The sequence below is a fragment of the Arachis hypogaea genome, chromosome 16 (assembly GCF_003086295.3).
Source record: "Arachis hypogaea cultivar Tifrunner chromosome 16, arahy.Tifrunner.gnm2.J5K5, whole genome shotgun sequence".
Lineage (NCBI taxonomy): Eukaryota > Viridiplantae > Streptophyta > Magnoliopsida > Fabales > Fabaceae > Arachis > Arachis hypogaea.
The window spans coordinates 140,982,604-141,054,692 of NC_092051.1; the positions used below are offsets into that span (position 1 = coordinate 140,982,604).

The 72,089-nt window shown below is 34.6% G+C and overlaps 1 protein-coding gene, 1 long non-coding RNA gene and 1 other non-coding gene across 7 annotated transcripts; 2 read left to right on the forward strand and 1 right to left on the reverse strand.

Moving 5' to 3' along the window:
* Positions 1-41,335: 41,335 nt before the first annotated feature.
* Positions 41,336-42,725, reverse strand: LOC112754108 (uncharacterized). Of its 2 annotated transcripts, none has more exons than XR_003178391.3 (2): positions 42,588-42,725; positions 41,336-41,650 (listed from the first exon to the last, which is right to left on the reverse strand). It is a non-coding gene; the product is annotated as an uncharacterized lncRNA (long non-coding RNA). The 2 variants fall into 2 exon arrangements; XR_011873696.1 differs by having other exon boundaries at positions 41,336-41,653; positions 42,588-42,717.
* A 4,496-nt stretch (positions 42,726-47,221) lies between these two features.
* On the forward strand, positions 47,222-51,854 carry LOC112755370 (tyrosyl-DNA phosphodiesterase 1-like). Of its 4 annotated transcripts, none has more exons than XM_072221349.1 (11): positions 47,222-47,561; positions 48,249-48,337; positions 48,541-48,597; positions 48,681-48,729; positions 48,976-49,052; positions 49,158-49,197; positions 49,283-49,400; positions 49,502-49,599; positions 49,826-49,902; positions 50,212-50,419; positions 50,529-51,854. In XM_072221349.1, the coding sequence occupies exons 9-11, from the start codon at positions 49,874-49,876 to the stop codon at positions 50,538-50,540; spliced, it is 249 nt and encodes an 82-aa protein (XP_072077450.1). In that variant the 5' UTR covers positions 47,222-47,561; positions 48,249-48,337; positions 48,541-48,597; positions 48,681-48,729; positions 48,976-49,052; positions 49,158-49,197; positions 49,283-49,400; positions 49,502-49,599; positions 49,826-49,873; the 3' UTR covers positions 50,541-51,854. The 4 variants fall into 3 exon arrangements, 1 of the variants encoding a protein (XP_072077450.1); XR_003178982.3 differs by having other exon boundaries at positions 50,079-50,419; XR_011874601.1 differs by lacking the exon at positions 49,158-49,197 and having other exon boundaries at positions 49,303-49,400; positions 50,079-50,419.
* Positions 51,855-71,703: 19,849 nt separating this feature from the next.
* LOC112761835 (small nucleolar RNA R71) lies at positions 71,704-71,811 on the forward strand. Its single transcript, XR_003182209.1, has one exon. It is a non-coding gene; the product is annotated as a small nucleolar RNA R71 (small nucleolar RNA).
* The last annotated feature ends 278 nt before the right edge of the window (positions 71,812-72,089 follow it).

Sequence of the window (72,089 nt, forward strand, 5' to 3'; positions counted from 1 at the left end):
ATGGCGGATTGGCGGGTCGGCGGGCTAGCCCGATTGACTTTATTTTTTTTTTTTTTGAGAAAATAAAATTCATTATAATTAACAAAAAAATAATAATTAAAAAATTAAATACAAATAAAAAATAATTAAATTATAATATAATTTTTTCATTATTTTTTTAATTTTTAACTTCAATAAAATTGTTCAAAATAATATTTGTCAATAGAATCATCTTTATTTTAAAAAATAAGTCACATAATTTGAACATATATACAAAATTGTAAAATAAAATAAATAAAGTTAATAACTAAAAGAAGAATATAAACAAAAAATAAAAAAAAGTGTTTAAAAATTCTATAATTATTAATTTTATAATAGTAATCACTCTTTTATTTAATAAAAAATAAAGAAAAAAAATATCTTCGGCCCGGCGGACCGGCCTGCCCCGCCCCGCCAAAACCCGCCAATTTTGCGGTGCGGGTTTGGCGGGCTCCAAATCCTAGTCCGACCCGCCTTTTTTAGCGGGTTTAGCGGGATGGCCCGACGGGTTCGGCCCGTTTTGCCACCCCTAGACAAAAATAATGTGTTTAGAAATACTGAATTAATATATTTTATGTCTATCCTAACAGAAAAGACATAAAAATATTAACAAGAGGCATAACATTTTTTATTTGTTTATTATTCTTATTAATTTTTTATGATTATATTTTTTATTATTATATTTTTTATTTTAAATTTTTTAAATAAAAAAATATGAATAAATTAAATTTTCATCATCTATTCTAATTTTTTATCAAATAAAATACAAAAACATAAAAATTTATGTCTTTATTCTTTAATATTTTATCCTATCTTATTTTCAATATCTTATTCTATCATGTTCTCAAATACAAATGCAGCCTTATGGACTGAGTTTATTGGCACAAATAATACAGAGCGGCGGTAAACACGCTGGATCGTCGCATATTTGAAGCACTTTTCTTCCGAGTGATATCATCACTCCATTAAATTGGTTCCCTGAAGATGCTACTGCACCTGCAATATATCATTACCAACCACTAGATTTTAGGCTAATTTTGTTAGATATTAAAAAAGATTGTGTGCAATTTATTATAATAATTAATTGATGTGTTTTTTATATTAATTTTATTTTTTTATTTTAAATAATAAATCAGACTTAAATTTATATATTGAAGAGTTCGATTTATGTTAAAATATTTTTTTATTGTAAAATAAAATAAAAGAACTGATTTATACATTTAAATTTTTTAATATTAAAATATAAATTTGAGGGTTAGATTTATATATTTAAAATATTAAAATAAAAAAAAATAAATTTGACTCTCAAATTAAATTTGTATGTCAAAAAAAATTAAAGGTCACAAATCTTTCTACATAAAAAATACATCTAGTTTTTACATTAAAAATAATTTTTTTTTAAATCAAATCTAACTAAGTGGTCTAATATAACAAAAATCAAGTTATAACTAACAATATTTCAAGTCTTATTATTTAACTTGGTAAAATTTGATTTATAAAAAAACTTAAATGTGTAATATTACTCCTTTCACTACACCATATTCGACAGATAGCAGCAGTTATGTATAGGATTAGCAGCGGTTTTTAATCGCTGCCAAACGGATAGCAGCGGTTGATAAATCCGCTGAAAAATAGTGTGCGGCTAAACCCTTAACAGTGGTTATTACTAACCGCTGGTACAACCGCTGCTAAATGGTATTTTGCAGCGAAAATATTTTGCAGCGGTTTCATCCGCTACTAAATCGTGAAAATATGATTTAAGGGAGATTGCAGCGGTTGACAACCGCTGCAAAATGCCATACGTTTACTAATCCAGCTATGAATATGGCAGCGGATTCAAAACCGCTGCCAAATGTCGAGTAACACTTTTAAAAAAAAAAAAAACCAGAATTTATAATAGAATATGACAACTCTTTTATTCTTTATATGTTCATCCACTCAACTGCGTTAATTTATTAAAATAACCAACAGCCAATCCAAAAACAACACACGAAACAAAACATAATTAATTTTGCAAAGGTGAATCATTATAACGATAATTTGTATCTAGTGCATCCATTACTGTAAACTACAAATAAAGTCAACAAAATAAAAAACTACAAATAAATATCTCAAAAGTCATTACGAAAGTAAATAATAAAAGAGTATTCCGATTCCAACACTGATAAGTCAAATCATTAGTGCCCACACATCATCTTGCATGGGATGAGGTCGGTGCACTTCTCAAAGAATCGAAACCCACAGCTATTTCAGGTGGCAAATTACCTCCTTGTTGCTGGATTACGTATGTCAACAAATCTCCCATTGTCTGTATTTTTGTCTTCCCTTCAGCTGCCTTTGTCTCCATTCTCTGTCTCTTTGCCTTTTCCTCTGCTGCTGCTGCTGCCTTGAGTTCTGCTGCCTCCGCCTTGAGTTTCACAATCTCCATCTGATACTCCTCAATCTGTACACCGTAATCCGACTGCTCTGGAATGTTACGAAAACACCGCTTGGACATGTACCAATACCGAGTCCACAAACTCTTCCTGGGTGCTCCTTTCCAAGCACTTGTGCAAGGGAATCATTCTGTGAAAATTCCTTGCTAGAGGGGTCTTGGCTCTCAACAAGTTCTATTGCTTCCTGCAAACATGTGAGGTCCAGATTTACTAATCTAAATTCAATGATAGTAATTGCAAAGGGAATTTTGAAAAAGTAATGAACATGATTTACCCCAACCAAACGCGCTTCTTCATTCATATACTTTCCATTCTTTTTTTATGACTCATGGTCCATCCCTCTCCTCTCCCAATAGGTCTTCCCAGTCGTTGCTCCTATAACAATCATCAATACACATTTGTATTAAACACAACACTGTATTACCAGAAACACGTCAACATTGTTGAACTGAAGTTAAATTAATTACTTCTTCGTGTCTCTTTTTTGCCATCGTTTTAGAACCTCTGGTATGTGTGTATTGTTGCTTTGAACGATTAACGGTATTTTTTCTACACTTCTCCTACACACAAAACGAAGAAAAATAAATGTTATTGGGATAAATTACTACACTGTTAATGATTTTATAAATCAGCCTTGAGCGTACAACTTCAGGAAACAAAAAAAATGATAAGGTGATGAACTTTTGGGTAGTAGTTTTTCCACTATCACAATAAATTCAGCATATTTAGTAGTAGTTCATTACCATTTAAAATCGCATACAATGAAATTTCAACTACATATTTGTTACCTTCGTGTCATCGTCCAACCGATATTGAAGAAACTTTTTCCAGTGATTTGCCTCTATTCCTGCTGGCTTACGCTTGATATTTTCCTCAAAAGTTAGTTCTTCGTCATAAACCTTATGGAACAAATGATTTCTTGAATTCCTCCAGCAGCTTCCTATTCTTTGTAAAATTCTCCACTTTATCCATCCTCTTTTATCGTCCTCATAGTGGAAGACTCGCTATAAGTAGTTTAGATCAAAAGACAACATATAATAATTAACCACCTCAAACAGACTTATGTATTATCAAAAGACATACTTTATGACATCAACAATTCTCGACAACAAAATTCACAGAAGTCAACTACAAGAAACCCAACATGCACTATCCTTCTCTAATTTACCAGACTAAAACAAATAAAATAGAAAACCAATTGTGTATCCACCTACTAACAGAGAGTTGCTGCACAAAAAAAAAACAGCATCCCCATTGAAAGGAAACAATGAAATAATCTCTCAAGAAAAAATTAAAACCACATAAACATTCAAAATTTCAAAGTTAGGACGGTAACATAATCAACTTGTGCAGATGTGTTCCAATTTTATTTTCCTCAGGCATTTTCATCTAATCGAAAATCATAAATAATAGCTAGTCACTCTCTAATTAATAGCAATAGGAGCAGCTTTAACATTCTCATGAGGTTTATAAGTTTTATCATTATTGTTGTTATTATTATTACTACAATTATTAGTTACATTGCTATACACGAAGGATCAGATTAATTGGGGATTAAGCTGTATAATTATATAGTGCAATTTAAACTATACAAAAAATTTCTTAGAAATTTATCTAATATTCTATAAAAATCCGTATGGTCGATATCATGTGTGTGTGTCTTAATCTTTCCTTCTATTGTTCATTTAATATGTAAAAAAATAGCAATTTACACCGAGCAGCGGTAGCGCCTTACTTTATCAAACAAAAAAGTAAACATTACCTTAACCTGGTCATACGCATGATCCTTGGAAGCCTTGCTCATTGTCTTCCAACTCTTTGCACAAATTGGTAATTGTTGAAAATCAGACCCCAATGTCCCCAAGAACCCGCTCAATAAGCCCGCTACCTGACCAACTTGTTGCAACTCTCTGTTATGGTGTAGAACGATCTTCTTTCCAGGAGGAAGTGCTAATGCCTCCTTAACAGTCAGCTCCATAGAAGAGATCACACTATTTTCTAACAGCAATGAACAAACTTCAAATGTTAGTTTACTAAGAGAATATAATGCACGGAGAAGAATCATTACATTTACTAAGAAGCAAGCATCAGAAGAATACCTATGACATCAGCAAACCAATAATCAGTGTCCTTTTTTTGCTGTTGGCATTGCCTTGATGTTCAACTTCATGTTCGGCAAACATGTTATCTAGATGGTCATCGAATGACTCGATCTCATCCGCCTCCGGGTCATAATCTTCATCTTCTGAATGGTCATCTACACCTTCATGTGAATCCGGTGGATGCTTTCTATTTGTCGCAGGAGGTCGAGCGTCCCCAATGTCACTTGACAAAGCCATCCGTGTTTCATTGCGAGGTGGTCGAAAGGGTATAGCGTTAACACGGGATTGTCGACCACCGTTGCCGGAACGCGGAGGTGGAAGGGCTCTTGCACGTCGCTATGCACTTGAAGTTTCTGCTCCCGTATCATGCGTTCCATCCGTTTGCTAAAAACAAAGTAGTTAGAACATCAATTTATTTTATTTGATTTTCCCACAAATTATATTGAAGAAGTGTATACACTAAAAGGCAAATGAACATTCTAAAAAACTGGTGCATTAAATAACTCACCGGAGTAGCGTGGGTTTGACTATTAGGGCCAGCTATAAGTCCGGTTGCATTACTAACGGTGTACTGAGGTTTCCTTGGCATTTGATTATTCCTTAACACAACACAATGTCATTAGAGAACCAGCAATAGAACGACAATGGAAAACCAAATAGTGCACAATGACTATACCAATGATATCAATCAAGTTTCAAACAACATTTAAGACATTATATAACAATTTTGTTGCTGAATAATAATAAATAAATGAAATTAAATAATCATGACAAGTCTGTAAACCAAAGATTGGGGGTAAGACTCATTAAAAATTGATACTTATTCAACCTATCTATAGCAACAACTTTTTCAGGTATCTCTAATTAATTTTGTAAATGTTGCAAACGTCTGAATGGTACGTAATAGGTCTATCTTGCATGTAAAGAAGCAGATCATCAATAACCAAATGGAGAAAAATTCAGTATCATAACATTTGGGTAGGGATCGCCATGGTTTGGATTTTCAAAAGTCCAAACAAGATCCACTTTAGAACCAATTTTATGGTTCATGATACCAAACTGGAACCGGATTAAAAAGAGACACCGATTTAAAACGGGTTTGAAGAAACAAAAACCTATTTCATGTCGGGTTTAATATTTAAATCTGGTGTCATTTATTAACCTGATGTTAAATCCAGTTTTTCAACATCCAAATTAAAAATCCGATTTTAAATCTAGTTTTAAAATATCCAAATTTAAAATCTGGTTTTATTTTTAACATCCAATTTTAAAATCAGATTTTTTAACCAAAAATCCAGTTTTAATCAAAGTCTGATTTTTTTATCCCTCCTGTCCAAACCAAAGGAACAACCAAATCCAACAAAATATATACAACAAAGCTTCTACTTAGCTTATAATTTTCACGTGGACAGAATTTAAAAAAAAAAAACAGAACAACATAAACAAAAACGGACAGCAACATTTCAGATATCGAGATAAACAAAAAGCATCAAAGGACGTAAACAAAAAAATGAGCAGAAAAGAAACACAAAGAACAATAAGTATAGACTAGACCGTAGTCGATTTGACGGACAAGCTGAAAGCAGGGATCCACCGAAGAAGTATTCTGGAACAGATGTCTTAAGGCAGCAGTGTAACATGCAAGTATCGTTTGGGAAGAACTCAACTCTGACAGCCAAAAGAAGACGCATTGGTGAAGATGCAGATCAAGATGACTCGTATTGGAAAAAGAGGAGTGTGTTCTTTGATCTCCTGTACTGGAAGGATCACATGTTGCGTCATAACCTTGACGTGATGCACATAGAGAAAAACATTTGTGACAATGTGGTCTTCACTATCTTAAACGATAGCGTCAAATCAAAGGATAATCTTAAAGCTCACAAAGATTTACAAAGCATGGGCATAAGGCCTGAATTGTGGCCGGACGAAGGTGGTAAATATCCTTCAGCAATCTTCACAATGTCGAATCTACAGAAGGATGTATTTCTGAAGACTCTATAGAACGTGGTCTTTCCAGATGGTTACTCGAGCAATATTGCTCGTTGTGTTGACATCCGGTAGCGCAAGTTTTATGGGTTGAACAGTCACGACTGCCACATTCTAATGGAACAATTACTTCCAATTTTGGTGAAGAATGCATTGCCAAGTCCGGTATCGAATGTGATTGCGAATCTGTCCTCATTTTTCCGAGAACTCTGTGGAAAAGCTATAAATCCTATGCAGCTTGGTGCCCTTCAGAATCATGTTGTGCAAACTCTATGTCAGATGGAAATGATATTTCCTCCATCCTTCTTCATTGTCATGGTTCACCTTACGGTGCACCTTGTTGATGAACTAAAACTTGGTGGCTCAGTACATTATCAGTGGATGTATCCAATAGAAAGGTTAGCGTGATAATAAACGCATTTAAGAATCCTTTTTCCAATTTTCTTACGTATATACTAAACGTTATGTCGTATTCATGTAAAAGGTACTTGGGACGATTGAAGCAATACGTGCGTAATAGGGCACAAGCTGAAGGCTCAATTGCGGAGGGCTATTTAGCCGAGGAGATTTTGACATTCTGCTCCAGATATTTGGATAATACTGAGACTAGAATCAACCGTCCAGCGCGAGTTGACGATCGATCTGTTGATATTACAAACAATGCAGGATGTACTATGTTCCCTGAAATTGGAAAAGCTTCGGGGGCTGTATCACATTTTGCACTAACCCCAATGGAAAGAGATCAGGCACATCGTCATGTGCTAGTCAATTGCAAGGCCGTCGCTCCATTTATTGAGTAAGTATGCACATGTAATCATTAAGCACGATTATAACCAATTTCAAACACTCAGTCGTTGGACTAATTTCTTGTTATGTCGTAAAGTAAATTTAGGTCAGAAACCAAGCGAAAGTTACGGGATCAAACAAGGTCGCACTCTAAGATAGACCGTGTTGTGCATGCAGAATTTTCAAGCCGGTTCAAGCGTGAGGTTCGTTGAAATTTAAGCTGACCAACTTATTTCTGTCCTAGAATTATTTGTTGTAAATTCCAATTTTTAATATGAACAAACTCTAATTTATGGTGCTAGGTTCCAATGGACAGTACCGTACATTCGAAAGAAATGAAGTTGCTGGCATGTGGTCCCATGCTTCAGGCAAGACGGTTTGGGTCATACAACGTTAATGGGTACAAGTTTAGAATTATCACAAAGGAAGACGGGCTGAAAACTCAAAATAGTGGAGTTTATGTCTCATCCAATACAAGAAGTTATGCCAGCATGCGTGACAATAGAGTGGCTGTTGGTAGTGTTCCATATTATGGAAAAATTGTGGACATCATCGAACTGAACTATAGCTGCCATTTCACAGTGGTTTTGTTCAAATGTATTTGGGCTGATACAACTACGAGCAGAGGAATCAAAGAAGACCATCTGGGCCTTACCAGCGTTAATTTCGCTCGTCCAATTCACACCGATGATCGAGAAGAGGATGAACCGTACATATTGGCATCAGAAGCTCAGCTCGTGTACTATGTACGTGATGAAGTAGATCAAGAATGGAGTGTAGTGGTTCATGTAAAATCACGAGACTTGTATGACATGGGAGGAGAGAATGAGGATGTTGAAGCTGCTTTTTCTCCTCAGCCCGGGTTGAACATGTCAGCAGCAGGTGACATCAGTGAGTTACAGTTGACAAGAGATGATGATATAGAAGACCCAGTAGCAGATGGTTCTGATAACATAGATTATGTGCCATAGTGAATATATGGCAAAACATGTGCAGCATTTTCAGAGTATCTATGTGTGTTTGATAAGTTTAACAGTGTTTATGATGTGCGCAGTTTGCTGGTTACATTACTATCTGTGTTTTCGTATTTGAATTAAGTTTCCATTTCAAGTTGATTTTCATGAATGCCACTAGTTCCTCATCATCATTGTTATTGTTCTTAACATCCTATAAAGAAAATTATGACATCGAGTAAATTATCTTGAATTACAATATTGTTATCGTTGACAAATATAGTTAATATAAAAAGGTGTTGTAACAGGAGAAATGAAAACAGAGGATTTCTCATCATGCTGTGCAGGCACAACGTTCGCTAACAAAATGGCTATGGCCTCTCCATTCTCTTCATTGGAACATGCAATTACGGTTGCCAGAGACATATGGTCCCGTAAGTTAAATGTTAGGTCTTGGTTGGAGGCTTTATCAGGTCGATCTTGTTCTAATGAATACTTGGAAACGGCGAACGAAGCTACTGTGCAGGTATGTTCATTAGCCGTACCCTTAAACACTTGTGTTCAACATTATTTGAAAAATAAGAATTTTAAGTTGCTATATGCTTATGACATTTAACCAATGATAGTTGTTCCGTTAATGCTAAAACTTGTAGGAACTTCATGAATGGGGATCAAGGTACGAGGAGAAATTTGGCTATGTTTTTGTGACATTTGTAGCTGGTAGGACATCTGAAGACATACTTGCTGAATTAAAGGTTGGTAATAAATTTCTAGCACAGTAAGTGAATTACAGAGACACAATATGTTTTACAAAATAGATCATCAACTATACATTTTATTATGGTGCAGATGCGCTTTAATAACTCGCATGGTGTTGAGTTGGAGATTGCTTCAAAAGAGGAATTGAAGTATATAGAACGTGCTATTAGAGAGCTTCTTTCCAAGAAATCTGTCCAAACTACTGCCGAAGGAGACGGTAATAGTTAATTTTGTATTTGTTAATTTTGAAAGTCCTCTTCCCATAATTCCGAAATTTTATTTCCTTAATAACTAGAATGACTTGCAAGTTATCATTATCTTTTAACTAGATTTATATGTTGTTGGTTGCATGTTTATATATTCAGAGTCAGCTGAATATTCAAACGAAATAGTTGCTGACACTCTAGATGGAGCAGACACTGATTCAGAAGATGATTTAGATGCTATCTCCTCCGGTGGATATGACATCTCCAGGGATGTTGAGCTTAATAGGGTTCCAGAAGAAGACAATGAAACTTTAAACACCCAACACAGAGAAGATGCAGTACATGTTTAAAAAAGGGGTTTCGATCTGAATAAGATGCCATGGTTTGGAGATGACTTATCAGATCCGTTATCACGTCACTGCAGCGCTTTTTTGACAGAGTATTTCTGGCCAGGTCAATACGATGTTGATGAGAAATTTTGACTCAAAACTTGTTTGTCTACTTTAGTAATTCTGATTTTTATGCTCCATTGAACTTTGTTTTGAGTTAGTGAATTCGGATGTTTACTTGATTTTTATGTTACCAGTTATGGTTAAATACAAACTCAAAATGGCTGACACTACAAGAGAAAACATGATTCGTAAATTCGGTTTTAGTTATTCATGTATAAATTTTTTTTTTAAATAATGAATTATTTTTTGAGAAAATACTCAGAGTGGTCCCTGAACTTGCACTCGATACTCAAAGTGGTCCTTAACCTTGCACTGGCCTCAATATTATCCCCGAATTTGACACAAGTGTTTCACGGCCGTCCCTGGAGCATTTTCCGGGGAATATTCCTTAACGGCGCGCTGACGTGTATGAGAGGGGCCACGTTGGATAGGTAACGGTTATCTGATGTGGCAGTTATCTTTTTTTAACTCAATTTAGTCCCTGAAATCATTTATAACCCTAATCCCCAATTTATCACGAGAAACCAGACTGTTTCCTCTTCTCTGCTCTGCTTCGTCTTCCCCGGCACCGTTGAGCTTGAGTTGAGTGGAGTGGGTCATGATGGGTGGAGGCAGCAACTATGTAAGTAGCTCCAGTAACCGACGTTCAGAGAGAAGCTGTGGGAGGAGAACCACCAGACGCAGTCAGGAACGAGTTCCAGATAGGTGTGGGTGTGGTAGCCGACCCGTCCTGAAGTGGTCAGGAACAGAGGCGAATCCAGGGAGACCATTTTATGGTTGTCCTAACTACAATGTAAGTGATTTTTGTTAATGAATATACCTAGCGTCGTTGCTTATTAAATTTGTAACATTTCTTCTCCATGGGCATGAAATGTGGTTGCAGAGTGTTGGTAAGAGGTGGTGTGGTCTCTTTATGTGGGCTGACAAATTGGCTGATGAAGATGAAGAAAGTGACAGAGGTAGTTATGGCTTTGAAATGGAGGAATGGAGAATGAAATTTGCTTGGAAACTTGGAAAGTTGGAGTGTGAAGTTAAGGCTCTAAAAGTAGCATTTTGTTTGTTGTTGGTTGTTGTTACAGTAATTGTTATTGTTGTTTTGTGTAGTATGGAAGCAGTGAAGTTTAGTTGAATATTGTGTAAAACAAAAGTTGTAGTTGCTGTACCTTATGATAAAGAAATGAATTGATTTGTGTAATTCTATTTTAAGTAGCTAATCAAGTGTAATAGAATTTGAAACATTTAACAATAACAACATGGTTAATTGTTTTCCAAAGTTGTCTGTGTCAAACTAGACACAAGCAAAAGACAACATAGAGTATTTAACTACCATAATCCAAAAGACATACACGATCAAAAGACAACATAGAGTATTTAGCTACCATGGAAATCAGAAACCATAAAGTTCAATGTTTAAAAGCAAAATATCTTAACAAAAAATTAGCAAAGTGTTCATTTGTTGAATTTTCTTGGTGGTTTGAACCCCGGAGTTGGAACAAAACGCATGGCGTTACGCAACCTTGAAGCTGTAGCTGCTGATGCACCAACCATTGGATCGATAGAAGCACTTGTCGGAGGTGGAGTATTTGAAATTGGAACAGCGGCTGGTGGAGGAGCATTTGAAACAGTTAGAGGAGGAGCACGGGTTGCTGCTGGAGGAATCAAAGCTGTTGCAGGTGGTGGGGGTTGTCTTCTTTTTTGAGGGAGCTTTGGTGGCCTTGCCTGGTGCTGATTTAGTGGGTGGGCTTCTTCATTTTCATTTTCATTTTCTGACACCATTGGTTGACTCATGCCAACCTCAATCTCAGTAACATTGCCCTCATCTGGGACTTCAGGTGCAGCAGGGAGAGGTTGTTGATTATTTCTTGTGTTAGCTTCAGTAGCAGCAGCAGCAGCTGCAGCAGCTGCCACAGCTGCAGCTTCGTCGTCAGCCTTCTTCTTAGCACAATTTCTCTTGTCGTGACCCTTGCCACCACAATGACGGCATGAACCCTCTTTATATACCCTCTTCATCTTGGTGATCTTCTGCTTCTTGTCTCCAACCGGGCCTTCATCAACTCCCTTTCTTCTTTTCTTCTTGGGTGCTCCTGGCATCTTCCTAAATTTTGGTGGTTGTGGTCTATTCTGAAGAGACTTCTCCCATAGTTTCTGGCCAGGAATAGGATTGATATGGAATGCATAGGTGTCATTGTATGCATCCATTGTCAACCATCTATGACAGAAGTCTTCGGGCTGCCTGCCTGCCCTAGCCATTGCAGCACAAGCATGGACACAGGGCATCCCTGTTTCAAATCAATTATATGCATCCAAGTTACTAAGTAATCAACTCCAATTCCAGTATACAATCCACAATAAATTAAGAAAAACAATTACAATATCAGAATAATTATTGGAAGGGTAATGACAATCAAAGTAATACCACTCAGTTGCCAAAGTCCACACGTGCATATTGCCTTTCCCAAGTCCACTACCATGTTTGTCGGCCACCCGTGTACCTCGAATTGTTCATAGTCCGCATCTCCGGACCACATTGGCAGCCAATTCTTTGAAGCATTCCTGATCTTTTCCAAGCGGCTACGTTGAACAGGGGGTAGTAACCCAACATGGTTCTTGAATTTCATTTTGTTTCGGGCTATTGTCCTGATGATATACATTCTAACCTCCTCGAGTAGTGTGATAATTGGTTTAGCCCTTGCTTCCTTGATTCTTGCATTGAATACTTCGCAAGCATTGTTACATATGTTGTCACATTTTGGTTGGGTAGGGAAGAAGGCCCGACTCCATGCATCTCTTCGCCATTTGGCAAGGTACTCCCAGGCTTCCTTCTTAGCTCTCTGAATTTTCATCATCCCCTCAACGAATCCCTCTTGAGTGGTAGATCTTGCACACTCCCACAGTAATCCTCTGAGTTCGTTGTCTTTCCACTGCTTGTTGAAGTTTCTCCACAGGTGCCAAACACAAAATCTGTGGTGGACACCAGGGAAGACCTCCTGGACAGCTGTGATTAGTCCCTGCAGGAAACCGCAACAGAAATTATTAACTTATAATATCGAGACTCAATTTGGTCCCTCAACATATATAAGTGACATAAACTTAGTCCCTACACATACATAAGTGACAGTAAACTAGTCCCGGCTATATAGTAAGTTATACTACTATCCCATTATATTAATACAAGCATATTGAAACAGAATCATGAAAGCAAAACATGACAGCAACAATGTCTGAAAGAAACCAGTGGTATTGGAATCAGAATCATGAAAGCAATAACTAGTAAATATCAAATTCGTCGTTACCTTTTGCATATCCGAAATGAAACAGCATCCATTTTGGGTGTAGCTTCCTAGATCATCATGCAGCAGTTCAAGGAACCACCTCCAGTTATATGTGTTCTCCACTGGTACAATGGCATATGCAATTACGTAAATATGATTATTGGCGTCTTGTCCAATGGCTGCCAATATTTGTCCACCGAATCTGGTTTTTAGGAATGCTCCGTCAAGCCCAATTAGAGGTCTGCATCCTGCCTTAAACCCCTTCATGCATCCATCGAGACAAATGTACATCTTGTCAAAAGTGGGCTCTTCTGAGTAGTTTGGATGAGGAATTGTGGCGATGCGCACAGTAGAACCAGGGTTGCACTTAAGGAGAGTCTCACCATAATCTCTCACCATCCCATACTGTGCAGCAGCATCACCATACACAATGTGCCTTGCATCTCCGAGTGCTCTTGTCAGGGAAGATTTGTTCAACTCCAAGTCATATTTACTTTTAAAGTAAGTTAAAGCTTCAGAGTGCTTCAGATTCGGAAATTTCCTAAGCTTCTTGACCAACTTGCTAGCTAACCACCCTCTGTTAGCTAATCTATTTTTTATCTCCCTTGGGCAAGTATGATCATCATTGAAGGTTTTAACTTGCCAGCAAACACTCTCACTATCCATAGAGGCATAGATAACCCATGGACAGTCCTCAACCTTACATGAAGCCCTACATCGTACTTTATCATTTTTCTTGAATCTAACTCTCCTACCTTCCTGGATGCAATACTCCCTCACAGCCTCCTTAAAATCAATCTTCGTGTTGAATTTCATCCCAACCTCTAATCGGATTTCCCCAAACCTTGTTCCTTCTCTGAAAACAGGAAATGCGTCGTCATTCTGAACTTCATCAAATTCATCCTCTGAGTTGGGGGGTGTCCTCATTTCTTCGGAATGCCAAGAATCTGCCCCGTCTGACTCATCATGATATTCATCATGAGCATCATAAGCCCCAAAATCAGGACTCTGGCCTCCCGGTTGTCCAAAAAAGAACTCATCATCTTCACCGGAATCATCCTCAGGTACTAATCCATCATCAGGTTCTAGTATCTCCTTCCACAAATTACTCTCCTTAACTTTTTTAGGGTGCTTCCTGTTTACCTCTTTCCTTTTACCTTGCAGTATTGTATTGGTGACCTCTTCATCACTCGAACTTTCTTCAGCTCCGGGCTTGTAAGCACTATCCTCCGCACTTTCATAACTGTCCGAACAGTCTGATTCTGATAACACAACCGTATCACCCAGCTTTCCCTTACCCTTGGTTGTTTGCCTCCCCACATGACCTTTGGCTAGACCCCTGGTTATATATCTCCTATTCAGTGTTGTTCTTTCTTTGCCTTTCTTTCCAGTTTCTTTTAAAGCAGCTTGTTTCTTCTCTGTCCCATTCTTTGAGGGCACTTTCGGTTGGAAAATCTTACCCTGTTTTGGCTTAGGCACCACTGTTGGAGTACTTTTGAGAATTGGTGTTGATTTCGTGGTTGCAACTTGTTCTTGAGTATGACCCATGTTTTGGTTGGGTGGTGCAGGGGGGGTAGCAGCCATAGAAATTGGGGTCGGAATGGTGGATTTGAGGGTTGGAGTTGATTTGGTGGTTGCAGCTGGTACTTCAGTATGGTCCATGGGTGGGGCAGGGGTAGTTTTCGTAGAGGTTGCCTCCTGGGTGGGTTTGCTAGTACTCGGACGGTTGATACATGGGGTTGGAACTGGGTATGGAGGAATGGCCTTGGAGCTTGCTCCTGTTCTCAGCAAAACTGGTTGGGTAGGGAGTTCAACCACCACCTCCTCCTTGTCCTTTCTGAATGGTGGTTCTTCCAAATACATTGGAAGAGATACCCCATGTTCGTAGTACACATGCACCTCTCCATTGTTGTTTTCAGCAAGAAAGCACATCTCTAGCAGCTCAGCATCAGAATTAAGTTCCCTTAGGCCAGTCTCTAAGGGTCTCTTTGGAACCAGCCACCAACAATGTTCTGCCTTATCATACCCAAGTTCTTTGTAGTAATTCCTGATGAAAAAGACATCTAGCCTATCAGGATCAACCTTCGGAATCTCTGAAATATGGTCCCTGGTGTATGACACAACACCCTCTTCACTCCTCACAAAGGATCCCCCATGGTGACACACAATAGTTATGAGACCCATCTGAAAAAAAAAATAACAACTGATCATCAAGATAGCCATCACCCAGGAAAGCACAATAACACAAGTCCCTAACCCTCCATGAACACAAATAAACAGCATACATAAACAACCTGCATTCTTCTATTTTCAGCACATTACAACCATAGATACCATCAATGAAGCAAAAAACAATAACAAAAAAAATGCAAAATCAACGTACGCAGAAAACCCTAACAAAAATTTTCAGAAAAACCATATAACAAAAGGCAGAGCGAATGAATGTATAACAACTTAACAATGTACAAAAAGTCATGATCAACAAAAACAGAGCAGTAGATGGTAGCTATTATGTTTATCCTTTCTATTTTGCTTACCTCTAATAATCAAAGTGCTTCCCATCAGACCACTACGTGTGCAACAGAGACGGGATAATCACAATATGCTTGATTTTGTTGAGAGACAAGGCCAGCGAAAATCCCTCTCAAAATGGCGCCATTGAAGAAAATAAGGAGAAGATGAAGAGACTGTGTTGGCTTGAGAGAGAAGTATGCCCTGCATGTTACATCCCTTCTCCAAACACTAACCGACGACGTTTCAATGCAATTTGGGCGCCAAATTACAAAACGACGTCGTTTTGGAAGTCCAGCATGGCTTCCAGCGTGGCATCCGTAAGTCCAAGTCATCTTTCCGTCACTGGAAAATGCTCCAGGGATGGCCGTGAAACACTTGTGTCAATTTTGGGGATAATATTGAGGCCAGTGCAAGGTTAAGGACCACTTTGAGTATCGAGTGCAAGTTCAGGGACCACTCTGAGTATTTTCTCTTATTTTTTATGTAACACAAAATTGAAAATTTATTTAATGCATTAATTAAGTTGCAGTGTTTGAACCTTATCTTTTCATTAAAAAAAATAGCGAGGATTAGAACAGTTATAAGGCAATAATGTTTATACAAAAAAAAAATTCAAGTTAAAAATAATATTGCAGCGGTTGAAAAAAAACCGCTGCAAAACGAGTATCAATGTATTCAACAACTGGACATTTAGCCGGGGTTACAGAAAAACCGCTGCAAAATGAGATTATTTAGCAGCGTCCCCTAAAACCGCCACAAGAACCGCTGCAAAACAGTTACATCTTGCAGCGATTACCGATAAACCGCTGCAAAATAAGCTCATTTGGTAGCGTCCCCTGAAACCACTACAAGAACCGCTGGCAGAATCTATTTAGCAGCAGTTTTATAAAACCGAATAACCGCCGCTATCTACCGGTTTTCTTGTAGTGTTTGGCATATTGCTATCTTACCCTTTCACACACGTAAATTATTGTTTTCCATAACGTTTCAGACAAATCTTAGTTTTAAACGTATTATTTTATTCTTAATAATTTGTTTCATTCTATTTTAGTCATTTGATCAAAATTCTATTTTCAAAAATATCTCTTTTTATTATAATTTTTTTAGATAACAACAAAAATTTTAATTATAATGGTCATAGTAATTGTGGTAGTAATTTGAGAGTAAATATAATAGAATAATAAAAAATAACAATAGAGTAAACAATGATATTTTTGAAAGAAAATTTTAATTTTGTCTAAAAGACTAAAATAAGACAAATAAAAAGAATAGAAAAGGTTATGAATTTGGGAGAGGTTATGACCTCCCTTTCAATGTACATAGTTTCACCTCCGAAAAGAAGAGAATAAAAGAAAAGAGAAAAAAAATAAAGAAAAAAAAATGTAGAACTAGCTCTATTTTTCGAAAATTTGGTTGGGACTAGATTAAATATTAAATATGTAATTTTTTTTTAAAAAAAAAAGGAAAGATGATCTAAGGGAGAAAGAGATGAGATATACCAAATAAATAAGGCGTACGAATTTGAATCCTCTAAATTTTAAATTTGTACTTTAGAGGGTAAAGTGTAATCTTCCACCTTTGAATGATTTCTCTCTCATATTTATTCTTGGTCCCACCTTTAAAATAAATGGTGAGAGATCACACTACTCTCTAAAGTGAAATTCAAACTTTAGAGAATCCAAATCCAAGGCGCACACACAAGCAGAATAACCATGAAAGTGATTAACCTGTAATGTGTCATGTTTATGGGATGATTACAAGTTGCACATGTTGAACTTCAAACATAAATTTACTTTTTATTTTTTTTATAAAATAAAAAAAATAACTCGAAAAATATTTTTTTTTAAAAAACTCATCTAAACAAATTCTATGTATAACTTCATTAATAAGAATCTAGTTTAATTATAAGGATGTAATATCAAATTAGTCTCACAATTTTTATATTAGTCATGCTACATATCCATGTAATTTTGTATCCAAGTTCATTTAAGTTGGTCCAACATAAAAAAAAAACTAATACCATTAAATGAAACATAAAATACATGCGCCCAACACACACGAAATCCCTCTTGTCCAACGCTTCTTCTCTTCTTCTTCTCTTCTCTCCCGCACTGCTTCTTCTTCTTCTTCTTCTCCCGCACTTCTTTTTCTTCTCACGCTCGTTTACGCACGGAGCGTTTTCTTCTTCGCGTTCCTCCTCCTCCTCATTCTTCTCCTTCTTTTTTGTGTTCCTTCTTCTTCATGTGTTTTCTCCTTATTGTTATTCTTTTGTTGTTGTTGCTGCTGCTGTATTTTTTTGTCTTTTTCTCCTCTCTCTGGTGAAGAAGCAGTGAAAGGTGAGGAGGAAGAGTTTTGAATTGTGTAGAACAGAAATGAACTGAACACGTCATTATGGTAAAACAATTGTATAGTACTGAGTGAACGAAACATAATACATTATATAAAATCAAATTCAAACAGCTTTGTGCATAATAAACCGAACACGTACTCATAGTGAAACAATTGTATAGTACTGAGTGAATAAAACATAATCCATTATATAAAATCAAATTCAAATAGCTCTGCCTACAAGTTACAGATTATCAATTCAATTCAATTCAGTACACCTCCGTCCATTCAATTCAATTCAAATTAGCAATTACATTCCATTCAGTTCGATTCAAAATTGAATAATCCAAACTTCATCAGTTTGATTCGTTTCAGAAGAATAATCCAAATCGCTCTCATTCAACTGATTTGAAGTTGATTCATCCATTGTTTCAATTCAGAAGTGAAGATTGAAGAAGAAAAGGAAGAAGAATAGGAAGACGATAAATGTAACGTAACCAGATCGAAAGAAGAAAACGAGAAGATGAACGCGACCAAGGGAGAACGACGAAGGCAATGCAGATCAATAAGGAAAAACGCGAACAGAGAAGAAGAAAACGCGAGCAGAGAAGAAGCTTTACGTTATAGTAGAAGGTTTATGTTGAGCAAAGTTTTAGGTTGCAACATGTTATATATAGCGCGTGTATGACAAACGAATGAGGGGCGAGGAAAGCGCGTTTAGTCAATATTGTTTGAATAACTTAGATGCATTTTCTACATGGAGGTAGAACATACATTATTGTTTCTATATCGAATAAATTAACTTTTAAATATTTGATAAATTGGTCTTTCTTCTTTTAGAATATATCAAATAAATTAATTCCTAACAAAATAAATGTACAACTTATTTTGATAATTTAACCTCTCATCAACTACAGGATTTAGAAAAAAACTAAAGATTCGTAATAATTTAATCTCTCACCTACAGGATTTAGAAAAACTAAAGATTCATATGTCACTATTTAATAATTAGCCATTAGCTATATATATATGAGTTTGGTTTATAAATTATTATTCCTAAAATATTTTTATTATGTATATGGATAAAAAAGATATTCCTTTATTATTTAAATTCTTAAAAATATTTAGATTTAATTAAATCTATTAATTACACAACTAGAAAATGGATTAATACAGACAGATTTAGTCTTTATTATAGACGGATTTTTGGTTATCGACGAAATTACCGACGGATTTTGTCCCTCTGTAAAAGTCCCGTCTGAAATTATTTATCGACGGATTTTTTTTTGTCAGAAAATTACCGATGGATTTTTACAAGTTACCAACGGATTTTTCCTCTGTAAATTCTCCATCCATTTCCCGAAGGCGACAAACTTTTCGACGGATTTTCCGTCTGTAATTTGAACTTTGGAAAATCATCTCACACTCTGATTACAGACAGAAAATTTGTCTGTAAATCCGTCAGTAAGGTAAAATAGAATTTTTTTTTATTTTTCTAATTACAAAATAAACTTGTTTTCATACAAAATAAATATAAATTTAATTCAAATTTTTATCTAATTTGTATTCGAATATTTATAATATTTCAAAAAATAAACAAATTCATCGTATTATCAAACTAAAAGAAAAGTACTATAAACAAACAAGTCAATATAATTCAAAATATAAACAAAGTGTTGATACATCAATTATAATAACAAGTAACAACTATACATCAACAAAGTGTATTGATACATCAACTATTGTCCTCTAATTAAGTCAAAATATACAATAATGTTGCTTAATTAGGTTCTAAAATTGGAACTTCATCTGTACAAAAACCATTCATCATTATTGTGTCCATTGATTCAAACAGTGGGGTCATGAATTGATCCTCTGCCTCAGGTTCTTTGCCTCCTTATATTTTTTCATTTCTCATCTGTTTTCCAAGTATCAAATTCTGACAAAAATAAAAAATAGTGACAACATAATCTATATACAATGTATTCTTGAGATGAATAAGTGAAGCTCACCTCAACATCTGGTCTAGTTTCAGTGACTTTCGATTTAGGGCTGCAAGTTTAATAGGAGAAAAAGAGAAAGATAAATAAGTGAAGCTCACCATTGCATGCGAAGCATCTTGTAACTTGGCAATTTCATGTGCCTTTTCCTCTTCCAAATTAGTTTGTAACCAGTCAAAAAGTAAATAAATTTCTGGTATAAGACATGAAAATCAACTTACTACTACCTTGAATGCACAACCTTTGCAAATAATATGACCATGGGTTAGTCAGAGAGAGAGAGACCAAATAATTATTACATTCAATTACATTTGATATGCAGCCATCATTATAAGCTAAAAATAATAGACCAGACTCAAAATAGAAGTGGCAAAAGATGCTGAAATCAAGTGTATATATTTTTTGAATGTACCTCTAAGTCAATGAGCCAACTATTGGCTCCTGATCCGGATCCAGATCCAGGATGAAAGTGATAGGCAGTCAATGTTCCATCCAAACATACTGCAAATGTAGCACAAGAAAATATAAAGCTTAATAATCAATTTTGAAGCATTTGAGACACTAATTTTGTTTCACAATAAACTAGGCTTTGCCATTAGAGAGAGGAAGCAGTAGGTACCAGCTCTTTTGGCAGTAGCTCCATTGATAACAGTAATGGGCACCATGAGAGGAGGTGGCTGGGAAGGATGCTTGCATGAAACTGATGAGAATAAAGCATCGTTTACAAACTCAGATAGCTGAGCCTGAATCATGTTCAACAATCTACTTAGTCATGAAATGAATGTATGAGATACTAACCATAATCAGATAGCTCCAATTCGATACATGATTGGACAATATGGTGAAATGAACTAGTCCAAAGGAATATGAAAAACTTCACATCTCACTACACATGTTAATCATATTATTTTTTTTAATAGGTTGAATTTTAACATCAAATACTCTATATTTTGTATGTGTGAGAATTAGTGGAAGAATGGGTCATGAACTAGTGGGAACAGCAATGAGTGGCATTAATTACTTTAGTATTCATGTGCAGTAATATACAAATAAATAAATAATATTGTGATCTATTGTGTTGAATCAGTCCCACTCCACCTGCTAAATAAACCAAATTCATAATTCCTAATCTGAACTAAATAGAAACATTGAAATCATGGAAAAATGTTGTTTACAATTTTCTAATACAAAACTATAATTAGAGAGACCCACAATTTTTTTTCTCTTATTCAACACATGCACAAAATGTATCATCAATCAACAAATGAATCATTTTCACCCACTTTGTTTTCATATAACTTCTCTATCTGGAAGAAGACATCAGAGATTTGGAGGTTATGCAGATAAATAATCCATTGATCAGAAAATAAATGAAGGCATAAAAGGGTACTGCAATTTGTTCACAATTTTCATGTACTTCCTTTATCTTTGAGGTGTCTATCTTTCTTTTTTCTTTTCATTTGTGTTCTGTTTTTCATTCTATCTTTGAGAGATTACAGAGACTTAATTAAAATGCAAGAAGTTTATCTCATATTTTCCTAAAGATTTCCCAGTCTTTATCTATGTTTTAGAGATGCATGGTAAACAAATATTAGGCAAACCATAACCAAAAGACAAAAGATAACTGGCACTACGGTTGAATATTTTAAAGCTGAAACCATAACCAAAAGACAAAATATGAGTTGTAAGCATGATGGGTTGATTATTAATGATTAAAGAATTCAATCAATAAAAGAAAGAACGTAGAAAACCAGCAATTAAATTACAAACAAAAGAATATGATTAACTAAAGCAATATAAAAGACTCCAACATTAAAACCAATATTCTTAACATATTACAAGCCCAAGATAGAAGAATAATGTATTACATCAATTTCCTAAACCTGTAAAATTCAGACCAACAATTGATAACTAAAAAAAGTTCTAAATAGGAAACAAAAAGACAGCACGATTTAAGGCAATAAATAGCTCTTACCATTCAAAAGACAAGTTTTCTCCCTAGTATCTTTGTATTGACGGAGACATTGGTTTAGACGGAAAAGATAAGGCAAGACAAGCACTAAAGGGATCGCAACAGAGTGACTGCCACACACAGAATCAGCTTCCAATTAAGCAATTGTGGCAACCTACAAGGGTTTTGGAAAATGGATCCCCTAATTAGAGAAGTCAATCAAGCATCTTGAGAGCCAAGAACAAAAGATACAAGTCTAGAAACTAAAAATTTTAACTGTTAATGAACAAGCTCTATGAAAAAGGAGAATGGTAAGAATGCTTAAATCTGTAGACAAATTACAAATATCAATATTATATAGAGTCCACAGTGCTGGTTTTTTTTCTCGAGAATATTTTGAACAAAATCAAGGAAACTTGTTCCATGACTTCAGTGCTATATATTTGTGTATATATATATAAATTATACGCATAAACTTGACAACATTCTGCATAATCAAAATAGGAGTCCCATAAGTTACATAAAATCACAAAAAGTTAACTCTAAATAGTAAAAGGCATTAACATCAACCAATCAGAACCAAACCTGCCGATGTACCATCCTACATACAGAACGCTCTAGATCAGAAAAAACCTGCATAAAATCAGACTTTTGCCATGGAAGTGAAAATATCAGCCAAGAAGAAATCAGAGAATGATATTGCCTGTTTACATGAAAATACAAAAATATCATTTATTCAAACATAGTTCCAACAAAACATAAAATAAAAGCATAAGCCTATTGTTCTCATTGTTAAGTCTTAACTCAAACAAATCTATATTGTTAAGTCTTTACATATAAAATCTCATGATAAGTGAGTCTTTCTTCTGTGCAGGTCGGATGAGAAAAAGGCAACTATTGCCATATGTGATAAGATGGGATTAAAAGGCTATCAAGTAAGTATATACATTCCCTAACATGTGAGATTCAAGAAAAAGGCACAATTATCCCAAAAAAATTGCTAGTAACTTATAAGTTATAAGCTCTATTTCATTTTACCTCTCCATGTAATGTCACTTTTGATCAGATGGGGAGAGCTTGACAGATGGCCGAATTAGATGCATGAAGAGCTGAAGTCTTAGCCAAAGCAGCAAGACTCATACAGAGACAAATCCGTACACATTTAACAAGAAAAGAGTTTATCACCTTGAGAAATGCTACAATTCATATCCAGAAAATTTGGAGAGGTAAGCTGTCTTCTCATAACTTTCTGTCTTCACATAAATTTGGAGAGGTAAGCTGTCTTCAGAGAACTACTAAATAATTAATAAAGGAGTGAACATTTAAGATAAATAAGGATACAGAAATTGAACTAGGCAAAGCAATTACAACTAGAATGTGAATACAATATACCTCTAGTACACTAGTGCAGAATTTACAACCACAAACTAATCGACAAGTGCACCGGGTCGTACCAAGTAATACCTCAGGTGAGTGAGGGTCGATCCCACGAGGATTGATGGACTAAGCAATAATGGTTAAATGATTTACTTAGTTAGGCAAGCAGAAAATGGTTTTGAGATGTTCAAAAGGTCTTAAAAGTGACTTCAAAATATCATAAGGCAGGCATGCAAGTAATTAAGTTGAAAATAAAATATAAGAGAAAACAATTAAGGCTTCAGAGTTATCTATTTCTCCGATTGACTTTTCTTATTAACTATTTTAATCATGCTAGATTCAATTCATGGCAAACTATATGTGACTAGACCCTAATTCCTTAGACCTTCCTAGTCTCCTATCAACTACCAATTCCTTGTCAATTAATTCCAATTAGAGGGTGATGATCAAATTCCAGTTTATATGCCACAAGAATCCTAATTATCCAAAAATAAGGGGATTATATGTCACGTATCTCGTTAAATATAAACAATTAAAAATTCAGGATAATATGTTTTCAAGCTGTTGTTCAAGTAAAGAGCTTTTTCAAGTTATACAAGAACTTAATTAGAACATGGATCATACTTCCGTTCCACCCAAATTCATAAAATAAAGAACGAAAACAATTATTGAAATATAAATCAAAATATGAATTAAAATAGAAAAATAATAGTATCAATCCATACAATAGACAGAGCTCCTAACCTTAACAGTGGAGGTTTAGTTGCTCATGGTTCAGAGAGAAAATAAGGATCCAGATAAACTGTAAAAAATGCGGCCTGAAAAGATAACTAATGGAATTCCTTTTATATCTAATCCTAATGAATTTAAATCCTAATTTTTAAAATTTAAATAATATATTTTCCTATCTTAACATAAAATTTTAATCAGAATTAATTATGGCAATCAGCAAGTCTTTAATTGATGGATGGGGACCACTTGATTCCTTCACTCTGCAGCCTCTAATCTGTGTTTCATGGATTGAAAACTGGGTCAAAAACAGCCCAGAAATTGCCCCCAACATTTTCTGCACGTGGCGCATGTCACGCGTACGCGTCAAGTACGCGCACGCGTCGCTGTGCAAATCTTCATATCACGCGTACGTGTCAGCCACGCGCACGCGTCGCCATGGAAAGCTCCAAATCACGCGCACGCGTCAAGTACGCGCACGCGTCGCTCCTCGCTGGTTTTCTCCTTTAATTCTTGTGCTGCAGAAACTCCATCAAATCCAGCTGAATGCTACCTAAAATAAACAGAATTGCACAAGACTCAAAGTAGCATCCGTAGTAGCTAAAAGATAATTAATTCTTGATTAAACTCAACAATTTAAGTACAAATACACTAGAAAAAGATAAGAAAGATGCTCACGCATCATACACATATCTGCGCAACATTATCAACAAACTGCCTAAAAACCAGAACTGCATCCAAAAGAAAGAAGCCCTTGTCAGTGCAACAGCAATTTCTAATCCATATTGATTTAGGCACCACCTAACTGAGCATCAATTCAAGATGTAGCCGTGATCTGAAAACTCACCTTTACGAGATTTGCCCACAATGGATGCAGCAAGTACAACCTATATAGGTGAAAAAAATTCAGAACATAAATTCAAAGTTGTATAAGATAATTCAAGCAAATAGAAAGAAAGACTAAAGTATTCTCCAACCCAGTTAAATGCATCATTTTGCAAAGAGCACTGCCCCAACCTCACAATTTTGGCTACGCTCAATGGGCAAGTAACTTGCATATAATCTAATTCATCACCAATTTTGTACGAAATAGAATTTACAGCAACCTGTCATAGCTAAATTTGAGGAGAAAGGGAAATAACACCGGGTATCATAAGCTAAATCAGAAGATCCAACAATAATCTTGAAGAATATTCAAATACAAACCTCACCATGAATAGATCTCAATTATAAGGCAAGTGTGTACAATTACACAACACAAAGCCCATGTAAATGTATCACAGATTCAAATTACATGCACATATCAAAATTGTAGCTGATAGAGAAGCCTAAAATAAATATCGAAGTGCGGGATTGTGAGGAAACAAAAGGATTACCATGTCTGCGTTCGATCTTTGAAATGACGGAAGTGATTATTGCCTCAAATTGAATCTGACAAGAAAACAAAGTCCGTAACAGTGTTAGGAGCCATGAGATCAGATCGTGAGACGAGAAGAATGTGCAGTGAGGGCAAGTGAATGAAAAACTCAAAGAGAGAATACAGAAAAAAAAAAGAGAAATAGAGGTTACCGGAACGCGATCTGAAATTCGGAAGCGCAGATCTAAATGGAGGGGACTAAAACAAAGCTCAAACAGAAGTAGGAAAATAGAGCTCGTAAGCGATGGAGAGAGCGGCGAAGCTCCTGCGATGGGGAGAGCGTGGACGGAGCGATGGAGAGAGCGTGGATGGAGAGAGGGAGAAGCTCCTACTAAACTTGTGTGGAGTGTGAATGGATCGAGAGGGTAAGATCTGAGCTAGGGTTAATCTAATATTTTTCGACGGAAAATTTAAATTACAGACGGATTTTCCATCTGTAATAATTTAATAAAATGCAGCATTTTGTCTATTTAATTACAGACGGATTTTCCGTCTGTAACCATTTTCCACGGAAAAAAAATAATTTTTCCAACGAAATTATTGACGGATTCTCTTTTCTGTCTGTAATTTATGCAAATCCATTTTTTTTGTTTTTCGACAAAAAATTCCTCTAAAATTTTCTCTGTATTTCTGTGGTTTAAAATCCGTCAGAAATATCCATTTGTAATAACTAGTTTTCTAGTAGTGTTAGTTTACAAAGTTACTTACTAACTTGACTGAATTCATATTCATTTGAATTTTATATATCAATATAATTGTTACACTAACAAATAATAATGATGCAACACTAGCTTCAACAACATCATCAGCAAAATAATATTCCTTCCCTTTATATATATCTCCCCAACCAATAAAAACAAATATTTTTAGTGCAATCATTTCCATGAATTATGGACTAAGATTCAAATATTCTTTATTAATTTTTCGAAAATCTAGATCCAAGTCTGAAATCTCATTACAAAAAATAATGTGCTCATTAGCGTTGGAGACTTGGAGTAATCACCGAACTATCTTCGTACTAGCTAGAATGCAAAGTGGACTTGGTTTGGATGATCAGCAGTGCTAGGGTCAGTATTTTTTCAGATTTTGTGTCAACAAATAATCCGTATTTGAGAAAGAATGAGCAACAAAAGTAAAACTTCATTATGTACACTTAAAATATCTGAAAAAGAATAATACTTATTGGTTAAATAATGACTAAATTTAATTAGAATCGTTGATTACTTAGACTTTTTGTGTATATATTGCTTTTAGTCTAATCCCTTTTGATGTGGCATGTGGCTATGTGGGTGATCTTTTTAGTTTTGCGTTTCATGCACATTTATATTAGCTAATCCTGAATGAATTAAAACTTTTTAATAATAATAAAGTCACAATTTAGTCTTTAAGAATTTTGACTTTAAATTGATTAATTTCTCAAAAAAATACCAATTAAATATTCTAAAATAATAAATAGTAGATATATTATATCCTTTTATATATAGATAATATAAAATAAAATAAAATTATTTATGTGTATTATTATTTATAATGACGTATTTTGTTACTGTCACATTATCAACAATAAAACATTTGTTATATATCTTTTAAGTTTTTACCATATAATAATTTGTGAGTTATTGGAGAAGTAGTAGAGGAGGAAATAGTGAATCAAATAGTGCAATTCTTCAAAGTGTGTGTTACATACTCTTTCTTTTAGGCTTCATTCGCTTCCACCAACGTATAATGATATGCAAAATGGGTTATTGGCGAAGATTTTGCAAGATACAATGAACTAATGAAGAATACTTGATTTATTTATGCACCCACACAGTTAAACCTTACACTAAATGATCATTTATAGAATAATATTCTCTATTCTTTCTTTTGCACATAAAGAAAGTGTTGAGATGAATATCCAGCAATAATGAAATGAGGAAAATTTATAAGTATGGAGTACATGCAATATGCAACTACGTACTCAACAGACACAACTTTTTAAATAGTTACAACCTTTCAACAGGCGTAACTTTTGAATAAGTCACAACTCTATGAAGAAATGTAACTCTTCAAAAAAACTTTTTACATATTTTGAAAATATATCTCACAATCTCCCACCATTTTCAAAATTCCTTTTCAATCCTATCATTCTAGAAGTTTTATGCTTTCAGTAAAGGTATCTTGCGATTTGAACCTTTACCTAGTAACCAGTGGTATTCACTCATCCGAATTTAAAATAGTAGACAAACTTTGAACCATTTAACTCATATGAACAAGCGTGCATTGATAATACATAAAATTTCGGTATCTTTTAGATGTTATATTAAATATGACACATTTAATATACTACATGGTCTTGTGTCTTGCATCCTTTCGTGAGTGCTTTAAGAGTAAAATCTTAACTCCAAGAACCGGCCTCAGTTCACACTCGTATAGGTAGACTCTATCAAAAGTATCTCATAATTAAATACTTCAGCAATAATATACTTGCTATAGATCTATTAAGAATAAAGCTCATCCTGTTCCTTTATACCATTATGGTTCCAAGTACTTTTTAACTTGGGATAAAAGAAATAATTATGAGTACTTGCAGTTACTCTAATAATGTACTTTACCGCATTGAACTCAAAACTTGATGTTACTCAAGTGTGAGTTGGATTTTCACCATTGATAATTATTTAAAATACAGATTTTAGTCCCATCTCTTTTGATGTTGTTGGGAATAAGTAGTATGACCACAATCCAATCAATCACGTGTCAAATAATTTGTTATTGTTATTATATTAAAATGTTAATATAATAACGTCCTTGATTAAATTTAGAGATTTATCATTGTGATGGTGATCATAATATTGAGAGATAAATCTTTTATAATTTAATCTAAATTGTTCTTGATCATAGGATCATTAAAAAGAACATTAATAATCCGGAAAGATCAATATATATATATATATATATATAATGGTCTTCATTGGATGAAGATTAATAGATCTTATTTATTAAATTATATATATAGATGGTGCATATAGAGATATGACCATTGAACTGACTCACTCTGAGAAATCCTAATGATTATAATTACCGTATATTTGTCAATAGGATATTCTCAAGATGAACATAGTAATAGAGTTTCTTTTGACCTGCGACTATCATAGTAATTAACAATGTATTTTATATTTTGATTCTGGATACCTAATACCCTAGGGTGCTAGTTCAATGGATATTAGGTATAATTTAAATACTTGTAGAATTAATGAATAGTCAATAAGGAATCCGTCAACTCTCGGTAAAGAGTTTGAGCTCTATGATTATAATAACTGAGATTAATAAAACCTTGGCCAAGGGGATTGAATGAATGAAGAAATGAGTTTCTTAAGTCATTCACAGTTTATTATAATTATGGTACAAGTTAGAATTTGACAATTAAACCATACTCTAAGGGTTAACCAAGAGCTGGAAAGATAGAAGGAATTATACTTTGTTCTTCTAAGGTTCTTAGTAAAAATATATTACTTCATACTATCGGGTCGTTGAGGAGTGTTGCTAGACGCCAACCTTGATTAGTAAATTTTGTACGACTAATTTACTACCCGCTTAGTATTGAACCTATAGGGTCACACACTAACGAGTGTTCTAATCTTTGCTATAGAATTATTTAATTATTATTTTGATTTGATCAAATAAATAATTATATTAATTCAAATAAAATATTATTATATTCTTTGCTAGCACCAAGAATATAATAATAGTATGATAATTGAGAATATTAAATGAGATTTGAGAATAATTAGTTATTCTATTTCTAAATTTGGATGAGATCCTAACTGATTCTGTTTCAAATTGAGTTATGATATGATTCATAAATTTGAAGGATTTAGATTTAGAATTTTAAGATATGATTTAAATTTGAATTGAGATTCAAATTTAAAATTAGTAACAAATCTCATACTATATATATATATGTATGCTAAGAGTAGAGGAATATGACGGAAAAGAGAATAAAACACAAGGGTTGGGTTTTATTCCTTTACCTCTACACACATAAATGTATGTGAGCCTAATTCTTGCAGAAGAATTTTATGGCATGCAAAGAGTTGCAAGAGATTTCTCAATTTAGATCAGATGTCCATTGGTCAAGGAGTTGACAGCAAAGGTTGGTCTCGGTGTGGATACGCATAGCGCCTTCGTACCATCGAAGGAGAAAAAGATTTTTACTAGCGTACTCAGGTATTTAGATCTGATCTACTATAAATTACATTATTAGAATAAAATTTAAGCACAAAATAGATCTTAAGGATTACTTTCTTTTCTTTCTGCTGCGTGTTATGAACACATAGTAATCCTTCAGATGTTTAAAACACCAAATTCCTTGTCAGTCCTTTTCGTCAAAGGATCTGCAAGATTTTGTTCTGATCTTATAAAAATTATAGATATAACTCCATTGCCAATAAGTTTTTTAACATAGCTATGTTTTACTCTTATGTGTCTAGATTTTCCATTATAAACTTGGCTATAAGCCTTTGATAATGTTGCTTGGCTATCACATTGTATAGAATGTATAGAGATTGGTGCCATTGGTTTTGGCCAATTAAAATTTCATGTAATAAATCTCCAAGCCATTCAGCTTCCTTCCTTGCTGCTGCCAAAGCAACAAATTCTGCAGCCATGGTAGAGTCCGTTATGCAAGTTTGTTTCTTGGATCCCCAAAAAACAGCACCCCACCAAGGGTAAAGATCCAACCACTTGTTAATGTATGATTTTTTGTATAACTTATCCAACTGGAATCTGTATAACTTATCCAACTGGCATATGTATATCCTTCTAAAACAGAAGGTTCACTACTATACAACAAAGTATAGTTTATTGTTCCTTTCAAATATTTTAATATTTTTCGGACAGCATGCCAATGGTCTTTACTTGGATTGCTTGTATACCGACTTAAGTGACCTACATCATATACTATATCTGGTCTAGTACAGGTGATAGCATACATTAAGCATCCAATTATTTTTGCATACTCAATTTGTGAAACAGACGACCTGTATTGGGTACTAATTTAATACTTGGATCAAAAGAAGTACTTACCAAATATCCTTCAAACTCATCAAACCTTTTTAATATGTTTTCTATATAATGAGATTGAGATAATCCTAAATTATAACCATCTCTTATAATTTTAATTCCTAAAATTATATCTGCAACTCCCATATTTTTTATATCAAAATTACTAGACAAAAAATGTTTAGTTTTTTCTACTTTTTCTAAATCAGTACAAAAAATAAGCATATCATCAACATATAAACAAATCATAACACCTTTACCATTTTTAATTTTACTATACACACATTTATCAGATTCATTTATTTTATATCCATTAGTAGGGCTGTCAAACGAGCTAGTCCGACCCATTTAGACCCGACCCATTAAGCCAATGGGTTAAATGGGCTGGCCCGTTTAAACCCGTTTTATTTGCAGGCCAGAATTTTTTAGCCCAGACCGTTTATGGTCAGTCCGATGGGTTAAACGGACCAGTCCGTTTATCATTTAATTTTATTTTTTGAAAAATATTTTGACAAAAATACCACTTTTAAGTCAAAAACCTTTAAAAATAATATTTTTTTAATTGATGGGGTCGAATTGGGAGAAATATTGGCTAAAAGTACTGCTTTTTTTGAAAAAAATGTAAAAAAAAATAAACGGACCACCCGTTTAGCCCGTGGGCTAGTCCGGTTAACCCATCATATTTTTGGGTTAATCGGGCTCAACCCATTTAGCATGAAATTTAAACGAGCTTAATTTTAGATGCAAAGCCCATTTTGACGGCCCTATCCCTTAGCACAAATAGTTTCATCAAATTTTTTATGCCATTGCTTAGGGACTTGTTTCAGTCCATATAAAGACTTAATTAATTTGCACACTTTATTTTCTTGACCAGTAACTATAGATCCTTCTAGTTGTTTCATATACACCTCTTTGTCTAATTCACCATTTAAGAAAGTTATTTTAACATTCATTTGGTGAATGACAAAATTAAAAAATGAAGCAAGTGCTATAAGCACTCTAATTGTAGCAATTCTTGCTACGGGTGCATATGTATCAAAGTAATCAATTCCTTCTTTTTGTGCAAATCCTTTAGCAATTTACTGTGCTTTGAACTTATCAACAGTTTCATCTACTTTCATTTTCTTTTTGAAAATCCATTTAGAACCAATGGCTTTTGACCCACGAGAAAGATCTACTAATTTTCAAGTGTTATTTTTCATTATTGAATCCATTTCATCTTGTATTGCTTCTTTCCAAAAATCTAAATCTCGAGGCCTTATAGCCTCTTCATAGGTCGTCTCAGGATCACCTTCCATATGAAGGCATATAGGTATAATGCTATCTATTGATTCTCCTGTCCCTATCACAAGGAATATAAAAAAATCTGGTCCATAAGTTTTTGCTTTTCTGATTCTTTTACTTTTTTTAACTTCAATTTTTTCAACGGGCTTATTTTCTACATTTTCTTCTATTTCTAAGTGAATTTTATTTTTAGGTCATGGAGCTGAATTAAATCTATCCTCTAGAAAAATTGCATCTCTTGATTCAATAATTGTATTAGTAGAATATGATTCATTAGATTCAATAATTACAAACCTATAAACTTTACTATTCTCAGCATATCCTAAGAAGATACATTCTATACCTCTTTCTCCTAATTTCTTTCTCTTAGGTTTAGGAACCTTTACTATTGCTCTACAACCCCAAAATTTAAGATATTTTAGATTAGGCTTTTTATTCTTCCAAAGTTCATATGGGGTTATTTTATTCTTTTTATTGGAAATTCTATTTAAAATATAACAGACAGTTAACATAGCCTCACCCCAATAACCTTTTGCTAGACTAGAATAAAATAGCAAAGCATTAACCATTTCTTCCAGCATCCTATTTTTTCTTTCAACAATACCATTCTATTGTGGAGAATATGGTGCAGTGGTTTGATGAATAATACCAGTGGACTCAAAATAACTAGGATTATAATATTCTCCTCCACAGTCAGAACTTAAGCATTTAATAAAGGTTTAATGCTGTAATTCAACTTCGGTTTTAAAAATCCTAAATTTACCCAAGACTTCATATTTAGAATGTATCAAATATATATAGCAATATCTACTAAAATCATCAATAAAAATTACAAAATATTTCTTTCCACCTATAGTAGGCCAACCATGCAAATCACATACATCAGAATGTACTAATTCTAATAATTTAGAATTTCTTTGTACTCTTTGAAAAGGAAGTCTTGTTATTTTGGTTAACATACAAGTTATGCATACAGTTGAATTTTTAATTTATGAAAATTAACATGTCCTAAACGATTATGCCATAAATCAAAGGACTCAGCACTATAAATAGAAACATTTTTTTTTATAAGGCACGGGGCCAAGGGCCCAAAAGAAAAAAACTAACTAGAATATCTTGGAAACTTTATCCCTCTACAGTCAGCGTCCAGGGAACAAAAGAGGAAGGGAGGGGCATCTTCAAAGCAACTCAATCCACGGGGAGAGAGGTGCGCGTGCTTTGCAAGGTCATCAGCTGCAAAATTTGCTTCTCGGAATATGTGGTTCATCTAAAAAATTTCAGGTTTCGCTAGAAGGCGCTTGATCTCCTTCACTAGGGAGGTACTTGAATGGCGGGAGGTAGAAGCGCTGTGAATAAGGTTGAAGGCACACAGGAAATCTGTCTCTATAACAAGTTTTCTTAGCCCCAAATCAATTGTGAGTTTTAATCCCACATAAATTCCCCAAAGCTCAGCTATGGTTATGGTTACCGTACCGATGTTAAACATAAAGCCTACCTTGAGTCTTCCATCTACATCCCTTAAAAGTCCTCCACAAGCACCGCTTTCAGAATCTGTGTTGACCGAGCCATCAGTATTTAGCTTATACCAAGGAGACCAACCAATGTCGATAATCTTGGTCGAGGTAAGGGCTTTTCTGCTTTTATCAGTTTTTTGAAGAACTTCAAAATAGTGTTTGGCTAAGTTCTGGACTATTTTAGAAGTTCTAAGCTGTAAATGTCTGAATTGTTAAAAATTAAATCATTTCTGTTTCTCAAAGCTGCATTGCAGGCAGTAACAAATAAGGTAGGCCAAGCATTCCCATCCTTTCTTCGAACAGTCAAGCAAAGATTGTGCTTGAACTAATCCTAAAAGTTTTGGTTGAAGAACTTGCCTTGTTGACTACTATCAACGTTGCTCATCCAAATTTCACAGATATAGCGACAATCCCGGAGAACATAGAGCAGGGTCTTCTCTTGGCCAGGGCACCTGGGGCAACACTCGTTGCTGATAATTCCTATCCTTTTCCTCCTGGAATTTGTGAGTAAAGCCTCATGCATTGCTAGCCATGAAAAAATTTTAAGAAATTGTGGAATATTGAGCTTCCAAACATCTCTAAAATTTTTGTCTATGTTCTTATTATTTGAAAAATAGTCTTCATAGGCAGATTTAATAGAGAAATCTCCCTTAGGTTCTGGTAACCAACTAATTGTCTTCCTCTAAATCAGAATGAGGAGCTTTTATAATCTGGATTAACTCTAAAATCTCCTCCAGAAGGATTTGATTTAGTTTGATCTAATCCCAGTCTCCCTTTACTCTCGCATAAGCGGCCACCTTCTCATCATTACTATCCCCGTCAATGGGACTTATAGCAAAATTTCTTAGTGAGCCTATGTCTGGCACCCAATGATCGTTCCATAAGGATATCTTTTCCCCATTTCCAATTCTCCAAATGACATTAGTGCTGAATTAGTTCCAAATCTTTGTAATACCTCTCCAAGTATTCAAACTACTAGCTTTAGAAAGGACCTTAGGAATCGGCTGATTTTCACAACCATATTTTCCTTTCATAACTCTGACCCATAGGGATTGACTATCCTGAATAAGGCTCCAGGCTAATTTCATGAGGAATAAAGCATTTGTATCTTCCGCCTTTCGAATACCAAGTCCTCCCATATTCTTCGGCTTGTAAATAGTATTCCACTTTCTTAAATGGATCTTTTTGTTCGCTTCAGTTTCACCCCAAAGAAAATCTCTACAAATCTTGTCTATTTGATTGCAAACTTCCTTCGGAATCTTCATGGTTTACATCACGTAGTTAGGGATAGATGTCAAGACTGATTGGATGAGGGTGCACCTTCCTGCAAAAGAGAGCGTCTTTATATTCCAGCTAGAAAGCTTAGCCTTCATTTTGTCGATGATGAATTGAAAATGTTGCTTGTTACACTTCTTATGAATGAGGGAAACACCAAGGTACTTTTCTAAGTTGCAAGTTAGGTTGATGCCCAAATGTTGACTGAGCTCCTGCTTGATGGTGTGATTTACGTTCTTTGAGAGAAAAACACAATATTTTTTGAAAATTAACCCTTTAGCCAGAGCTATCACAGAGAACCTTAAGTGTTTCTCTTATGACATCTACTTGATCATTACTAGCTTATGAAAATAAGACTAAATCATCTGCAAAGCAAAGATAAGAGAGTTTAGGCCCATTCCTAGATAGCATAATAGGTTTCCACTTTCTATCGTTAACTAGAGAGTTAATAAGGTGGGAAAGTCTCTCAACGCAAAGAACAAAAAGGTAAGGTGAGAGGAGATCTCCCTGTCTAATGCCTCTGGAGGGATGAAACTCTTCTAATGGAGACCCGTTCCAAATAAGATTCATAGTTGGCGCAGTTATGCAATACTCAATGATACTGATCAAGCTCTCTGGTAACTGTATCTCCTTGATGGTATGTAAGATGAAATCCAATTGAGCCTATCATATGCCTTCTCCAAGTCATTCTTGATTGTCATAAGGCCTTTTTCGCAATTCTTTGTCCTCATAGAATGAATCACTTCTTGAGCTATCAAAATATTATCTGCACTAACCCTTCCCGAAACAAAACTAGCTTGAGTATTAGCAATAAGAAAAGACATATGAGATTTTAGCATTTCTACAACAATCTTAGAAATAATCTTATAGACAACATTGCAGAGACTAATAGGCCTAAACTGAGTAAAATTCTCAGGAGCAAAAACTTTAGGAATAATAGAGATGAGAGTCTGGTTAACATTCACGATATTCCTAGGTTCCTGAAAAATAGACCGAACCCAAGTAACCAAAGAGTCTTTAATAGTGTCCCAAGAGAATTGGAAGAATTTAGCTGGAATTCTATCTCTCCTTGGGGATTTCCACCCTCCCATATTGAAAATAGCTTTCTTGATTTCCTCCTCAAAGATGTCCTTTTCTAGTTCCTTGATATCTTCCTCCATAAGCCTAGGAAAGAAATCTGTCAAAGGAAAAGAAACACAGGTCTGATCAGAAGAATACAAATTTTTAAAAAAACATACTCCCATATTCTTAAGTGTAACAGGATCCTCAATCCAAGAACCGTGGCTGTTCATAAGGGATGTCACTCGATTCCTTCTTCTGCGACCATTCGCTTTTTGATGGAAATATTTAGTGTTTTTGTCCCCAAACTGAATAGTATTACACCTCGACATTTGTTGCCAATAGCTTTCTTATTGGATGGAAATGTCTTCATATTCCTTCCAAATATCTTTCTGAAGTTTATCTAGGAAGGGGTTGTGACCAAAAGATAACTTCTTATTAATGCCATCCATACAGAAAAGTATACGATTCCTCTTTAGGATGATATGACTAAAGACTTCTTTATTCCAAACCTTTGCTTTTTCCGTAAAAGAAGCTATGTTGAGGATAATGTCTCCTTTTTTATCCCAACTATTGTCTACTAGCTCCTTATAATTGTCATGGAGAATCCAAGGGGCTAAGAACCTAAAAGGCTTCGTTCCTCCATAATTATTGTTCTAATTAAAGTACAAAAGAAGGGGGAGATGATCTGATTTCAGTCTCGAAAGATGTTTAACACATGCATTAGAAAAAACATTAACAAAATCTACATTGCAAATAAATCTATCTAGTCTGCGTTTTATGTTTTCCCGCTGCCAAGTAAAGGGTGGCCCGTTAAAACCCAAATCGCTAACACCATAATTAAGGATACAAGAATAAAATCTGTTGCTATCTTGAAAGAGATTTGTACTTCCTCCTGTATCGTTTAACGATAATATGGAGTTAAAGCCCCCCTAAGCACCATGGTCCTGATATATGAGGAGCTAATCTTTTCAGGGATTCCCATAAAGTCCTTCTATTTGCTGGTTGTGGGCTGCCATAGACAGCAGTGAGCCACCAGGTACTAACTTGCTGGTAGCAAACCTTCATGTGTATGAATTGATTGTGAATATGCATAGGTTCAATCTCCCAATGAGACTTTTTCCAGAGGCACCATATACCTCCCGCAAAGCCACTCGCCTCACTTATGCACCACGAATCAAATCCCAACTTCTTGATAATATTTTCTGCTTTTGGATCTGACACATGAGTTTCCAAAAGAATGCACAAGTTAGCTCTATATCTGAAAGCAAGATCTTTAATAATGGAAGGGAACACTTTAGCAGCGGCTCATCTACAATTCCAGATTAAGTTATTCATAAAAACTAAATAGAAAAGAGGTAGAACTCATCCTGATAACAAGAAGACTCAAGCCTCCATAGGCTTTGGACTTGATAGAGAAGGCTCCATATCTACTTTTCGTCTTGACAGCTCCATTTCCTCCATATCTGTAAAAGGATCACCCTCTCCAGGGCCAGGGGGTTTATTTGCTGTTGTAACTTCCTCTGGATCCTTAGCTCCCCCTCCCATGATAGAGGAAATAAGAGAGTTAGTGACGCTATCATTAATGTAAGCTACATTGCTGTACTCGCCATATTGATATTTTTTGGCAATCTCTTTATTCAGTCTGCTGAAGCTTCGCCAGTAATCGCTGTGGTCATTTTTGTTTTTCTCATTTTGAACTCTCCTTGCATTGCTTGTCGAAGGATCAGTGACCTGTGAACTAGCATTCACAAGGTCTATTTGGTTTGATTGCTTGGGCTGACTTTGAATGGGCTGTTTCTTCTTACTGATTTCAGTGGGCCTTCCTTTTGCATGAGAGGAGGAAGCCTTAGATTTTTGCTGATTTTTTTATGGCCCAAATTTTTGGGTATAGAATCTGAGTGCTGTTGGATTTTTCCTTTTCCTCTTTAGTCTCTTTATTGTTATTGACGTAGTATTCTTGTTTCCCATAATAATTGCTTTGATTTTCCTCTACGTAATCCTCTGAATTAATCCCTTCTAAAGCATGAAATCTGCTTGACTGAAATCTTTCCTTTTTTTTTTCATATTAGAATCTTCCATCTTCGACTTGTATCTTCTTTGATTTCTTTTTACTAGCATCCGAGGACCAAAAGGACTTTCCTCTTTGGGGAAAGATTATTGCCTTTTTTTTTCTTTAGGATCTTGATTACTCCCATCAATCTCCTGATTTCCCTCCTTTGAAGATTCTTCCCCGAAACTGTGTTCCTGCTCCAACGGCTCCTTTCTATTTCTGTTTGGGTTACCACCACCACATTCCTGGTTGCTCCGATCAACCTCCATGACAACAGCTACCACTTTTTCGATTAGATCTTCAAAAATTTCATGACAATTTTCTACCTTATGCCCATACCGTCCACACTTAAAGCAAATCTGGTGGAGACCTTCGTATTCAAGCTTGAAGTCTTTACCAAGAGCTGAAATATATGGAATTAATTTTTTATTCAAATCAATTTCCATACATATCCGTGCAAACTTGCCTCTAGAATGGATAGAGGTGAGTTCATCAACTTTGAGCATGGTACCCAAAGCTTTCCCAACTTTCCAGAGAAAATATTTGTTATAGAGTTCCGCCGAAAGATTAGGGATCTGAATCCAAACAACAACCTTTTGGATATTTACTTCCTGTGGTACAAATAGCAGTCTCCATCTCTGGATCAAGAGGTAGTGATCTATAATCATCCATGGCCCTTTAAACAAAGCGTTGGAGTAATCTTCTTGGTTAAAGAATCTGACAAGGAAGAAATTTTCTTCCAAATCCATAACTCTGACTACATCTTTCTTTGCCCATCTTTTGCTTACCCACCTCTCCATAGCCTGGAGATTAAGGTTCTTTTCCAGGGGTTTGACAATCAAAGATCTCTTCCATGGACGACACCAATCCTCATATTCTTCTAGCGACACTTCTATGTTCGGCTTTGGATTGAAAGGAGTTTCTGTCTCTGAACTAGCATCAAAGGACTCCTTCTCCTGCACGTATTCCTCAGCGACCATATCTGCAGTTTCTTTGGGATTGAGCTTGTCAAAACCATTATCAACTACCATGTCATGGTATGAAACCTTGCGGGTCGCTGCCTCTAGTGGGCTGTCTTCTAGGGCTTCCTCCTGCTGTATGGGTGGTGGCATATTTGCTTCCGCATTCTAATTTGGAGATTCTTCCATGGTGACTTCTGCATTGATTTTTCACATATCCTCGTGCATCTTGATCTTTTTAGTACTCCTTGCCACCAGATCCTCCTCTTCTGGTGATCTCTTTTCTAATTCAGAGGTTTGCGTTCATGAGAGAGTCCAGTTTTTTCCCTAGTTTTCAATCTATAATTTAGAAACATTATTATTATTAATAGTATTTACAACATTTAATTTAAACATATTCTCACATAGATATCCTTTACCCACAAACACTCCACCCTTAGACAGAATAAATTTGTCTCCTTCAAATACAAATTTAAACCCATACTTATTAAGTAAAGGTACAGAAACTAAATTTTTTCTAACTTCGGGTATATAATATACATCAGTAAGAGTAAGTACTCTTGCGAAAGTGAATTCAAGTTCTACAGTCCCTTTGCCCATTACTTAAACAGTTGATGCATTTCTCATACAGAATAGTCTCATTCTCTTCTTTAAATGTCTTGAAAAAATCTCTATTCTTGCAAACATGTCGAGTTGCACCAGAGTCTATCCACCATGATCCAATATCTTCAATCATGTTGATCTCATAAATAACAACAATAAGATTATCTTTTATTGTGGTATCATTTTTCTCTTTCTTCTTTTTTAAGAAACGACATTCTTTCTTAAAAAGTCCTTGTTTTCCACAATGAAAATAATTTCCTTTCTTTTTATTCTTTCTGATATCACCATTGTTACCTTGAGATTTATTAAAATCTTGGTATCTTTTCTTGTTGGACTTGTTGGATTTTCCATCTTCCATTACGTGAAGATTAGCATGAATATTTTGCTCTTTAGTATCGTACGATACTCTTCTTCAAGACGAAGGTGATTGCTTAATTGCTCAAAAGAAATATCATCTTTTTTATGTTTCATAGTTCTTTTGAATTCTTTTCATGATGGAGGGAGTTTGTCAATAATTGAAGATACAATAATGGTATCATCCATGTGCATGTTATGTTGCTTAAAATACGCTCAATTTCATGCAGTTGTTCCATGACAGATCTACCATCAACTATCTTATAATTATTAAAGCAAGTGACAAAAATTTCTTAATAGTTGCGTTCTTGGCCATATATTTTGCATCTAATTTGTCCCATAGTTCTTTTGCGCTCCAAACATTTTGGTAGACATCAAACAATGCATCAATCATGCCATTGAGTATGTGCCTGGTGCATATATAGTCATCGTTGTCCCATTTTTGCCTGGCTCGGATTTCTGCAATGGCCTCCCCTTCTACTTCTGGAGGTCTTGGTATAGTAAGAACATAGGCCACTTTGCATCTTCTTTTGCCATCGTATGAAATATTCACCATCAAATCTTTCTAATTTGACGAAATCCGAGGTCTTCTCCTTAATTGATGCAGTGGCCATTTTGTTTTATTGGTGAAATATTTAAGCCTAAAGATTGTGAGTTACGGGAGAAGTAGTAGAGGAGGAAATAGTGAATCAAATAGCGCAATTCTTCAAGGCGTGTGTTACACACACTTTCCTTTAGGCTTAGCTCGCTCCCACCAATGTACAATGGTGTGTAAAATAAGTTACTGACGAATTTCATGCAGGATACAATGAAGAACACTTGACTTGTTTATGCACATACACAGTCAAGCCTTACACTAAATGATAATTTACAGAATAATATTCTCTATTCTTTCTTTTGCGCATAAAGAAAGTGTTGAGATAGATGTCCAGCAATAATGAAATGAGGAAAATTTATAGGTATGGAGTACATATAACATGCAACTACGTATTCAACAGATACAACTTTTTAAATAATTATAATCTTTCAACAGGCATAACTTTTGAATAAGTTACAACTCTATGAAGAGATGTAACTCTTCAAAATAACTTTTCACATATTTTAAAAATATATCTTACATAATTTTTATTAATTATTTTTTATTTATTATGAATTCTAATAAAATAGATAAAAAAATTTAAAAATTATTATTTTTTTAATAATTTTCTATAAACAGACACGTTGTTGTAGTTAATAGTATATAAGAATATTGTAATTAATAAATTTTAAATAATAAATTTAAAAAATATATAATATGTCCACTATTTATTATTGTTGAAAATGTACCAACTAATGTTATATTTTTTTAAGGATTTTATCTAACATCAAAATTTTTTAAAATTTAATTGTTATCTTATTCCTTTTGATAATTTATTGTAGAGTATGTTTTCTCCCCCAAAATGAAACTAGCTATAACATAAAACAAAGATCCGTACCATTCGTAATTGTAGCTATTACAACTTACAAGCCTGTGAAAGTTTATTAAAAAATGATTCACCATGCAATTAATTAGGCACCTTAAACCAATTAATTAATATATATTTATAAAACAGACTCAACAACAAAATTGAATCTAATACGAATCAATTATAGCTTAAATAATATATTTTTTCTATATCTATTTAAGAGGTTGTAAATTTAAATTTTCCTATCTTTGATAAAAAAAAAAAAAAAAACAAAATTAAATTTAATACCTTTTAAGTTATACTTTTTACATCTTTAACCATTAAATTATAATTATTTTTGGTATTTATTGTGTCATATATAAACACATAATTTATAATGATTCTAATATTTTAATTTAATATATTATATTGATTAAAAGAACAAAGTACCTGACATCATCATCTTATATTATTACACAAGGTAATAAGCAGGCATAAATTACAACTTTTATATTCATACAAATAGTAAGTACATACATCATTCTTTATTTAAGAAATAGTAGTGATAGATAAAAATTAAGCACCATTTTTTAAGAACCATGACAATTACTGTACGTATACACAAATGCCAAAACTAGGACCAAAGCCATGACTATAATCACAAACCCTTCCACAAGGGGACTGCTCGCAATTCCAATCCAATACACAAAAATCAATGCAATAATCTTGAAGCAGTTTTCTTCCCAATGACGTTATTAGTCCATTATTAAAATCATTCCCAGAAGATGATGATGCCGCTGCTGCTACAATAATTTACAACCACCGTCAAGTTATTATTAGTCCCCAGTAGTAGTTTACTATTTTACATATGGAGTTATCTATTAAGTTTAGCTAATAAAGTAAAATATATACTAGTTAAAATTTTAATATATTTTAAAAATTGTTTTTTATAGGTTAAATTATTCATTTATTTTATATAATTTTTTTAAATTTTTCTACTAATTTCAAATTTATAATTAAATTTTATTAACGATAAACATTATAAAAATATTTTTATCTATTTTACATATTAGTAATTAGCAAATATGCTTAACACATTTTTTGGAATAGAAATAATATATGATTATAAATTTAAAATTAATATTAAGATTCAATTAATAATTTTAAAATATAAAAATTTAATTATAAATTTAGTAAAATAAAAAAATTAAATAATAATTAAATATTTTTTATTTTATCAAAGTTTCTTTTGATTTCTTACTTTTTGTTTTTTATTAATATCTAATAAGATACTTATCAATAACAAAATTACACATACATACGCCATATATATATATATAAAACATATACTCTAATCTATGGATTTGAATTCTCTAATTTTGAATTTTACTTTAGAAGGTAAAGATTATTTCATAAGTGAGACTAAGAAAAAACATGAGAGAGAAAACATTCAATAGTGAGAGATCTCACTTTGAGAGTCGTCACTCAAATAAAGACGTTTAAAACGTTTTTTTTTTAAAGATGTTTTTTATAGATACAGTTCTACCGTCTGAAATATGAATAAAAATATTAATTCAGAATAAAAAGATTCATAACTTTATGGCTAAAGTTATAAATTTGTATGGTTATAACTACTTTTAAATAAGTTGAGAGAGAGAATAAGGATCTACTTTAAAATAGTTTTTTTTTTTTTTTAAATAACTGAGTTGTTTAAGAGAGAGAGAGAGGGGTACGTACCAGCGAGATAAGAAGGCGCACAGAGCAGCAAAATAACCATAAAAGTAATTATTATTAGCTTGTATTGTACCATGTTTGGATCCTACTAAAAGTTGCATATGCTGAACTCCAATTTATAGTAGCCTACTCCAACTTAATTAAAGCTTTAAAAATAATGCAACTGGGTCGCGAGAATAAATGAGCTTATACTTATAGGATTGAAAATTAAAGGGTTGATTTCTTGAAGTTGACTTTCATATTAATCATATGCTCACGTTACATTTTTATATTATTATTATATATTTAAAAATAATGCAACATGGCCAATATAACGCGCGAAAGTAATGGTACTACCTGTTTAGGGTCTGTTTGAGAAGTTTGAAGAGTAATTTTTGTGAGTTTTTAAATTATGAAAAGTAATAGTATTAATGTATAGTGCAATTTCTACAATTAAATTATAGTTTTTTAAAAAGCTATTTAAGAGTTTATAGAAAAGTTAAAACAAAATACTTCTCTTATACTACTACTACTTTTTATTATATTTCTATAAAATAAGCACTTTTAGAACTAAAATCTCAGATACAAAATAACTTATGTATAAATTACTTTTAATATAGTCATTTATTGTTTAAACTATTTTTTTCAAAGGCGGAGCTACATTGTAACAAAGGGGGCAATGACCCTCCTAATTTTAATTTTTTACATGTAAATTACAGTTTAGTCCCCCTCAAAATTTTATTTTAGTCTTATTTTATTATATAAATATTTTTGGCCCCCTCTAATCTTTCATCTAGCTCCGCCCCTGATTTTTTCAAAAAAAACTTAATTAAATTGTTTATCCAAATTGGACCTTAGTGAATTGCAAATTAAAAAGATTTCATTTGTCGTTAAAATTGATTTTCTTATTAGCTTTCGGATACCGCATTATATAAAGTTAAGCCCCATTTTAGTCCTATTGTCGAATTACATTAATTTAGTCTTTGATTTTTCATTTACTATAATTTGATCTCTAAATTTAAAAAAAAATACTAATATAATCTCTCATGTATTCTTTGTCATTGAAACTTGACGTTTTTAGTGACGTGACTTAAATAAACTTTGTCATACTAGACATATTAAAACGAAGTCATCATACGCATTTTGGCGCTATAAAAAGCATTAAACGATGTTATTTGAGAGTTATGATAAAGAACTTAGTTATGATGACAAGATTGTTCAAACCCTCAAATAATTTTGTTTAATATCTTTTTTAACGTCAAAATGCGTACGACATCATTTTAATGTCTAGTGTGACAAGATTTGAGTCGCATCACTAACAGCGTTGAATTTTGATGACAAAAAATACACGAAAGACTCCATTAATGCACTTTTTGAATTTAAGAAACTAAATTATAGCAATTAAAAAATTAAAAATAATCAGTGTAACTTGTCAATATCAGATACCAAAATAAAATTTAACTCCATTTATGACACCATTAAACTCCAAAATAATATACTAGTGATACTTATACATGAGTGTGTGTTTTTCTCTTTTACGCTTGATACTTATACACGTGTTTTTCTCAAAATTACGCTTGAAACTCTTCAATAACTTTTAGTAGTACCTAAAATAGCTTTTTCTATGGCATTATTCATCCTCACTAAAACCACCATTGCCCCGATTCGTAGAAGCTTGATGGCAACAATTTAGGCACCACATAGCAACAAGTACCTCTTAGCTTCTTGTTCAAATTTTGGGGATGGATAAATTAGCTAATATAGAATCAGTCAAATCCAAAGAATGGAGACAACATGGCCACTCCATTCTATATCTCCAAACCTTCAAAAACAAATATTTTTATTGCAATCATTTCCATGAAATGTGGATTAAAATTCAATTATTCTCTATTAATTTTTCCAAAACCTGGATTCGAAGTCTAAAATCTCATACTACAAGAAACGTGTGCATTATTGTTGGAATCATTATTGGGGGTTGGGGCCATGTTCATTTTCACTAATAATTACCATTGAATTGTACATTCTAATGCTTAGATTTGACACTAAAATAAAACATAAAAGTCGTATAATCGGTGCGAAATATTACCGTCGAATTTTTCGATAATAAATCAACTTAATAAAATGCATCATTTTACTTAAAGAACTTCACATTATAATTTAATTATTTCAATGTTAGATCCAATGTAAATTAAGATCTTACATTCGAATTTATGACTCTCCTCCTCATTTCTTGATACAATCTCTGTTCAAGTGACATTTTCCAGTCTACCCAATGGCGATGATTAGAAATAACCAAAAAACACAACTGCCATAGTATTTGGTGTAGCAAGGGGTTATTCTGCATTAAAATCGCCACAAAATTGTTTTGTCACACCTCATGGAGTCATGGGGAACCAATTGTCCAAACGTCACTTTTTTTTTTTCTTCTTAGGTTATTCTCTAATTAGGCTGGTCTATTACTAATTGAGAAAATTTAGGAAATCAGTATTTTCATTAAAATTTGGCCAGCACTTAACTAGCAAAAGAAAAGTGAGTAATCTCACACCATTCGATATAATCTCACACTATTAAAAATATTAATGATCGCTAATTGATAGTTACAAATCACAAAATTTGTTGGATCCCTAACACTTCTCTTACTAATTTATCAGTGATCAATAAATAATTGTATACACAAAACAAGATTTAAATTCCCAGCACTCTAAAATATTTATTAGCGGAGGTTTTATGAAGATAAGAAAAGATGATAAGAGAAAAAGATATATAGTGTGTAGTTTCTATTTAGATAGAAGTTCTTGTCATCATATGAAATTGATATTTAAGAACCATTAGTTAGATAATTTAACAAATTTGACTAAATTATTGTCTAGCAATTTGATTAAATTATTATCTAACAATTTTTAACTATCAACTTCATATAAAAATAAAGACAAATATACGTGAACCTTTTTGTTTTTATTTGTTTCTATTAATATTCTTGTATAGTTGGTTTATATGAGCTTGTAAGAATGCTTTTGTTGGTTTTGCTCTCTTTTTATTTAAAACAGATCAAAGAAAATATAAGAGTGAATACCCATTCGACCCCTGATAATTATCTCGAAAGGACAACGAGGCCCTCAAGAAAAAAAAAATCTAATCCGGCCCCTGATAATTTTTTTTTGAGACTGATTAGTCCCTGTGCCAAAAAAATAATATTAATTTCTTTTTGGCACAGGGGCCTCGTTGTCCTTTCGAAGTAATTGTCAGGGGTCGGGTTGGTTTTTTTTTTTGTCAGGGGCTGGGTTGGGATTTTTTTTTGTCGAGGGCCTCGTTGTCTTTCGAGGTAATTGTCAAGGGCTAATTTGGGTTTTTCTCAAAATATAAAGAAGAAAAAAAATTAATATTAAAAAAATAACATAAAGTGTACTTAGGCGTTAAGTTGTCATCATACGTTGTAAATAACAGTTTTTTATTTCATTCAAAATTTTCGATTAATTTAAGGATTAATAATATTTATTACTTGATGTTTATATTAGAGATGGCAAAATTTTTTGAAATGTGAGAATCATTATGAATGAAAATTTGATTGTGTAAAATTTTTTTTTGTAGGGATAGACGGGAACAAAATTTTTTTGAGATAGGCATGGGATTTGAGTGAGAATTCTCGCCCCGTCTCTAATTATTTTCGAAATTCATAAATTTACTTAATTGTCTTTAATAATTTATTTATTTTCGTATATGATTTTTAATCATTTCACATGCTGCACATAAGTTTTTAGTATTTCACATGCTACATGTATAACTTTTCAATTCAAAGATCCCAGTCCATTTATATTCCATCCAATCTCTCTGCAGTTACCTCCTCGCCACTCTCCCTTCTCACCGCACCGCAACCTTCAACGCGCCATTCTCTCTATTGGCGGCATTCTTTCTCCTCTTTGAGGGTGCATCCATGCTCCTTTTCGCAATTCTGCCATCGTGTCCATCCATTCTTCTCTTCACTGCCATGTTTCCCACGTCGTCAACTCTTCTGCCTCGCCATCGCGTCCTTCCACCGCGTCAGTTTAAAAGAAGTTGTCGCTTGCCGTTTAGCATTTTTGTATAAAATCTTATTATTTTTATATAGGATGGATACTTACAGCTCTGTTCCTATAAAAATTAATGATCAATTATGAGAATGGGACTCTGTAGACAATAAAACTGTAGAAAATAGAAATAGAGACAATATTCCTCACAATGGAAATTTAAAATGAAAACGGAGAATAAATTTAAAGACAGAGATGGAAAGCAAGGAGACATCTCTCGTCACCACTACAAGAAATAATGTAATTATCGACGCCAAAAATCGACGGCCAAACTTTCCGTCGATATTTTTAGACGGCTTGACGTCGATAAAATAAAAAAAGAAATTATTAAAAATAAAATATTAAAATCGACGACAATGTTGTCTATTATTTTAGCAACTTTCAACACCTTCTTCTTATCATCACATTGCCAATGAGATAATGGGGGGATAATTGTTTTTCTTTAAAATCGACGGATCAGTTGTCTATTTTAATAATTATAATATCAACAACTTTCGTCGTCGATAAATTTAAATGATGAAAATCTTCTTTTAAAATAGGATGAAGGGTGTAAATTTATTATATAAAATAGATGGTTAATATGTTGATTTTTGTTTTAACTAAAATCAACGAACTTACGGTCGATTTTTATCAACAAAAAAATTATGCCCGCGCTTATTACCCGCGTCTTTCGTTTCGATCAATTTCCCAAACATTAACCCCAAACCTCCAGAGAATAAAGTTCAGAGTGAAACTGCTGCTGCTTCTTCTTCTCCAACGCTTGAGAGTAGAGACCAAGGACGGAGTCACCGTCAGGAAGAGAGACAGAGAGTAGATCAGTAGAGCTTTTTCTTCTCCGACGACTGAGAAAACCCGCCGTTCTCCGTCGGAGAGCAGAGCTTCTTCTTTTTCTCCTCCTCCTCCACTGAGCCCGCCGCCGCGCCATCTTGTTCATGTAAGTTTCTCTCAGTCTCTCTGATTATTATACTTATTTTTGCAGTTGTTGTATCTACTATTTTCATAATGAAATTCTGAATTTGTGTTTGTTAATAAAAATCACATCAATATTACTGAAACCTAGTTAGCATAATCAATTCATCACATTTCATCAATCGCTTCGTCTCTCTGTGTCGTTGCTGCTGCCTTCAATTGACCGTGCTCAATCAAAATCAGTTACTCTCTCTCTTTCGTTCTTCAATTGATTTTTTTTCATCAATAAAAAATTTGCTAAGCATTTGTAGATGATTCACTACTTTTCTCAATGATATAGGTCTTCAATTCAAAGATTGATGAAGAAAGAAAGGCATTCCGGGTGTTATCACTACTTTTGTTCATTTTTCTGTGTTATCCTGCAATTTTGTATTCTTTCTTCATGACTGACATGGATTTATAGGATTTTTCTCTATTTTCGGTGTTAGTTCTCTAATTTTTTATTAAGTTAGATTCAATGTGCAGATCAACTATATGTAACCTCGTTTTATGCTGAAGAAATCTATAAAGAACTTCAGTGTCTTGCAACGCTTTTTACTAGAGATATTAGAGACACTTTAAGCTTCTGCATAAAGGACATGTGAGTTATATAAAAAGTTTACTGATCATTTCTGATGCCATTGTGTTGTGAATTTTGTGTCACTATTTATAGGCTGGCAAGTACAAGTGGCAAACTTACAAAGAAGTGTACGAGGTGATACAGAAAGTTGGAAGCTCTATCCGCAGTTTGGTTACGGGCAAGTAAGTCACCTATGCTTATTTACCACAAAAGAAAACCTTTTTTTTTTCACTTCTTTTCATCAATGCTCTTGTATGGTACTTTTTTGATGATGCTCCTATCTTTTCATGAAGAGCTTAGAAATGATCATTTAGTTATTTTATTTTTCTTAGGGAAGAATCATCTCTTGTAATCTGAGATTAATCAATATGATGCCAATTTTCAGGGAGTAAAATGTGGTATCTATGGTGCCAATTGCCCTGGGTGGATAATAAGCATGGAGGTTCATTTTCATTTCTTCACTTTCACATTTTGTTTCGTCATCCTCTCAATGTTTCTTGTTGACTAAGTGCAACATAACTACAGGCCTGTAATGCTCATGGACTTTATTGTGTTCCTTTGTATGATACATTAGGTGAGTCCTTAACTTCTTTAGCATGACTAATCATTTAAAAGATCCCTTTAAGTTTGAATTCATTGTTCCAAGTTTAAAGAACACATAATCTCGTTGATAATAGATATACTATATCAGAAGCCTTAGTGTTTATAACTTTTGTTCCTACGTTCTTTTCATACCAATAATATCTTCTGTATTAGTATTTTAATCTTTATTTTTCAAAGTTTGACTTTTATTAGCATTTATATGTATGTGTATGCTCAGGTGCTGGAGCAGTGGAGTTTATTATATGCCTTGCAGAGATCTCAATTGCTTTTGTAGAAGAAAAGAAGATACCCGAGGTTCTTCTACTAAAATTATTTGTTACATCAGTGTCTTCTTACAAAGCATATTTTTTATTAAATGTGATCAATTCTTTTTATATATTTATTTCTGAAACTTCTCAGCTATTGAAGACATTTCCAAATGCATCGAAGTTTTTCAAGAGTAAGTTTTCACTGATTCTCTATACAGGTTTTCTAAAATGTCTCTATATTATAAAGAAGAAATCACATTTATTTCTTTTTTGTAGCATTTGTGGCTGGTTTTTAGGTATGCAATTCTCAATTGGAAAGTTATTCAAGCAGCAATCTCTTTGGCTGGCCAAACAGGAAGGTCTTCTTGTTTCTTTGGATTTGGCTAGTTTTGAGGTACTAACCACCACAATTTGTTTTTCTTCTTCTTTTATTATTTTCTTCCATGAAAAAATTAATGAAGCTAACTGTTTTCTAATACTTCTTTTTTTGACAAGATGGTGAGAAAATTTAAGCCACCACTTATGAAGTTATTGGAGTCTGGCAATATAGACCTCTGTTTTGCCAATCAGGATGAAGCAATGGAACTTTTAAGGTGAGGTGACTGTCATTTGGATTTGGATTTGGATTGTACCCTGCGGCATATAGGAGGTTCTTGAACCCCAAATGAATAAATAAACCATTTTCCATGCTATTAATTGTCATAATTTTCATATGATGAATAAATAAACCATTTTTCATGCTATTAATTGTCATAATTTTCATATGTATTTTCCAGTCTTTTTCCACTTTTTTGATACATTATTCCGTTGCTGCTGTAGAATTTCTAGCTAAGTATTGCAAAAGGGCTGTGGTAACTTTGGGCCATAATGGATGCATTGCTAAACATGATAAGGAGGTACGTAAATCACCTTAATTGTAATTTTTTCTGCTGGCTTCTTTCCCAATCTCATTCTCTTTTGCTTTGGTTGGAAAATGTGTAGTAGACTCTGCTGTGAAGTGTTTGCTATTGTGAATTGATCACTTGAGAACATGACTAACTATACAATCATGGTAATTTGGTTCACACTGCAGGAATTTATTCTCAAGTCATTGCCTCCCAATATAGTGCATATCAGGATCTGATTCATGAAGCTTTCCTGATGGGATTTTATTTTATTTAGTTTCTTGCATTAGATTTTATAGGCTTAAAATTTGCGTTTATCAGGAACGGGACTTGTAGTCAGGAGCAAGGAAGAAATGCAGCGGCACGCAAGCCTGGTCATTCTCAATCCGGTGAACACAATAATGCAGAGGCTATTCGCAATTTCCATATCCCTTCTGAAAAAATACCTTCCACTTTTCGACTTTTGCATGTGCAGCAGCTACCACCTTGGGCAAATACTTCTTCTGTTGCAATAGATGATGTTATTCAGGTAATGAAATCATGAAATGACTGCTGCAGGGCAGTGTTGACACTCTCAATCACTCAATCAAAAAATTTGGAACTACTTATTGATAAATTTCAATGCTTTTCATTGATAGGGGATATTCTAGTTGCCATCCTTTCCAACTACATGATAGACCTTGACTGATTGGTTCCAGCAGGGACGGACATTAGGGGAGACGAGTGGAGGCTTCGGTCCCAACTTTTTTTAAAAAAAATTAATAGTAGTAAATTATTAAGTATGATTTAATTTTTTAAAAAATTTATTTAATATTTAGTCTAGTATAAATAACGGTAAAGTATATTTTTTGTCCTTGAAGTTTGACAAAAATTTTAAAAATATCCCTAAATTTTATTTTGTTTCAATTTTGTCCCAAAAATTTTCGATTTGCATAAAAATATCTCTCAGACGACTAATTTTTCAAAAAATTTAAGATCGATTCAACAACAATTTCATAAGAACAACCCCTCAACACAAGAAAATCAAACATAATTTTCATGCATTATTGTTAGATTGGTCTTAAATTTTTTGAAAATTTAGCCGTCGAGAATATATTTAATACAAATTGAAAACTTTTAGGACAAAATTGAAACAAAATAAAATTTAGCGGTATTTTTGAAACTTTTGTCAAACTTCATGAACAAAAAGTATACTTTATCCTATAAATAATAGTCTAGTCCAATTTAAATATTAATGATTTCTAATATCTAAAAAGTAGGTAACAATATTAAAAAAATATAAAAAAGATATTATTACTAATATTTTTTAATTAAATAAAATTTTTCAAATCCCATAAAGTAGATTTTTTTTCTTGTGATCGTCTTTTTTTATTCATTTGGTATTAATTCTCTCTATTTCAACTACTACAACTGAAAGATCTTTTTTAGCTATGAATATTGTGAAGAATGACTCAAAAACAAAATAAAAGATGAATTTCTTATTAATTGTCTTTTAATTATATTAAAAAAAATGCTGAAAAATTTAATATAGATGCTATTTTCGATGAATTTTATAATGCCAAGAATCGAGTACTTCATTAGTAAAAAGTACACACATATTTTTTGTACTTTAAAATATATTCTCTATCGGTATATTTTTATAATACATCTTATATTATATAATTTTTTACATAATTTTTTAATATTATATATATCATTGGCCTCTCATAATAATATTTTTGGATCCGTCCTGATTCCAGGTAAGTTATTTGCGGGACCTCTTTGTGTTTTCCTTGCCCTTTGTGTTGTCAATTTGCCCTGTTTGCAGTCTGACTTTCATTTGTTCTTGAAATTGCACTCCAAATTTAACACATTGAGTGTGTGTTTGGATTACAGTTTGCAAACTAGAGTTTGCATAAAATTGATTTTGTAAAATTGATTTTGATGATAAGTTAGTTTGGGTTAACGTGATTTATGTTTGGTAATCTTTATATCAAAATTGATTATAGTAAAATAAATGTTGTTTGGATTATACTACTCAAAATCACTTTTAGATGAAAAATTACTAAAATAGACATCAATTTTATATACCTGCAAAATCAGAATACTATAAAAAATAATATAAAAAAATTTATCATATAAATAAAATAAATACAATAAAAAATAAAAATATAAAAGAGAATACTATAAATTTTATAATGTCACACAAAAAGAAAATATTTTATAATTTTTTTTTAATATTGTCAGTACTCTTTAATTTAGTATTATTTTAGACTATAAATTTTTATTATTTATGATTCTATTGTTACTTATAATTAATTTTTTATTTATTTTGTCCTTTTTTATAGGATCATAATTTATATTATTCAAAATTTTGATAATAAACGTAGTATATAATAATTACAATTACAAATTTTACAAATTTAGAATAAAAAATAAAAAAATTAATACAAAACAAAAATAGAGTACATCAAAGAATAGAAAAAAAATTATACAGATAAGAAATAATAAAAATTCCATAAAACCAACAACATATATCATATGAACAAAAAAATACATAAAACGTAAATAAAATTCATATGAATAAAATCAAATAAAAATAAAAAAATTTCAATTTGTTAGTGATTGAAATAAATCTGAACGATTTTGATGAAAAAAATTGGAACTAAAAAATTATGAAAAAGTAGGAAGAACACTGTGAAGATAATAGTTACTAGTATTATTCTTATAGAAGAAAATGAAGGGTAGGGTTGGTAAAAAAGAAATATTTTAGCTTCTCCTAAACGTGAAACGTGAAACGTGAAACGCAGAAGCTACAAATTTGAGCTTCTCCTAAAGGTAGGTTCAGAGGCAGAATCAATTCTGCGTTCACAAATATAAAAATTGCCAAATATCAAAGTGAAACTTTCAAGAAGCTCAAACAGGCTTCTCTCCTCCCCAACGTGTTTGCCAAACACACCCTGAAAAGTTGGCCCTTTTTTGTCCATTAATAACTGTATCATCACTTTTCTCCGTTGCATGCATATATATAGTTCCATGGCCAGTGACGGATTCAGAAAATTTTAATAGTGGGGCAAAAAAAAAAAAAAAAAATATATATATATATATATATATATAATAATTTTTAAAATAAAAATATTATGTGTACATAAAAATTAGTTATCAAATTATTTATTAATCATTATGTATTTGTATATAAATATATGTATTGTTTAATTTATTTTTAATGTGTATTTTTTATTTCAATATATATACACAGGTAGTTATTTTTTATGTAAATATAACATGGTTAGTTTTTATAATATCTAATTTTACAAATTAAAACACTAAAATAATCATTTATAAATAGAATAAAGTATATTTTTTGTCCTTAAAGTTTGACAAGTTTTAAAAATATTCCTAAGTTTTATTTTGTTTCAATTTTATCCCAAAAGTTTTCGATTTGCATCAAATATACATCTGATGGCTAATTTTTCAAAAAAATTAAGATCGATTCAACAACAATTTCATAAGAACAACCCCTCAACACAAACAAATCAAGCATAATTTTCATGCATTATTGTTATATTGGTCTTAAATTTTTTGAAAATTTAGCCTCCGAGGGTATATTTGATGCAAATCGAAAACTTTTGGGACAAAATTGAAACAAAATAAAACTTAGGGGTATTTTAAAAACTTTTGCCAAACTTCGGGGACAAAAAATTTACCCTTATAAATATTTGTCTTTTTATATAGGATAATGCTACATATTCATATTTTTTTGTTAACCAAGTCCAATCAAATTTGTCTAAAACAACAAATATCAGTTATGACTAATATTATTTTAAGTTTTATTGTTTAACTTGGTTAGATTTAGTTCATAAAAAGAGTTGGATGTGTAGTATTTATTTTACATATATATATAAGAAATACTTATTTAGAAATTTACTTCTTATACAATTAGAAGTCAATTCTTATTAAGATTTATAGTTGAAAAAGTTCTTTCAATTAATATAATTACAGAAAAAAATAAAACTAATATAAAAAAAAGATAACACTCTTTCGAGTTGATTTCTAAAAAAAAAATACAAATTTCATTTAAATTGAGAATTAATCATTCTAATGACATCTAATATAAAATTTTTAAATTGACTATAAAGTATTAAAAGTTGAGTAAAAAATTAATGTGGGGTCAAATTTAATAATTTAGTAGAATAAATAAATATTATTATTATATACTACTCAAAAAAATTTCAAATCATAGTGGAGACGATTGCCCCACAGTCTTATACATGCATCCGTCCCTGTGACCATGCCTCTTTATAATCTATAGCGTGTGTGGCACCAATGATTCCGCTCATGATATGCTCTGTCTCTTTTATACCTTTTGAAGAAAAACTATATTATTACTATAGGCTGCATTTCTTCCTTGCTCCTCATCAATCTCGTTTTTCTCGTATTTATTATTACTATTAAGTCTTTATATATGATTCTTTAGTTAATCTCTAATATATGGATTCAGGTGAAATTTGTGGTTGGTACTAATTGGAGGCCATACCATGCAACAAGAAGAAACACAATTTTTACGGCTCTCCCAAACATAATACATCATTATTTGGATGAATATGAGTAGGATTATTTATTTTGCTTTGAATATTTTGTATTATTAGTAGATTGCAGTTTAAACGAATATAAATCTAAGTTTAGTTATTTATCTTGTCTTGAGTCTTTATGTTAGAGGATTATTTATTTTGATAAGTTTGTAAATTCATTATCTAATATTTAGTATAAATTTTATTTTTATATTTAGAAGTTTATTTATCTAATATTTTGTATAAATTTTATTTCTATATTTAAAAGTTTATTTGTATTAATTGTCTATTATTTTTTAAATAGAAAAAAAAATATAACTATTAAAATCGACGGCAATGTTGTCGCTTTTTAAATATAAAATAGACAAAAAAATATAAGCGAAGAAGACGTCGGTATCTAAATAATTAAATCGACGGCAATCTTGTCGATTTTAATGAATCAACTATCGACAAAAATATTATCGATTCTATATAATAATATCGACGCCAATATTATCCATTTTATTAAGCATTTGTCAATATCTAAATAATTAAATCTTAGTATCACACTATCACTTATATATTTAACCAAATATGGCTTCTTATTATTCCTCTTCTCGTAAAACAATTTTCACTATCTTTTACTTTCTCTGCATTGCGGTTCTCCTTTTTTCCTCATGGGGTACAACACAAACTCAAACTTTTAATTTCTTATCATATACTTTATTTCTATTCTTATTATTATTCTCCGCTATTTTATTTATATTATGATATACGTAAATAATCACATAATATACTGGTGGTCTTTTTTAAATTTACATAAAATACTCTTATATGCAAACCTCTTTTATTATTACTAGTAGATTATTAGTCACATTAACTCAATTAAAATTCAATTGTTATCAAGCAAAATAAAAATAAGTTAGTAATTTATATATATTTAAATAATAATTAAATATAGTGAAAGTTTATTGTTATATATGTAATAGATTTTATATATATTACAAAAAGAGTAATGTTAGGAAAATAATAACCCAAAGTTATCTTAACAACTAGACAGAACAACTATTTAGGGGATTTTGTTTGTAGATATATTATAGGTTTTTTTTTGGTAACTAGATATATTATAGGTTTAATGATTCTGTTGGTCTTATAATTTTACTAAATATTTAATTAGGTGATTTTTTTTAATTGAGTTCCTATATTACTTTTAATTTTATAATTAAGTCTTTTCATGTCAAAAACATTAAAATTAACAGAATATTTTTTCTAAAATATATGCGGTCAAATATCTAATTAGGTTTGTAATTATAAATATCTTTAATTTGTGAAGAAACATTCATTTAACTTTAATATTTTTTACATTACAAAGAACTAATTATAAAATTAAAAATAGTATAAAGACCCTAATTAAAAAAATATATAAGAACCTAATTAAAAATTTAGTAAAATTATAAGAGCCAACAAAATAATTAAACCTACATTATAGGATGTATTATTGATTATTGATTCTTGTAATAATAATCATTATAGCCACCATAACACAGTGACACTAAAATCACCCTTAATTCAATAATTTGTTTGGCACGACTTGTGAACATTTCTGACCCTTGCTACAATAATAATAATTTTTTAGATTATATTACGTATACATTAAAATCAGCCATCAAAATCAATCATCAATATAAAATACATATCAGAATATAAATATATATTAAAAATAAATTAAATTACATATGTATTTATACATAAATATATTAATAATTAATTTTAATAACTGATTTTGATATACAAATAATATTTTTATAATTTTTTTATATGAATAAGAAAAACAACAATACTAGACTCCCACACCAAATAAAAATGTCAGTAGTAATCGACAATAATATAGTTAAAAATTATACACACAAAACAAATCTAAAAAACTGAGATAAGAATAATACATACACTCTAAAATTTTAATATGAACAATCTCTCAAAGTGAAAAATAAAAAACACGATACATCAAGTCCTAAATAAAGGTTTAGTACAATCAAAATAGAAGGTAATAAATTAGAGAAATATTTATATGATAACATTTTTATATAAAAATAATATTATAAATTATTAAATAATTCAATTAAATATATTAAATTATTTAATAATTTATAATATTATATTTATATAAAAATATCATCATAAAAATATTTATTAATAAATTATTATACAAACATATATATAATAAGCCAATTAATCTAAAAATTAAAATTTACAACAAAAATTAAGAAAATAAAAATACTACAAAATAGAATTATTACTACGTGTAACACTCCAACCTTTGACATGTCATGATCAATGCTAAATGTTCAGATGTTACTTGTCGTAAGAACCTACTTGGCTCTAGACCCGGATTTTAATATAAGTCTTTATCGGTTGAATTGTGAATAAACTATTTTTCGTGAAACGTCATATAGTTACTTGCAAGGACAATACTTAAAGCTAAGTCATATTACCGAAAAGTGTAAGGCCCACATCGGTTGGAGAGGGGAACGAAACATGCCTTATAAGGGTGTGGATACCTCTCCCTAGTATGATGCGTTTTGACGAGTGAGTGTGGGGGGCTTCGGCTATCATCCCTATCGTCAAAGGCAAAACCGTGAGGCCTTGTGTGCCAAAGCGGACAATATCGTGCTAGCGGGTGGTCTGGGCTGTTACAGATGGTATCAGAGCCAGAGCCCGGATCGATGTGCCAGCGAGGGCGCTGGACTCCCTTAGGGGGGTGGATTGTAAGGCCCACATCGGTTGGAGAGGGGAACGAAACATGCCTTATAAGGGTGTGGATACCTCTCCCTAGTATGACGCGTTTTGACGAGTGAGTGTGGGGGGCTTCGGCTATCATCCCTATCGTCAAAGGCAAAACCGTGAGGCCTTGTGTGCCAAAGCGGACAATATCGTGCTAACTTTTAGCACGTCATGATCGTACCAAAAGTAAGGTGTTACGAAAAGCACATGATAACAGAGTATATATACATATATACATATATAAACATAAGTTAAATTTGAGGATATATGCCAAGTATCAAAATAACGAGTACTACACCAAGTTATATTTACAGAGACAAAATTAAAGAAAAATAATCCCAACCCTCACATGGGTTTCCTAAACTGAGACCGAACTACTAAGATGTCCTACCCCTCTAAAAGTACTACAAAAGCGAGGAAAAAGTAATACTAAGATCACCAGAAGAGTAAAAAGTCAGCTAGGTCGATTTCTGGAATGGTCTTCAGCTAGAGTGAATACATACGACATGCCGAGGTCGAAATGTGGGTGATGTACCGAAACCCGAAACTCAACAGACTCGTCTGCCGAACTCATCTGGGGAGGGGAAAAAAGAAAGGAAAGAAGGGTGAGAACCTAGAGTTCTCAGCAAGGTAAAAGGGGAATCTAGGGTCTTTGTCTCTAAGTTGTCACGAAACAGAAAAAAGAAAAAGGAAACAAACACAGAGACTCAAGGCACAAACATGCATATAACAAGTAGATAGCATAGACAAAAAGAAAATAGCAGTAGAGAATTCACAAGAAGTACATATGCGTAAACAAGATGATGCATGCCTATTCCTAGTGTAAGCCATGAATATTGGTCCCTTTACTGTGTCAATTAGACACCTTGGCATCACGGTTACCCGTGTCAATTAGGCCTCATTTTAATATCAGTTCAATGTGCATCACAGTAAGTAACAGTGCTATCAATTAGGCAAACATTCTCGCATTAGCAATCTCAGACTATCCGTTAGGCGGACACTTTCGCATTAACAGTTCGGCACAAGGTCCATTCAATATAATTCTCAACTTTTGTTTTGTTCCTTGTCCCACATTCTTTTTCTTCACTTTATCTCTCAATATCATTGTCTTTAACTTTAATCCTTTCTAAGGGTAACTTACATTCTTTTTCATTTCCTAAGTTTGTTTAATCTAAAGCCTTCTTGTGTCATGAATACTTATATATGACCTATTTGCTTGGTAAGGTAACTCTAGAGATCCTAATCTGCAATTTAAGTTAGGCTTTGCTGAACTTGGATTAGAATTGAATTTTTTTACAAGATTTAGAATTCTGCTTTTACATTTACAAAAGTTCGGACAAACGGACAACAGCAGTGTCTTTTTATAAATTCTCCAATAATTTCAATTCTAATCCGTTGCTTCTAAATTTTGGTGGGATTATAGTCAACATCCCTAAGTTTCAAAATCCATAAGTTTAAGGTTCATATCATTCCATTTGAGTAATTAATTTTCAATTGGAAGTGGTGTCCTGTTTTCATAAATCAGTTCGGAATTTCCAGCAAAAAATCCATCTTCCAAATGACTTATCTAAGTCTACAAAATAGATATGGACATGAAACTTGTTCTCACTTGAAATAGATATTTAAAACTCTTTTGGAAGCAATTCAAAACTCCGTTTAAATCAAAAGTTATAGCGTCTAGAAGTTGGTACTGCAGAACTAAAAAACCAGAAAAATCTGCAACAACCACTAAACTTCAAAAATTCATATCTTCCAAACCGCTTGGTCAAATTCCCTGAAATTTTTATGGAATATTCAAGACATACCGAAGTCTTACAAAAAAATAATTTCATTTAAAAATTAGGTCGGGACAACTCCCAAAAAATCGTTCGTTCTGCTGTCGATTATGCAGATTTTTGCAGAAATTCTGCACAAAGTATTTCCAACAACCTCACATACCCAATCCTATATTCAAGCCTAGAATTCATCTAGAAAAAGTAGGATTTGGGGAAGAGAAAGATAAGATATTTTGGCAGATTAGGGTAAGATGTGCGGCGCAAGCGACGCGGACGCGTGGGGTACGCGTTCGCGCGGATGGCGCTTATATGAATCGACGCGGTCGCGTCAATCACGCGGACGTGTGACTCGTTTGGTGCTACTGGCGCGAGGGCAGCCTCGCGCTCGCACAACTTTCTGTTCGAAACTCATTGTTGCCAAATTCCAGGGTGACGCAGTCGCGTGGTGGACGCGATCGCGTGGGTGGCCAATATTGGAATACGACGCGGACGCGTCGAGTATGCGTTCGCGTGGTGAGGCTTGTGCGCCTAGCACCAGTCCATCACAACTTTCGGCCATGCACCCTTTTTTACGTCGATTTTCAGGTCACGCGTCCGCGTGGGAGGCATTTTTCCCAAATGACGCGGACGCGTCAGCGACGCGGTCGCGTGGGGCGATTTATGCCAAAGGCACGCCTCCAGCCACGCTCCCGCGTGACTTTCTGTTCGATTTATTTTTCTTTCTTACTCACCTGCGACGCGGACGCGTCGGTGACGCTGTCGCGTCGCATGCCCCCCTCCCTTTTTTATTATATTATGCAATATGCAAATGAAGATGTAAACTATAGGCACTAGTACTGAGAAGAGTTATTAAGAAAGGAAATAAAGAAATAAAAGAAAGAAACGATCATACCATGGTAGGTTGTCTCCCACCCAGCACTTTGCTTTAACGTCCTTAAGTTGGACGCTCCACTAGCTCAGTCTTCTACTGTGGGTGGATCCTCCAAGAGGAAGATCTCTAGCTCCTTGGTTTTTGTTGCCTTCTCACCATGATATAGCATTAAGCGATGTCCATTAACTTTGATGAATTCAGAGCTTGAAGGATGACTCAGGTGGAAAACTTCGTATGGTTCAGCCTTCTCTACTCTGTATGGACCTTCCCAACTTGATCTCAACTTGCCTGGCATGAGTCTCAGTCTAGAGTTGTAAAGGAGGACAAAGTCCCCAGGTTTGAACTCTCTCCTCTTGATGTGCTTATCATGCACAGCCTTCATCTTTTCCTTGTACAGCCTTGAGTTCTCATAGGCTTCTAGGCGTAGGCTCTCTAATTCTTGCAGTTGCAACTTCCTCTCAGTTCTGGCCTTCTCAAATTCCATATTTCACTCCTTTACTTCCCAAAAGGCTTTGTGCTCTACCTCAACTGGGAGGTGACAGACTTTTCCATAAACTAAGCGGAAGGGACTCATCCCAATGGGTGTCTTGTAAGCTGTTCTGTGTGCTCAGAGTGCATCTTGTAGCCTGGTGCTCCAGTCTCTTCTATTAGGTTTGACTATCTTCTGCAATATACTCTTTATTTCTCTGTTAGATACCTCAGTTTGCCCATTAGTCTGGGGATGGTAGGCTGTTGCCACTTTATGAACTATCCCATGCTTCTTCAGTAATCCTGTTAGTCTCCTGTTACAGAAATGGGTGTCTTGATCGCTCACGATTGCTCGTGGTGATCCAAAGCGACAAATAATGTGGTTTCTAACAAAGAAAACAACAGTGTTAGCATCATCAGTACGGGTAGGAATTGCTTCCACCCATTTAGAAATATAATCTACAGCTAACAATATATAAAAATAACCATTAGAATTTGGAAATGGACCCATGAAGTCAATGCCCCAAACATAAAAAATTTCACAGAAAAGTATAGTTTGTTGAGGCATCTCATCCCTCTTGGATATATTACCAAATCTTTCGCATGGGAACAAGATTTACAAAATTCAGCAGCGTCTTTAAAAAGAGTAGGCCACCAGAATCCACAGTCTAAAATTTTTCTAGCTGTTCTTTGAGGGCCAAAATGTCCTCCACTCTCAGATGAGAGGCAGGCCTCTAAAATGGATTGAAATTCTGATTGAGGTACACACCGTCTAATTACCTGGTCAGCGCCACATCTCCATAAATATGGGTCATCCCATATATAATATTTGGACTCGCTTTTCAGCTTGTCTCTTTGATGCTTAGTAAAGTTTGGAGGAAAAGTACGGCTAACTAGATAATTAGCTACAGGTGCATACCAAGGGGCTACTTCGGATACTGCTTGTAAGTTGTCGAATGGGAAATTATCATTTATAGAAGTGGAGGTATCCTTAATGTGCTCAAGGCGACTCAAGTGGTCTGCCACTAGATTCTGGTTACCACTCCTGTCCTTGATTTCTAAATCAAATTCTTGTAGTAGCAGTATCCAACGTATAAGCCTTGGTTTGGACTCCTTTTTAGCTAATAAATACTTTAGAGTAAATACTTTAGAGCCGCGTGGTCTGAGTACACTACTACTTTAGCACCAAGTAAATAGGCTCAGAATTTATCCAGAGCAAAAACAATAGCAAGAAGCTCTTTCTCAGTAGTGGTGTAGTTAGACTGAGCAGTGTCTAAAGTCTTAGACGCATAAGCAATTACAAAAGGATCCTTACCTTCACGCTGAGCCAGCGCTGCTCCTACTGCATGGTTGGAAGCATCGCACATGATTTCAAATGGCTGGCTCCAGTCTGGTCCTCTCACAATTGGAGCTTGAGTCAGGGCGGTCTTCAGTCTATCAAACGCTTGTTTGCAATCCTCACTGAACTCGAACTCAATATCTTTCTGCAGTAGTCTGGATAAGGGTAGTGCTACCTTACTGAAGTCCTTAATGAATCTCCGGTAAAAACCTGCATGGCCAAGGAACGAACGGACTTTCCTCACAGAGGAGGGGTAAGGTAAACTATAAATAACATCCACCTTTGCTGGATCTACAGAAATTCCAGTATTAGATACAACATGTCCTAGTACAATTCCTTGTTTTACCATAAAGTGACATTTTTCAAAATTCAATACAAGGTTTGTACTGACACATCTATCTAATACTCTAGATAAACTATCCAAGAAAAGGCTAAATGAATCACCATAAACACTAAAATCATCCATAAAAACCTCCATACAGTCCTCAATAAGGTCAGAGAAAATACTCATCATGCACCTTTGGAAAGTAGCTGGTGCATTGCATAAGCCAAAGGGCATTCTTTTATAAGCATAAGTGCCAAAAGGACATATAAAAGTAGTCTTTTTCTGATCTTCAGGAGCTATATGGATTTGAAAATATCCTGTATAACCATCTAGAAAGCAATAATGGGATTTACCTGACAGGCGATCAAGCATCTGATCAATGAATGGAAAGGGGTAATGATCCTTGCAAGTGGCTTGGTTGAGACGCCTATAGTCAATGCAAACTCTCCATGAATTCTGCACTCTAGTTGTCAGAAGCTCTCCATGCTCATTTCTTACTGTTGTGACTCCAGACTTCTTGGGCACCACTTGTACTGGACTGACCCATTCGCTATCTGAGATGGGGTAAATGATATCTGCTTCAAGTAGCCTGGTCACTTCTTTCTTGACAACTTCTAAGATGGTGGGATTCAATCTTCTTTGAGGTTAACGGACAGGCTTTTCTCCCTCTTCTAGGAATATTCTGTGCTCACAAACTTGAGGGTTGATGCCTACTATGTCCGCCAGGCTCCATCCAATTGCTTTCTTGTGTTTCCTCAGCACACTGAGTAGCTATTGTTCTTGTTGGGAAGTGAGTTCCCTTGCAATGACAACTGGAAACTTCTACTTGTCCTCAAGGTAAGCATACTTGAGGTGTGGAGGGAGGGGCTTTAATTCTAATTTCTGCTCATGGCCAGGTTCTGGGTCATCTGGAGCTGGTGATAATGGCAAAGTGCCCTCATTGTCCTCTGAAAGTGTCCCCACACTTGGATCTTGTCCTGTGTACTTCTCTTCTAATTCTTTCTGGTGAACTTCAGCCACAGTTTCATCTATGATGTCATACTGGGAGATAGAAAGATCATCTGGAGGGTGCTCCATAGCTCCATGTAAACTGAATTTCACTATTCTGCCATCTATTTCAAAAGAATAAGTTCCAGAAAATGAGTTCAGCTTGAACTTTGAAGTCTTCAGGAATGGTCTTCCAAGCAGGATTGATGATGGCCTTCCTGAGTTATTAGGGGGCATTTCCAGGATATAGAAGTCAATGGAAAATGTGAGCCCCTTAATGCTCACTAATACATCTTCAGCAATTCCAACCACTGTAATAATGCTTTTATCTGCTAACACAAAATGAGCTGCCGACCTTTTAAGGGAGGGAGCCTCAAAGTATCATATATAGACAAAGGCATTATACTAACACATGCTCCTAAATCACACATGCAGTCAGAAAATATCACACCTCCAATAATACAGTTAACCATACATGGACTTGGATCACTACACTTTTCAGGTATACCTCCCATTAAAGCAGATATAGAACTACCTAAAGGAATAGTTTCTAATTCATTAATTTTGTCTTTATGTATGCACAAGTCTTTTAGAAACTTTGCGTATTTAGGTACCTACTGAATAACATAAAAAAAGGGAAACAGTTACCTCAACCTTTTTGAATATTTCTACCATTTTGGGATCAAGTTCCATCTGCTTCCTGGGCTTCCTTGCAATTTGGGGAAATGGAATAGGAAGGGCGTTTTCTGCAGGGTCTGCATCCTTTGGTGCTTCCTTCTGTGGTTGGGCTTCTTCTTCTTCTACCATGTCTGGTATGTCCTCTTCTTCTTCAGCATCCTCTACTTCCACCACCTCTTCAGCTGAGGCGTGTTCTGATGGGATTGGCTCCTCCTGATTCCTCTCTCGCAGTGTGGTTCCGGACCTTAGAGTGATGGCATTGATGCCACCCTTTGGATTGGGTAAGGGTTGAGAAGGAATCCCACTGGAGCTTGCAGGTTGAGTATTTGAAGTATTGGGTGATGCTAGCTGAGAGATGAGAGCTTGTATAGCGGATGCTAGACCGTTAAGTAAACTTTCCATGTTCCCTTGTCCTTGCGCAATGGATTGAAGCACTTCGTCACTCGGAGAGGAATTAGATTAAGTGATCTGCGGAACTCGTTTTTGGTTGTGCTGTGCTCCTTGGGATTGCCTCAGGTGAGGTGCTCTGTAAGGCTGGTTCTGGTTCTGCTGCCTGTTGTTGTTATTATTCCACTTCTGATATCCTTGATTGTCTCTGCCTCCTCTGTTATTGTTGTCCCTCCAGCTCTGGTTAGAATTATCTCTCCAACCTTGGTTGGAATTGTCTTGCCATCCATGGTTGTAGCTGCCACTTTGATTGTATCCTTGGTTGGGGCGGTCATAGAAGTTATGAGTGGCTGCCACAGTGTTGTCTTCCTGCTGGAGCTGCGGACATTCATCAGTGTAATGGCTATAATCAGCATAGATCCCGCACACTCTATGTGGGACCAACTGTTGGCTTTGCTGCACTTGTTGTTGATTCAACTGCATCTGCTTCAGTAAGTTGGTCATTTCACATATACTCTGAGTCAGAGCAGTAGTTTCCTTGCTAGAAGATACATCTACAACAGCTTTTGACCGGCTTTGTTTCTGCTTGTGATTCCTAGTAGATTCAGCCAAGTCGCTGATCAATTGCCATGCCTCATCAGTGGTCTTGTACTTTTTCATAGACCCATTGCTAGCACTTTCCAATGTGGTCTTATCTTGGGGCCTCATGCCCATGTGTGACGTAGCCGAACAACACTATTTTGTCAATCATATGGCGGGGACATTCTTCCAGAAGGTTGTTGAAGCGCTCTCAGTATTCGTAGAGAGTCTCGGACTCGTCCTGGAAAATCATGGAAATGTCTTTCCTCAGTTTATCAGTAACTTCAGCTGGAAAGAATTTTTCCAAAAATTCTCTTCTAAGCGTATGCCAGTCAGAAACAGTTGCTGCGGGTTGAGTGTAATACCACTCTCTCGCCTTTCCCTCAAGAGAGAATGGGAAGGCTTTTAACAGAATAGAAGTTTCATCTGCACCATCACGCCTGACAGTAGAACAAGCTGCTTGGAAATCCCTAAGGTGCTTGATAGGCTCTTGAGCAGGTAAGCCATGAAACTTGGGCATCAAGTTGAACAGTGCAGTCTTTATTTCAAAGTCTGTAGCCACTGCTGGATGATGCGCTTGAAACGGTTGCATTGTAAAATCAGGGGCTCCAGCCTCCTGGATAGTAACTCTCCTAAGTGCTGCCATGTCACCTGCACGTAAATCAACCGAATCAGTAGAAAGGGAGCTTGTTTCTTCCTTACGTGACGTTTCAGATTCGCCCTCGGGGAGGACTAACCGACGCCGAGCTTGCCTTATACGTGAAATAGTTCTTTCGATCTCAGGATCAAATACTGGCAAGCTTGGATTAGGAAGTGAACACGTCATTTAATAAAAGAAACATGCAGCTTATAATAGCAAAAGAAAATAAAATGCAAATGAATAAATTCCAATCAATAACTTAGCACTCTATTGCAACTCCCCGGCAACGGCACCAAAAATTGACGTGGCGGAAATTGGCGAGTTAAGAAATTATTATAAGAGATACGTTGCAAGTATAGTTCTTAACCAACCAAAAATCCGCTTATCAATTTAGAAGGGTTGTCACAAAATTAGAATTAAAATACTAGGAGTATGAATCCCAAGTCGTCTCCCAACGAGTTGCAGAAAGATATGCTATTTTATTAATCAGATGTTTTCCAAAAGGGGTTGAGTTTGCCAGATAGAAATTTAAATCAGAGAATTTGTGTAATTTAAATAAAAACCTTGACCGGGAGTAGATTAGTCGGAAGCCCTATCCTTGATGGAGTTCTCCCAAGATAAAAGTGATAATTGAAGGTTGCCTGCTCAGTTATCCTTTACCAGATAAAGGAAAGTTAAGCAAGTTGGAAGTCAGTTTCTATTCACAAGTTCTAATCCTCTCCCTTGGGAAGGACTAGTGTAAGTGACTAGAGGGCGACCCAACGCTAAACCTAACTATAATTTTACTCTTGAGCATTCCAACTCAAGGTCCTCCTTTCAACCAACTCCCGATCAAGTTATGGAACTACTCGCTCATTATGATTGTAAAATTCACGAAATAAGAAAGGAAAATAAAGAAAGACATGATAAATAATAATCGAAAGGATCAATTAAAATAAAAATAGTTCTTGTATTGATAAGTTCTTGGTACGTGGAATCGTGATTACACTTTAATTATGTAAAATTCATTGCTCTTTCTTTCCCTGGAAATGGCGCCAAAAACATGATGCCAAGACCATGGTTTACAACTCCGTGTAACTAACCAGCAAGTGCACTGGGTCATCCAAGTAATACCTTACGTGAGTAAGGGTCGAATCCCACGGAGATTGTTGGTATGAAGCAAGCTATGGTCACCTTGCAAATCTCAGTTAGGCAGATATAAATTGATAATGGTGTTTTCGAAAATAATATGATAAAGTAGGGATAGAAATACTTATGTAATTCATTGGTGAGAATTTCAGATAAGCGAATAGAGATGCTTTCGTTCCTCTGAACCTCTGCTTTCCTGCTATCTTCATCCAATCAGTCTTACTCCTTTCCATGGCTGGCTTTATGCAAGGGCATCACCGTTGTCAGTGGCTACATCCCCTCCTCTCAGTGGAAAATATGCTCACATGCTCTGTCACAGCACGGCTAATCATCTGTCGGTTCTCGATCATGCTGGAATAGGATTCACCCTCCTTTTGCGTCTGTCACTACGCCCAGCAATCGCGAGTTTGAAGCTCGTCACAGTCATTCAATCATTGAATCCTACTCGGAATACCACAGACAAGGTTTAGACCTTCCGGATTCTCTTGAATGCCGCCATCATTCTAGCTTACGCCACGAAGATTCTAATTAAGAGATCTAAGAGATACTCATTCAGTCGAAGGTAGAACGGAAGTGGTTGTCAGGCACGCGTTCATAGGGAATGATGATGATTGTCACGTTCATCACATTCAGATTGAAGTGCGAATGAATATCTTAGAAGCGAAATAAGATGAATTGAATAGAAAACAGTAGTATTTTGCATTAATCTTTGAGGAACAGCAGAGCTCCACACCTTAATCTATGGAGTGTAGAAACTCTACCGTTGAAAATACATAAGTGATAGGTCCAGGCATGGCCGTGTGGCCAGCCCCCATGGTCTAAGAACAATGCGTTCAAAGATTAGTAAAATGTCCTATTTATAATAAACTAGCTACTAGGGTTTACAGAAGTAAGTAATTGATGCATAAATCCACTTCCGGGGCCCACTTGGTGTGTGCTTGGGCTGAGCTTGAGTGTTGCACGTGTAGAGGTCCTTCTTGGAGTTGAACGCCAGCTTTTGTGCCAGTTTGGGCGTTCAACTCTGGTTTTGGCTCCTTTTCTGGCACTGGACGCCAGATTTGGGCAGAAAGCTGGCGTTGAACGCCAGTTTACGTCGTCTATTCTTGGCCAAAGTATAGACTATTATATATTTCTGGAAATCCCTGGATGTCTACTTTCCAGCGCAATTGGAAGCGCGCCATTTTGAGTTCTGTAGCTCCAGAAAATCCACTTTGAGTGCAGGGAGGTCAGAATCCAACAGCATCAGCAGTCCTTCTTCAACCTCTGAATCTGATTTCTGCTCAAGTCCCTCAATTTCAGCCAGAAAATACCTGAAATCACAGAAAAACACACAAACTCATAGTAAAGTCCAGAAATGTTAATTTAACATAAAAACTAATGAAAACATCCCTAAAAGTAACTAGATCCTACTAAAAACATACTAAAAACAATGTCAAAAAGCGTATAAATTATCCGCTCATCACAACACCAAACTTAAATTGTTGCTTGTCCCCAAGCAACTGAAAATCAAATAGGATAAAAAGAAGAGAATATACTATAAATTCCAAACTATCAATGAAACATAGCTCCAATCATATGAGCGGGACTTATAGCTTTTTGCCTCTTGAATAGTTTTGGCATCTCACTTTATCCATTGAGGTTCAGAATGATTGGCATCTATAGGAACTCAGAGTTCAGATAGTGTTATTGATTCTCCTAGTTCAGTATGATGATTCTTGAACACAGCTATTTCATGAGTCTTGGCCGTGGCCCTAAGCACCTTGTTTTCCAGTATTACTACCGGATACATAAATGCCACAGACACATAATTGGGTGAACCTTTTTAGATTGTGACTCAGCTTTGCTAAAGTCCCCAATTAGAGGTGTCCAGGGTTCTTAAGCACACTCTTCTTTTGCTTTGGACCTTGACTTTAACCGCTCAGTCTCAAATTTTCACTTGACACCTACACGCCACAAGCACATGGTTAGGGACAGCTTGGTTTAGCCGCTTAGACCAGGATTTTATTCCTTTAGGCCCTCTATCCACTGATGCTCAAAGCCTTGGGATCCTTTTTATTTACCCTTGCCTTTTAGTTTTAAGGGTTATTGGCTTTTTCTGCTTGCTTTTTCTTTCTATTTTTTTTTTCGCCTATTTTTTTTTTCTGCAAGCTTTGTTCTTTGCTGCTTTTTCTTGCTTCAAGAATCATTTTTATGATTTTTCAGATTATCAAATAACATGTTTCCTAGTCATCATTCTTTCAAGAGCCAACATATTTAACATTCTTAAACAACAACTTCAAAAGACATATGCACTGTTCAAGCATACATTCAGAAAACAAGAAGCATTGTCACCACATCAATATAATTAAACTAAGTTCAAGGATAAATTCGAAACTCATGTACTTCTTGTTCTTTTGAATTAAAATATTTTTCATTTAAGAGAGGTGATGGATTCATAGGACATTCATAACTTTAAGACATAGTTACTAACTACTAATGATCATGTAATGAAGACACAAACATAGATAAGCACATAACATAGAAAACGAAAAACAGAAGAAATAAGAACAAGGAATGAATCCACCTTAGTGATGGTGGCATTTCCTTCTTGAGGAACCAATGATGTCCTTGAGCTCTTCTATGTCTCTTCCTTGTCTTTGTTGCTCCTCCTTCATTACTTTTAGATCTTCTCTGATTTCATGAAGGATGATGGAGTGCTCTTGATGTTCCACCCTTAGTTGCTTCCAATAATTGTTGTGGAAGAAAATGTATCCCCTGAGGTATCTCAGGGATCTCTTGATTTGCAGTCAAATGTTCTACCACTGAGCTATAGACCCTTGATGGAAGCTTTTGTCTTCCCTTTCCTCTTTCTAGAGGTTTCTCTGGCCTTAGGTGCCATCAATGGTTATGGAAAAAAACAAAAAAGCTATGCTTTTACCACACCAAACTTAGAATGTTGCTCGCCCTCGAGCAAAAGAAGAAAGAATAGAAGAAGAAGAAGAAGATATGGAGGAGATGGATGGAGGTGTGTATTCGGCCATATGGGTGGGATTGGGTGGGAGAGATATGTTGAATTTTGAAGGTAGTGGGTGTATGGATGTGAGTGGTAAATGGAAAATAGAAGGGATTATCATGAATGGAAAGAGAGATGATGAGGTAGGTGGGGATCCTGTGTGGTCCACAGATCCTGAGATGATCCTGTGGGGTCCACAGATCCTGAGGTGTCAAGGCATTTACATCCCTGCACCAATTTAGGCATGTAAAATGCCCTTGCACACAACTCTGGGCGTTCAGCGCCAGGTTGGTGCCCTTTTTGGGCGTTCAACGCCCCTTTGCTGCCATTTCTGGCGTTGAACGCCAGAACCATGCTTGTTCTGGGCGTTCAACGCCAGGATGCTGCCCATTCTGGGCGTTCAGCGCCAGAACCATGCTCTGTTCTGGCGTTTGAACGCCAGACAGATGCTCCTCCAGGGTGTGATTTTTCTTCTGCTGTTTTTTATTCCATTTTTGAATTTTTTGTTTATTTTTGTGACTCCACATGATCATGAACCTATAAAGACATATAACTAAGAAAAATATAGTTAGATAAATAAACATTGGGTTGCCTCCCAACAAGCACTTCTTTAATGTCAATAGCTTGACAGTGGGCTCTCATGGAGCCTCACAGATGTTCAGAGCATTGTTGAAACTCTCCAACACCAAACTTAGAGTTTGGATATGGGAGTTCAACACCAAACTTAGAGTTTGGTTGTGGCCTCCCAACACCAAACTTAGAGTTTGACTGTGGGGGCTTGGGTTGACTCTGCTTTGAGAGAAGTTTTTCATGCTTCCTCTCCATGGTTGCAGAGGGAGATCCTTGAGTTTTAAACACAAGGGAGTCCTCATTCCATTGAAGGACTAGTTCACCTTTGTCAGCATCAATCACAGCTCTTGCTGTGGCCAGAAAAGGTCTTCCTAGGATGATGGATTCATCCTCTTCTTTTCCAGTATCCAGGACTATGAAATCAGCAAGGATGTAAAGGCCTTCAACCTTCACTAATACGTTCTCTACTTGTCCATATGCCTGTTTTCTTGAGTTATCTGCCATCTCTAATGAGATTTTAGCAGCTTGCACCCCATAGATTCCCAGTTTCTCTATTACAGAGAGGGGCATGAGGTTTACCCCTGAACCAAGGTCACACAGAGCCTTAAAGATCATGGTGCCTATAGTACAAGGTATTATGAACTTTCCAGAATCCTGGCTCTTCTGAGGCAATGTCAGTTGATCCAGATCACTTAGTTCATTGATGAACAAGGGAGGTTCAACTTCCCAAGTATCAATGCCAAATAATTTGGCATTCAGCTTCATGATTGCACCAAGAAACTTGGCAGTTTGCTCTTCAGTAACATCCTCATTCTCTTCAGAAGAGGAATACTCATCAGAGCTCATGAAGGGCATAAGGAGGTTCAATGGAATTTCTATGGTCTCTAGATGAGCCTCAGAGTCCTTTGGTTCCTCAGAGGGAAGCTCCTTATTGGTCACTGGATGTCCCAGGAGGTCTTCCTCCTTGGGATTCACGTCCTCCACTCCCCTTGTAGGTTCGGCCATGGTGCTTATGTCAATGGCATTGCACTCTCCTTTTGGGTTTTCTTCTGTATTGCTTGGGAGAGTACTGGGAGGGATTTCAATGATCCTTTTACTCAGCTGGCCCACTTGTGCTTCCAAATTTCTAATGGAAGACCTTGTTTCATTCATGAAGCTTACAGTGGCCTTGGATAGATCAGAGACTAGATTTGCTAAATTAGAAGCATTTTGTTCAGAGTTCTCTGTCTGTTGCTGAGTGGATGATGGAAAAGGTTTATTATTGTTAAACCTGTTTCTTCCACCATTATTAAAGCCTTGTTGAGGCTTTTGATCCTTCCATGAGAAATTTGGATGATTTCTCCATGATGAGTTATAGGTGTTTCCATAAGGTTCACCTAAGTAATTCACCTCTGCTATTGCAGGGTTCTCAGGATCATAAGCTTCTTCTTCATAAGAAGCCTCTTGAGTACTGTTGGATGCAGCTTGCATTCCATTCAGACTCTGAGAGATCATATTGACTTGCTGAGTCAATATTTTGTTCTGAGCCAATATGGCATTCAGAGTATCAACTTCAAGAACTCCCTTCTTCATAGGCGTCCCATTACTCACAGGATTCCTTTCAGAAGTGTACATGAACTGGTTATTAGCAACCATGTCAATGAGTTCTTGAGCTTCTGCAGGCATTTTCTTTAGGTGAATGGATCCACCTGCAGAAGTGTCCAGTGACATCTTTGATAGCTCAGATAAACCATCATAGAATATATCCAGGATGGTCCATTCTGAAAGCATGTCAGAAGGACACTTTTTGGTCAACTGTTTGTATCTTTTCCAAGCTTCATAGAGGGATTCACCTTCTTTCTGTCTGAAGGTTTGAACATCAGCTCTAAGCTTGCTCAGCTTTTGAGGAGGAAAGTACTTGGCTAAGAAAGCCGTGACCAGCTTATCCCAAGAGTTCAGGCTGTCTTTGGGTTGAGAATCCAACCATAATCTAGCTCTGTCTCTTACAGCAAAAGGGAAAAGCATGAGCCTGTAGACTTCAGGATCTACTCCATTAGTCTTAACAGTATCACATATCTGCAAGAATTCAGTTAAGAACTGAAAAGGATCTTCAGATGGAAGTCCATGAAACTTGCAGTTCTGCTGCATCAGAGAAACTAATTGAGATTTCA

Excerpts from the sequence above, each read along its gene's own strand:
- LOC112755370 (XM_072221349.1), top strand. The coding sequence starts at position 49,874 with ATGGATGCATTGCTAAACATGATAAGGAG. Across the intron at positions 49,903-50,211 it reads TTGCTAAACATGATAAGGAG|GAACGGGACTTGTAGTCAGG; the intron begins GTACGTAAATCA and ends TGCGTTTATCAG.